Genomic DNA, 70,384 nt, shown 5'->3' on the forward strand with positions numbered 1-70,384 from the left:
CACCATGAACCTCCAGTCATGGAAGTCATTTTACATTCCTTTGTCTTGCCGTTGAATGTAACATTATGTTGTTGACATATTTGTGTCCCATAGATATGATGTTTGAGTAACCACATCTTATCAATGTATGTCATTTTGTGAATAGTACATATACAAACTTTATCTTCTTTCCTTGCAAAACTGGAGTCCCATTAGCTTGCATACCTTTGAAATTTTCACGTCTTGTGGCCCTAGTACCATGGAATTACCTTTTGTATTTGTGATATAGATAACAAATTATTTTTCATGCTTGGAACATAATGAACTTTTTTCAACGATCAATTATAATTCAATATTATTGTGATTTATGTGTCACCAACATGGGTAATGGAATGCTGTTTGTTATCTGCAATGTCGATCACTCAAGATCCCTTGTACTTTCTTATAAACTTGAGCTTATAGTTATTGTCGGTGAGTTCAAACATCCATAGTCAATTATCCAATCACTTTGGTGATTGATCTTTGGATGCATATACCATTCCATCCTTGTGTCGGCTTTGGCACGTGCATGATCTTCCTTGTTCTAAAGGAATGTTGCTTTAGTATCTTATCACATTTTAGTAATCAATGCGCATTCCTTTTTCAGGTTCGAGAATGAAGCATGCATATCCCATTCATCATTGGTAGCTCCCCTGTGCTTAGAGCCACTTCTTGTTGCATTATTATCTTCTGCAACCTTTACTTGTAATCTCGAGCAAAATGGTCTAGCAATGTCAACTTTATTAACAGATACCCTTTTTAAATTGAACAACTTTGGTTGAGACTTGTTTGTCTAGAACCCATTAGAAGACCATATCTAGATTACTATCATTACTAGACGTTCTTGCTTGGAGGATTAACTTACAGGTTTTATTTGTATCTTGCCAATGAGGAAGTCGGTTGAGGTTATCCATTCCTAAATATGAGCATTTACGTATTTAGGATAGAAGTTTTCTTGATTGAAAGTCACTTTAGATTTACATGGAGCTCACCTTTATGCATGTTGCATTGTTGCTAACTTATATTGATGGCCTCATTACCTCTTAAGAAAAGTTTTCATCAATTTGACAATCAAATTACAAGATCGAGTATCCACAAGAAAACAATCCCCTAGGGATATCACTCCTTGAATGGTTGGCAGATGACAGTGATAACAAACTGCCACAATGACATGAATCATGAAATGGTCATCCGGTGCAACCATCTCATCCTGATATAGGAAGTCATAAGGTCATCGTGGATATATGGGCGCTGAGGAAGAAGAACTCGTCCAGTACAGGATGTCACTCTAGCTCTAGGATAGTTAATGTGGTTCAAGGCAAGAGGCAGACCTTGTTTCAAGTGCCCATTCGGGAGATGCCTTGACAATCAACTTCCCTTTCCCAATCTGTTGTAACAACTTTGTTATTCTAGGTAGCAATAAGTTTGTATCGAGTACAAATTTGCAATAAAAAGGTTGACTAGTACCTTTGACACAAGGTTGTATCATTGTACCATTAGGTGTGGTCAGCATTTACTATGCTAGAGGATCACATACATCAAAAATGATGACTACCATGCTAACCACCTAGTCTATAGAAGGGTTTGAAAAGAGGAAAACGAACATCAGATTCTAAGGGGAAACTAATCATTTGCCATTAACATGGTCTTCTACTCTTTCCTCTCCATGTTGCCTCTTCTCTCCATCTTGACCAGCTGGACTCTCTCGCCTCTCCCTTGGATAGTAAGCCAATCCATTGATTCATAAGGTAGAGAAAATATCTACTATCTATCTTTACACAAGTTACACCTAATCCTTTCAAAAAATGATAAGATCCTTGATTTGGTTACCTTACCATCATCCCCTTATTGATTTGTGACCTAATTCTTGCAGTTCACTTGCATCTTTATGATCTAGATGATCCATTCTTACAGCCAAAATAAGGATGTCTTTACATTTATGTAATTGACACAAGCCTCAAATTCTGTTTAGATCCTTGATTTGGTTACCTTACCATCATCCCCTAATTGATTTGTGACCTAATTCTTGCAGTTCTCTTGCATCTTTATGATCTAGATGATCCATTCTTACAGCCTTAATAAGGATGTCTTTACATTTATGTAATTGATACAAGCCTCAAATTCTGTTTAGAATCAACTATTGAGGACCTTTTATGATCTAAATGTTTTGTTTTAGAGTCACGATAAACTGACGCGGTTGATGTGGCATGTGTTCAGAACACAATTTTTTTCTTTGGGATACAAAAGGAAAAAGATCTGTAGTTCTTTGCACATGCCACGTCAACCATGTCATCATTGCGTCAGTTTATCATTAGTTATTGTTTTACCCATACAAAATGTTCTATGTGCCCATATACTTAATGAGTTGATGTTACCTATTGAGTAGGTTCTAATGCTTAAACCAATGAGGGACTCTTCTTTCATTTTGTTGCTAAGCTCACAATTTGATAACAATGCATGCTGTCTCCACCAAAAAGCTATCACGAGATTCACTAATTGGCACATTCCTTGTAGGTAATAGCTGGCTTTGGTTCATCTGCTTCAGAGACGGGGAAAGGCAAGTCCAAGATGCTAGACAAGCGCATATCTCACGGTTTTCACTTGATCAAAGGAAAATCAAATCATGTCATGGAAGATTATGCTTTTGCACAATTCAGGCAACTACACGACAATGAATTGGGTTTATTCGCAATATTCGATGGCCATTTAGGTCATGAGGTCCCCGATTACTTGCAGTCTCATCTATTTGACAATATCTTGAAAGAGGTAATACTTGTCGTACGCCCATTTTGTCTTGAGCATATTTCTAATATGGTTCGTTTTTTTTTTTAATAAACCCTCTGTCTAGGTGTTCAAGAAGATGCCATGACTTCTCACTATATTTTCTCTTGCTGGCAAGCAGCCTGACTTCTGGAATGAAACAGAGAGCGCCATTAAGAGAGCATACCATACAACTGATACTGAGATTTTGGAAAAAGGAGCTGATTTTAGAGGAGGTTCAACTGCCGTTACTGCAATATTAATTAATGGCCAGAAGCTGATAGTAGCAAATGTTGGAGATTCTCGAGCCGTTATTTGTAAGAATGGTGTGGCCAAACAGCTATCGGTTGATCATGATCCAAGCAAGGAACGGCAAAAGATCGAGAGCAAAGGTGGCTTTGTATCACACCGTCCTGGTAACCAGAATCTTCTATTTACTCTCTAACCACACCACCTGCCCATTATTCTCCTAACATGTACATGCATATATCATTATTGAAGCCTTATCCCAAAGATTTGGGATCGGGTGAATGAATCATGTTCATTCAATTCTGTCCAGAGCCACATCTTATGTTATTGAAATTGTGTTCATATTGTCGGGAAAATTACAACCTTCAATCTGGGGTGCGAAATAATTGAAGAGAACGAACAAGAAAGAAAATCAACCACGATACATGATTTACCTGGAAAACCCTGAAACAGGAAAAAAAAAAAAAACCATAGAGTCCACTGATTCCACTATGCTCAAAGGCCAAGAAGAAAACTACAATGTTTCCCACACATAAAACCACTATATAATCCCTAACAAATTAGGGCTTTACATTTAAAACTGTGAAATAACAAAAATACCCTTAGAATTAGGTCTTTACATAAAAGCTCAACGGACGTGTGGCGTGATTAACAATAACTCCTTATTGACCAGTACCCCAGGCTCCACAAACCACAACACATATCCACGTTCATTATCTCAATCCACATTATTTTGGGTCTTCATCACACTCTTCTGAGAACCTAAACATGCATTCGTACATGTCAAAGAAAATAGGACCCTAATTTGTATGTAAAAATAGGATGGTTTGGTTGAATAAAGACCTTTAGGCCCTGCATGGTAGTTGGTACCATGCAAATCATTTGCAATGCAAAAATTATTGTTGCTTGATAGCCATCATACAATCTCGCAAAATCACTTTGTGCTTGGTTTTTTGCAATGCAAATTTTTTGAAAAAGGGATTTAAACCCATGGCTCAAAGGTTTGACATGTAGCAAAGCAACTTCTAGGTTGTGGCCCCAAGTCCAGCTAACCCATATAAAATTTTAAAACAAAACCTAGAAAAATTGACCAAAAAATTAGGAGAAACAAAACATCTCAAGCTCACAGAGATGCAGAGAGAACTTAGAATTTATCCCACAAGATCTATATATATATATAGGGGGCGGTGCATGGGAAAATAATGGTGACAAAATCTATGATAATGGTTTTTTGTAAACCTCTTTTGATGGGGTTAGAATTTTCGGAATGGGCTGATTTTTGGTAAGGATGATCTCTATGGTGAGGAGATCCTCACCAAAAAATCAGCCCATTCCAAAACTTCTAACCCCAGAATCATGAACCGTCATTTTTTTTTATTAATCACTTTTGATGGGGTTAGAAGTTTCAGAATGAGCTGATTTTTGGTGAGGATGATCTATATGGTAAGGAGATTATCCTCACAAAAAATCAGCCCATTCCGAAACTTATAACCCATATAAGACAAAAACCATTGTCATAGACTTTGTCACAATTATTATCCCATGAACCATCCCCATATATATATATATGAGAGAGAGAGAGAGAAAGAGAGAGATCTTACCAATTTAGTGATCGGAGAGCTAATTAGCTTTCAAGGGACATATGTAAAAACAATGATTTTTCAAAATATGGGTTAGAAGTTTTGGATTGAGCTGATTTTTTGTGAGGATGACCTCTATGATGAGAAGATCATCTTCACAAAAAATCAGCTCAATCTGAGTGATTTCGGGACCGTCAATTTTTACTAATAATTTGTGAACCACTTTTGATGGATTTGTAAGTTTCAGATTGGGCTGATTTTTTGTGATGATGATCTTCTTGTCATAGAGTTCATCCTCATAAAAAATCAGCTCAATCTGAAACTTCTAACCCATATTTTGAAGAACACCCATATTCATACACATATGAGAGAGAGAGAGAGAGAGCTACTTACCAATTTGGTGACTGGAGAGCTAATGAGCTTGTAATCAAGATAGTGGAGACTTAAGAGCTAACGAGCTTGATCTTGCGAATCATTTGCAACACTTTTTGGGCTGCAAACTATTTACTGAAATTTGTGAAGGGTTTACAAGGTTCATCCAAATAATTTGCAATGCAAAACATTTTCAGAATGTAACCATGCATCTGTAAATTAGATTCCATCAAATCATTTGCATGGCACCAAGCAGAGCTTTAATGTATAACAGAGATTCTCATTCGATTTTCCTTTTGTCTATGAACTAGTCTTTTACATTTCTGTTACGAAATAAGGAAAACAAGTAATAAAGCACTAACAAATGGAAATTTCTCTTCTCCTTCTCAAGTGAGCTTCTAACTTTTCTTGTATTAAGGTCCATTTCCATGTGTTCAGGTGATGTCCCACGAGTTGATGGACAGCTGGCAGTGGCAAGAGCATTTGGTGACAAAAGCTTGAAGGGGCATCTCAGTTCAGAACCAGATGTGGCAGTGGAGATGATAGACAATAGCACAGAGTTTCTCATATTAGCAAGTGATGGGTTATGGAAGGTTGGTTTTGTTCCATCACAGATTATCTCAAGGAGAAAATATTGTATAATAGATGGAAACACTAAAAAAAATGGGAGCTACTATTGACCCCGACTTACTACATCCCAATTTCATAAATTATTTATTACACCCTAATTAAAGATTAAAATACACCATTCAAACACTACAAAAGCTTGGTTTAAGTTATTATCTCAACATTATAGAGCATTATAACACATTCAAACAACTTCAACAGTTGTTTACAATTAGGATTAGGCTCATATAAAAGCCTAAATCTAACTATTAGATATCTTAACAGGAAAAAAAAAAAGTGTCTATTAGCAACCCAACTTTTACTTGTTACACCTCAATTAATAAGTAAAAGTTGGGGTGCCAATAGCAGCTCTCCAAAAAATTGAACTTTCTCTTTCTTTCCTCATTTGTTTTTTTTCCCTTTGAGACTGAAATTCATGATTTCTGTTTCTATCTTAATCTTCATCAGGTCATTTCGAACAAGGAAGCTGTGGATTCTATAAGACATACAAAATCTGCTCAGTCGGCAGCCAAGCGCTTGGCAGAGAAAGCCGTTTCTCGGAAAAGCAATGATGACATCTCCTGTGTAGTTGTAAGGTTTAACTAATCCTTAATTTGATTTGCTTTCCTTGCTTTGTTTGAACAACTTGTGTCAAGCTCATGTGTGTAATCTGTATTTTAGTAATAAAAGAGAAGCCCAATTCCCTCTCTTGTGTCCTTGTACAAGCATTATATGGGTTGTTCAAGCCAATTGGATATAAGTTTATGAAATTGAATTATTAATGTATATGTTTTAGTTAATTATCAAAATAGGTTCATACAATTGCAGGTTTGGTTATTGTTCAAAGGTGGCTAGAATAACTGGATGAATGAATTGGTCTATTAGCTTCTATAGTTTAAGTTTTAGCAGGTTTTTGTAGGATAATTTTGACATACCCCCCTAAAGATTTTGGGGTGTATTTGAGACACCTCCTTGGGTTTTTTAATACTGAAGACAACCCCTTGATTACAGTCTTCTAACATAAAATGACTAAAATACCCTCATCTTCAACTTTTTGCAGAAAAACCCATGAGAGTACACCCACCCACCCACAAAGCCCAACATCTTTAACCCTTAACTAAAGGGCTGATTATTTTCTTCTCATGATTTATTTGGAAGTCTCCTATCCCTCCAAGCATTACAAGGATATAGAAGGAGTTACATGTAGTAATGGTTTTGGCTAGGAGACGAGAAGGTATTTTGGTCATTTTATGTGTGTGTTTGATAACACTTCTGAAGTCTGAATGGGAGTTGGTCCACCTTTAAAATTGAGACTTCACGAGCTTTATTTCTGTTTGTTTCGTTTTGGATTTTAGACTTCAAAAATGAAATTTAGAAGTTTTGAACCAACAATGGGGGATGTTAGATGAAACTTCTTAAGTCTAATTTCTAATTTTTCAGACTTCAGAAGTGTTATCAAACATAGCCTTAGTCTCTACAAATTACAGAAGATCGCAATCAATGGGTCGATTTTCAGTTTGAAATTTGAAAACTTGGGTATCTCAAATGACTAATCATAAACTGACTCGAAATTCACTCGCTTGATGTGGCAATGTGCACAAAACGATAGATCTTTTTCGTTGTGCAATTTATCTCGACTCGTCTCAAATATACAACAAAACCTCTAGGTTGTGTCAAAACTCTAAAGGACATTTTTGACCTCAAACAACATTTGATTCACAGAGCTGAGATTCGAGGAAAAACACAAATTTCCAAATTCCTAGATATCAATTAAGGAATACCTGCCCCATCTCAGCTTTGTTTGATCCATGTCAAAATTACCGAATTTGAAGTTTTTTGGGTATTTTTTTTCTACATAACCTTAACCATTTTTGTACAAATAAAAAAAAAAAAAACAATACAGATAATCCGATCTATATGTTGGAGGTTACAAAATGTCTCATGTTCTCAAAATATTTACCAAAAGAACTTTATAACCATTTTGGTATTTATTTATTTTTACTAAAACAGATGCTACCATGCACTCACATTCGAGATTCTGAACCTCAAAAATAAAAAATCATATTTTTCTTTAACAAAATTATGAAGAAAAAAAAAAGCCAGAATTATTTTTTGGGTTTAGGATATATTTCAAGCTAAAAATAGGGGCATAAATGTAAGTTCAGTTAAATTTAGTACCTTTTTGGTGAAAATCAGTCATTTGTTTTATTTTATTTTTAAGTAGAAAGGTAAATTAAGTTTAATGTCCTTAAAGCAGATTACCCTTTCTGATAAAAAGAATAAAAATATCAAAATGGGCATTTGTCTCTTTTGATAATAAAAAAACTCCAAAACCATACCATCTCAAAAATACAAACTTCCATCTTTAATTCTATAAAGTTTCTAATTTTTCTTGAGGGCATTTTCGTCCATCTATAAAATCTAGTTACGCACGTGCCCATGCGCATTTTACACGTACGGGGACGCGTTCGGACCGTCCGATATAGCCGTTGGACATGTGCCGTTTAACATCGTTGTCTGCACTCTCTGCTTAGACACACAGTTCTCTCATTTTCAAATTTTCGACCGTTGGAATTATAACGTTAATAACATACTCTCTCGCCAAAACCCCAAACATTCCAAAAAAGCTGACCGTTTATCTCCTCCCTCTTATTCTATCTTTAATTGCCACCTTTTGCCAAGATCGCTCTCTGCAACTTTTAAGCAAATAGATCCAAATTGAAAAACTGAAGGAAATCATCATCAATGGCCATTGAAGATTCCAACTCGATGATGGACGAGACCTATGAATTCTCTGCACCTCGTTTCTTCGACTTCATCAATGGCGAAACGGAAGAGGAGAAGCAAAGAGCTGAGCTCTGGTTCGAGACCTCTCTCAGCCATGCTCCCTCACGTATGCTTTATTTTCTCTCTTCTTTTGCTGATGAACAGATCTTGGTTTCTTCTGAGTTTAGATGAAAGAAACCCTCAATTTGCTGTTTTATTTCATTTTTTTGTAGATATTTTCGATGTTCGCCTTCTAGGGTTTTAAATTTGTTCCACACAGATTTTTTTTAGAACATGTGTCGTTTTTCTTGAACATTGGATTCTTTTGTGGGTTAAGAAACGAATTAGGGTTGATCTTTTGGGATGAGACTGGTTTCTTTTGAGATTAGATGGAAGAAACCCCCAATTTGTTATTATTATTTTTTTTTTTTTTTAATTTTCGATTTTCATAGTTTAGGGTTTCAAATTTGTTCCACATTGAAATTATTGAGAATATATGACGTTTTTCTTAAACATTTAATTCTTTTGGGGGGTTAAGAAAAGAATTAGGGTTTGATCTTTTTGGATGATTAAATGCAGCTTTTATGCCAAGAATAAAGACTAGTCGATCAGTTCAGATTGATAGCCTCTGCGATTTCAGTGATGTGAAACATCTCTCGAAGGTGATTGATTTGTAAAATCTTCCTATATTGACCATAAAAATAAAATGTTGCATGGTAAAAACTTAAATAATTCAGTCTTAAAATAGAAGATTTGAGTCAAAATCTGGCTCTTTTCATGTAATTGCAGGTTGGCGGGTCATCCGACAGCTTGACCGCTTCTTGTCTCTCAAAGGATGCAACTTTGGCTCCAGAAGTAGAGAATTCTACAAGGTATGTGGATCATTTTTTTTTTCCAAGAAACCTATATAATCTGCTCTTTTTCTTTTTTCTTTTTTCTTTTTTCTGTTTTTTTTTTTTTTTTTTTTTTTTTCCCTTTTTCTTACCTCTGAATTGAGTTTTAAACTGTTTCTCATCCATCCAGGTTTCCCTCTGAAAATTTCCCCAAAGAAACCAGAAAAGATGACCAAACCCATCAACATAAAGAAGAAAATAGAATTAGTATTGTCAAGGAGGTATGTTGATTAATAAAGCTTTTCTATCTGAATCTCACATGGATTTAAAAACCCAACAATTTTTTTTTCATCAGTTTTAGATATCTTCTGATGTATAAATGTCTTCATCAGATTTCTATTGCTAAGCAGTCCTCTGAGGTTAAGGATGGTGTGTGCACTCAAGAGAAAGAAAGGTCTGGTTTCACTGTTTTTACCAAGATTAGCCTTAAATTACTTAGGGTATAGGATATGAAAATCAAATTTGATTGTCATATAGTCATTTTTAAGTTGCTTCTATCTGGCTCTTGATTGCAGTGTTTCAAATGGAAGTGCTTCGATCATCATCGAGACCGGAAAAACAAGTGAGGAGACTGCTTCCGCTGTGGCCTCTATCATCCAAGGTGTGTATGTAATTAAACCCAAATCAACAAAATGCATGAAACCGGTATCTTGGGCCTAATGAACTCCTAAATGGCCTAATAATCTCTATACCCAAACTTGATTGAGGAAGGGTGAGCAAATTGCACGTCATCTTCAACTTAGCTGCATCGAATACTTTAACGGTTTTCAGTGTCTTTCCTTTATGTAACATACTCTCTACTTGAGGAACCAAATTCGGGTTTTTGAAGACCCGAACTTGGCATTGTATGACCACACTATTCTAACAGTACTGAAAATTTACCAATTTATACATTTTTGTACTCTGCCTTTCTCCCACGATGCTTGGGTTGGGCCACATAGCTTAACTTCTTGTGCTAACAGGAACAGAAGCTTGCACACCAAATCCACAAATGATTGCTAAGAAAGGAGAGCCCAGTTCAAAGAAAAATCAAACAGCAAAAAAAATAGCCAGTTTGGTTAGAAACCCAACATCTGCTCTAAAACCGAAAAATCAATTGCAAAATTCGCAAGCTACAACTCTACCACCAACAAGTGCCAGAAGGTTGGTCTCCGTCTCTAGCTCAATGTTCTGTTGTTTATTCTGCAACCATTTGTATATGTTATCTAATAATTGCATATTTCCAATTTTGTAGTGCTAGAACTGCAAAGAAAACAGGCATAGTCCCAGATTATGTTCAAGAAAATCAAGCAATTAAGCGACAGAAGCTTGATGAAGGAAGAGCAAGACAGGTGCTTATTCCAATTTCTTCTCTTTTTCTCACCAAATTTCACTATTTTATGTATTAATATACGTCTTTAACTCAAAATTTTCCAAAATCCCAGATTCTAAATATCAAAACCCAGACTTTATCACACAAGTCAAGATTGGGCTTAACTGGTGCTGCTGCCAACTTGAGTTCCTCAACCATTAAAACTAGTAAAGAAGACAGAAAGGTTTGTATTGAAACTAAGTCTTTCTAAACTGGAATGAATGTAAGATGTAAACTTGGACGAGGAGTTACTGACTCAATTGAAAACGTTCTTCAATAATTAAGGTTTATGTACGAGAAGCACCATTCGTTTCAACAGCCGAACTGGTGAGGAGATTCCAGGCCAATACAAGAGATATAGGGCTGCCTCACAATAAGAGTTCTCTTTCACATGTAAATAGCCAAGTCCCTTATCTCTCATTGCTTGGTTCCTGTTCATCCTAATGTGAATTGAAATTTCAAATTTAAATGTCTGGTGGGTGCTGTTTCAGGAAGATGCCTCTTCTATTATACAGAGGAGGAGAAAACTCACTTTGACAAGACCAAAGGAACCTGATTTTGAAACAGCCCACCGGGTTCGTTCTATTAAAATCAAGAGCTCTGCTGAACTCGAGGAAGAGATGATGTCAAATATCCCGAAGTTTAAAGCTCGTCCAGTAAACAAGAAGGTCAGCATTTTTCTGCCTATAATTTTATGTCTGTTTGTGTCTATTAATTTTTTACACTCACTGGGTTTTTTTCTCCATTGCAGATTCTCGAAGCTCCTACATTACCTGCATTGCCCAGAAGTACCCCTCATCTACCAGAATTTCAGGTAAATTTTTTGGGATTTGATGTTTAGGAGAGAAAACGAACTTTATGTGATAGTTGTTAAGCTAAAATAATTTTCATTTTGTCAGGAATTTCACTTGAAAACAATGGAGAGGGCAAATCAGCATGCTGAAACATCGTCTGTTGTATCGGCAACTGAATCTTATTGCCAGGTTGGTCACTTATGTTCTACTTAACCCTTCCTATAATCATATATCACCATTTTAGGTAATTTACTGATAAAATGGTATTGATGTGTATGACAGAATCAATGGAATCCCCATAGGCAGCCTACAGAACCGAAGACACCACGCCTTGAAACATCAATGCGAGCACGTCCCCCCAAGTAAGTAGTTTTGAATTTTGAAGAGTGATGTCCATTCACTCTGAACTTTATATCATTTTAGGAATATCAAACTGCAATTGATCCCTTAGTACTGTTATTACAGATTTAAGAGCTCGCAAGAGTTGGAGCAAGAGGAACTAAAAAAGATACCAAAATTCAAGGCTAAGCCTCTTAATAAGAAGGTAGACTTCCATTTCTCTCTAGTTCTTGATCTGTGAATACTAGAGGCAACCTTTAGGTAAGCTTAATGTTTAAAGCAACATTTTTTTGCAGATTTTTGAAAGCAAAGGAGAACTAGGAATATTTTGCAATCCAAAACGGCATGTGACGAAACCTCAGGAGTTCCATTTCGCAACGGATGATAGGATTCCACCCTCAAGAGCAGTTATTGATCTTTTCGACAAGGTAGGTGTACTAATGGGAAAAGAAATTGTGCTCACTTGATCATTCTATTTCATAATTGGCTTGGTTTTGAACTCGTTAAAATTTTTTCCTTTTCTCTTACAGCTTTCGTTGAACTCGGAACCTCATCACGACCACCAAAATCCTCGAATCACAACACCAAATCCATTCCATCTCCACACAGAGGTATATTAAGCCATATCTCATTCATGCAAACACCATAAATGGTTTGATGATTTTCACTTATACGTGTTTTGCTTTGCCACATTAGGAAAGGGGGGCGGAGAAAGAGAGGAAATTCATAGTGGAAGTTACACATAAACAGTTGGAAGAGGAGAGAGCTAGGATCCGCAAGGCTGCACCATATCCATACACAACTGATTACCCAGTGGTAAATAATGATTACATTTAAATTCTTTAATCACGGAAAATTACCAAAAAAGTGTCAAATGTTGATTATCAAAAATAACATTCTTTTTAAAAAGATTACCAAAAACATCTTAAATCGCTGGACTGTCTAACGTTTTATGTCATTTTATGAATTCAAATGACTAAAAGGCAAAATACAATATAAAACACTGGACTGTCCATCAATTTAACTTGTTTTTCGGTAATTTTAAAAAAATTATGAAGGCTTGATAACAGTGGCATTAAAATGCAGATACCACCAAAACCAGAACCCAAGCAATGCACGAAGCCAGAGCCTTTCCAATTGGAGAGCCTAGTGAGGCACGAGGAGGAAATGCAGAGGGAAATGGAAGAAAGGCAGAGAATAGAGGAGGAAGAGGCTCAAATGAGAATCTTTAAGGCGCAACCAATCTTGAGAGAGTAAGCTTTGAAATTATATAGGAACAAATAGACTACTTCCTCTTTCTTTTTACCAAAGAAGAACACCAGGTGTGTGTCTAAACGTTGTTTTTGTGATTCAGTGACCCGCTTCCAGTTCCTGAGAAGGCACGGAAACCCCTCACGCAGGTGGAGGAGTTTGTACTTCATGTTGATAATAGGGCTGTGGATAGAGCAGAGTTTGATAAAAAGGTATCTTAAAATCATACATGCATTCATATATGTACACAGGCATAAATCCCCAGATAACTATGGATTTCAGACCATCCCCAGATATATTCAAACTATGGGTTTCATTTAGTGATTGATTTTTGCCACAACTAACTTATTTTCTAATCTAAAGGCAAATTCACCAAGCAATTTAATTTGGTGCGCAGGTGAAGGAGAAAGAAATGATATATAAGAGATACAGAGAGGAGTATGAGTCTGCCAAAATGGTAAGATGATCACTCTTAGTTCTCATTTACTATCTCTTCTTCCGTTTTAGTTTTGGTGGTTGGTTGTGACAGGTATTTTCGCCTTCTAATTCACAATGTGTGTGTGTGTACAGATGGAAGAAGAAAAGGCCCTAAAACAGATGAGGCGAACAATGGTGCCCCATGCAAGACCAGTGCCAAACTTTGAGAATCCCTTTCTTCCACGGAAGTCATGCAAGGAAACAACGAAGCCCAAGTCACCCAACTTGCGGGTGGTCCGAAGAAAAGAAAGGAGAGTAACTAATTGGGCAGCAGCTTCCAGTGCTGCTGCTGCTCACATGAGATGATGATGTTGTGGGATTAATTGGGTAGAAGAGTATTATTGTTCAAGAACTTTTGAACCCAGTCATGACTCATGAGAGTAACTAATACTGTTAGTTTTAGTGATTCAGATTCTTTTCAGCATTTTAAAGAAATGTCGTGTAATTGGTATTAGAGTAACTAACTTTTGAACCCAGTAACTAATACTGGTAGTTAGTGATTCAGATTCTTTTCAGCATTTAAAGAAATGTCTTGTAATTGGTATTAGAATACTTTCTTTTTGTGTAAATTTTGCTTTGTTCAAAGTTTCAATCATCTTTGGCATCTGAACAATCGCAGGAGGACATAGTGTAACTTTGTGAGAAGAAAAAAAAATGAGTGATTTTTTTTTTTTAAAGTCTCTTTTCAGGCAAATGCAGGACATAGTTTTTAAGACTGATTCTAATGAGAAAAGCAAAAAAACACAAAAAGAGTTTCTCTATTTATATAAGTGAATAAATAAAATAAAAACCCACAAACACTTAATCCTAAATTTCTTAGATGATACTTGATTATGGGGTTTTGATCCGTCTCCAGGTTATAGAGAAACACTATTCAGCACAAGAAAAACATCTGAGGTGCTCAGATGGATAAAAAATAATTTGTCAAGTTGGTTGGACGTGAATTTTTTACATAAATTTTTTATAATGAAAAAATTACTTAGTTTCATAATTTCATGCTCAAAACACTATTAAATTCCTTCAGAGCCTGATTTTAATAAATTCCTTCGTGCTCAAAACATCATACAATAAAAAGGTTTTCTTTCACTTTTAACCTCATCAAAAGTGATACACAAAAAATGGACAGTCCACAATTCTTCAACTCAAAAATATGAGGTTAGAAGTTTTAGAATTAACTGATTTTTGGTGAAAATGATCTCTTCGTCATATCCTCACCAAAAATCAGTTCAATCGAAAACTTTTAAACCACATAAGACAAAACACATTGTAGATATATATGTACACGACCAATATATATGGCTAGGGAAGCAAGATTAGTGGTTAGCATGATTGGTACATGAAGGCGGATGATTTGCTATGACATAGTCACACAAAAAAATGATTTTCAGGTTTTCACATTTTAAATTTTGAATACAAGTCTTATTACACTCGTAATCTCCCTAAAGATGAGAACCAAGTACAAAGTATGTAACGTCTACACAGAGAATTCAAGTATTGTATACGTCATTAATCCAATCATTTGTAGGAATTACCCATAATAACAAACTTACAAAACCAATATGTTTATCATAAAGAGATTTGTTGTTCTTGTTATTGCTTTTCAAAAAAAAATTATTTATATTTTTAAACATTTTTTTACTCTTTGATTTCAGGAGGAAGATTTACAAACCCTATAAACAAGAAAGTTATAAATTATTCACGAGATTAGTAACAAGATTAAATCCCAACACCTCTTTATGTGTAGGATAAAAAGAGTGGGATTCACCATTGTGTTTTATTTTATATTAAAGTTCACTTGTACTTACGGCACGAGCATCCCCTTTGGTGTTAAGGAGGTAAAAGAGAAAAAATTAAAATTGAAGTAGATGGTGACAATTTTAACATAATCTGTGAATATGATTAAAAAACGACACAAAATTAGTAAATTTTGATCGAACCTAATTGGGTTTGGGATATTATTGAAAAAATTTTAAGGTTAAAGAGATAAAAGATGAAAAATAATAAAAGAGATGAATGAGAAAATATAGTAAAATTATAAGAGGTGAAGTGTAAAAATAAATAAAGTGAATCAATTTGTGATATGGTTCATATTGGGTTAGTAAAATCAAGTGAACCACGAATCCACCAAATTTTATATCTAAAACCAATTTGTTATATTTTTATATCTAAAATTTGGATTATTATATTAATTTATTTCTATTAACTTAAGGTAGACAACGGACTGGACTTGTATCTGGGCTTTGCTCGATCCATAAACCATGATCTTGTCCAAAGGTCATGTGCAACACCCACACATCACATGCATCAGGTAAGTCAGGGGGCTCCCTCACGGGTGGGCCTTGAGGAATTAATGCTTATATTATGTATCAAACTCACAATCTACAGGCATTAATCGCTTATCAGTCCAAAACTGCCATTGAGCCAACCCATCAAGGTCAATTGTACTTATAACTTGTAGGAACCCAAAGCAAACCAAGAAACGACTGATCTCTATATACCCCTACAAATTGAATTCATTCGAGAGTGGTAAACTACAAACTCGAGTTCAAACCAAACGAACCAATGAACCAAGTAACATAGATCTAAACATTTTTATAGGGGATTAACATTGAGGGAAGACACCCATTGTATTTTATTATTTAGATATAATTTTCAAAGTAATATATCATTTGAGTCTAAGTGGATGTAGGGATGGATTCGTCTTTAACTCAAATTATGAGACATCAAACTATATTCAAACCATTTTTTCTTATTTGGATTTACTATAAAGGGAAATAATGAAAGAATAAGAAAATATGAAATATACCAATATATATAGGGAGCGGTTCAGCAGCCCTAAAGTTGGCCAAACATTTTTCAAAACGTAGGTTAGAAGCTTTGGAATGAGCTGATTTTTAGTGAGAATGATCGTTTTAGCTTATTTTGAAATTTATAACCCTAGTTTACAAATCGAAGAATCGTAGACCGACCAATTTTTGTAAATCACTTTTGATGGGGTTAGAAGTTTTGGAATAGGCTGATTTTTGGTGAGGATGCTCTCCTCATCAGAGAGATCATCCTCACAAAAAATCAGCTCATTCCAAAACTTCTAACCCATGTTTTGAAAAATGTTTGACAAAATGTTTAGCAAACTTTAGGGCTGCTCAACCGCTCCCATATATATATATATAGGGTCCCGTTCGCTACCCTAAGCTTTACCCTACACTTTAACAAACGTGTTTTGTCCTACATGGGTTAGAAGTTTTGGAAAATGCTGATTTTTGGTGAGGATGATCTCTATGGTAAGGAGATCATCCTCACAAAAAATCAGTCCATTCCAAAACTTCTAACCCCATAAAAGATGGTTTACAAAAAATGGACGATTCACGATTTTTCAACTTGTAAACATGGGGCTAAATTTTTGGAATGGACTGATTTTTGGTGAGGATGATTTTCTAATCATAAGGATCATCCTCACCAAAAATCAGCTCATTCCAAAACTTCTAACCCATGTAGGACAAAACACGTTTGTTAAACTGTAGGGTAAAACTTAGGGTGTTGAACATTTCCCACATTTATATCTATTTATTAAAGAGAAATTTTATTAAAATGAAGATGATTCTACATTATAGTTACAATTTTTTTTATATAAAAAAATAATTATAATCCTAGCAAAACACAAAAATAGTAAAAAAGAAATTATAAATGAATTAAATATAAAAATATATATTACTTAACCCTAGAAATATGGTACTGATTTGACGATTTGACTTTTATTGCTAAAGTTATTAATAAAATAAAATTTTACTAGAATAATAAAATTACCTTTAAGAAAAGGTAAACGTAGGAATAATGCCTAAAAAATTAAAAACCCACTGTTTTGCTTGAATCTGATGCTTATATTCAAGAATAGGTCTCCATGAATGATTCTGATTGTCACCCAAGCGTTCTATTAATTCTTCTACCACTTGTCCATATGTTAGATTAGGTTTACCTAAAACCAACTCTAATTGGGTATTACAAAAAATTAATAATAATGATGAATGCATCCAATCTTATGGCTGAATATGGGATCAACTTGATAAGGACACAGAATCACACATCTTCTTCTTGAGTATCCCGATGCAAATGATGTATGATTTTGTGCCCTTGCCACATCATCCGCGTTCCAAGACCGCCTGCAATCATCACGACTCAAATACAAAATAAAAAAAAAATCAAGAACAGGATATTCAGCTCTTGTTCGAGTTAAATGAGTACCCATTCACTCTCTCAGATCTCAGATCTTTTACATGATTGATCTGACACACGACTTTATGATAGTTAACATTTACTGAATCAGTACTATCATAAGTATAATACTACCAGGACTATTGTAGCTTCACATCAAAATACTTAATTCAGCTTTTCAAGGTACATTGGATCCCATTTTCAAAGCAATAGGGCCCACCTGTTCATAACCTCATCTCCCAATCTCCATCATGGACCCCACGTTACTCACAAGAAAACAGTAATGTCAGTATCAGATGTCACACCTGTCAAGCATCCCTTCACCTAACTCCAATCTACGAGATATTAATTCGGGCACCCTTTTCATCCTTATCCGCCACCTCGTCACCCAAAATATCTTTATTCTATACCCAGTTGTAAGTTAATAAAATACCACCAAAACACCATACTCACAGATCACGTTTGTTTATTGGTTGAAATTCCTGCAGAATCATATTAACTTACACCCTGATGTATACAAACAAAGAAAAGTAAGAGAAAATTAAGCAGTTTTAATAGCTGTTTCGAGTACAACCCTTCATATATGTTAGAGTAAGAGAGAACCTCAAAGAAAGAAAAGAAGAAGAAGAAGAGAATGGTTCTGCTAGACAAGCTTTGGGATGATGTATTAGCTGGCCCTCACCCTGAACAGGGCCTTGGTAAGCTTAGAAAACTCTCCACCAAGCCCTTGATCGTCAAAGGTAACCCTCTCTTTCTCTCTCTCTCTCTCTCAATCACTCCATCTCTATGTACACATGTCTTGTTTTTATTGAGTGGTCGTTATGTTAGAAGGTGAAGGAGAGAGTAGCAAGTGCCAGAGATCTCTATCTGTGCCAGCAAGTCCAGGGACACCGACTACACCGGTGACACCAACAACTCCTTTATCAGCTCGAAAGGATAACGTATGGAGGAGTGTGTTTCATCCAGGAAGTAACCTGGCAACCAGGGGAATAGGTGCCGAGGTCTTCGACAAACCCCAGCCAAACTCACCAACTGTTTATGACTGGTCCGTATCTATCCATGCATCATGCATATTATGTACTATTTTAGTTAAATTACTACGGGGATCCTACCCATCTAATCTTAAGTAGCTTTTTGATTCCTTGTTTTGATGATTGGTGATTGCAGGCTTTACAGTGGTGAGACTAAGAGTAGTCATCGTTGATATGGATGTCTATGTAGTAAAGTCTCGAGTGGAGAAACTTCATCATGTACATATATGTGTCTTTCTTGTAATGGTTTGTGACGTCTTTTGGGGGTACAAACTAAGGTTGTAACTTGTAGGTAAGATAAGGTATTGTGCTTCGGTAAGATCGAAGAGACTTTTGAGGAATATGATGTTGTGATGATCATTTAAATAAATAAAGGGTGTTCGTATGTGTTGAGTTTTTGAAAGGTGAAGTCCGAAACCCATCATGCCACGTGGCTTGTGATGAGGCCTTTTCTTAGCACTGATCTGGACCTTTTTATTGAATTAAGGGTTAAGATCAACCAATTTTGTTCTTGGACGAGGGATGTAAGATCCATTAGGGATTATGGACTTATTCACAAAGCTATGGATCTCCATTAATTAATTAAGGGTGATGTTATGTGGGGGAAAGTGACTGGGTTTGAACTTTAATCGAATGGGGAACATTTTTATCCAAGATATTAGTCTTTTTAAATGGGGGAGTCCCCACTACACTACACAACACTATGATGGGAAGAAATGTATTTTATAATAGTAATAAACTACTAAATTAAGGACTTTTAACAAATAAAGCCAAGATAAAATGATCATATTTTGATTAGATAATCTATTCACCCCTACTATGGTTGTAGTGGATTAGGATTTGGATTTGGTTAGTGTGTTTAAATTGTGATTTGTTGATTGGAGGATCGGTTTAGATAATACGATAAGGAATATAATTCCTTGGATTGGTTTTTAAAAATTGAATAATTTTGGGAGGTGACTTAAAAGATTGAGTGGAGGGGTGCACGATTCGCAAGCACGTCCACGTTAGAAAAGTGCGAAATGAGGTAAATATTGAAGTCACCATAGCACTACTCTTAAAAATTTGTCTAAGAAGGGTTCAAAGCAATCATTGTCTACAACCTTCAAAGCAATGGATCATCTATGATTCTGTGTGCGCACCTCCACGTTAGAAAAGTGCGAAATGAGGTAATTTTGAAGTCATTACAGCACGACTCTTTAAAATTTGTCTAGAAGCTTCAAAGATTCTGTGTGCGCACGTTAGAAAAGTGCGAAATGAGGTAAATATTAAAGTCACGATGGCACAACTGTTAAAAATTTGTATACAAACTTCAAAGCAATGGAGCATCTATGATTCTGTGTGCGCACGGCCACGTTAGAAAAGTGCGAAATGAGGTCAATATTAAAGTCACCATAGCACGACTCTTAAAACTTCGTCAACAAGCTTCAAAGCAATCATTGTAGAAATATCTCCACGAGATTAAGATTTGATCTTGGACTAGGGAGGGGATCAGGGTCAGCGTGGTCTAGGAGGGTTGGCCCTTTCTAGTGCAATCTATTATTATAATATTGGAGATACACCTGTGATTACAAATTGGTGATATAACCCCCCTTGACCTAGGCCTTCTCAGAAAGACTAACGTTAATGGCCTAAATGCCCTCGTATTCAACATCTGGCCAAGCCTTTGATCCCAAAACCCAATCCTTAAAAATCAGTGTAGTTTTATTCTTGTATCCAGCATTAAGATTCTTTTTCACTTTCAAATCTCAAGAGCAAGACGTCATTTTTAGATAAGTAGAAAGATCCTTTTTAGTAGAAAAAAAAATTGTGGATTTTTCCAAGAGATTGCAGACATGGATTAAAGAAAAGGGTAAATTACACTTTGACCCCTTTGTAATTTGGCATAATTCTATTTTGACTCCCTCATGTTTTGATAATTACACTTACTTCCCTTATAATTACCTAAGGGGTTCACTTACCCCCTCTTTTGTCAAATTTATGTCATTATTAACTGTTATAAAAGATCATTTTGCCCTATTTTAATTATTTTCCTTCTTTATAAATAAAATTATGTCTATGAAAAAATGGGTTCAATGGATGCTTAGATAGGGGTATTTTATTTTTGTTTTAAAACATATTTTTTTAAAAAAATATATAAAATAAGAGGGTAAAATAGTAAAATAACATCTGAATTTTAATTCAATTAGTGAAAAAGGAGGTAAGTGCAATTATCAAAACATTAGGGGTCAAAATGGAATTTTACCCAATTATAGGGCTCAAAGTGTAATTTACCCTTAAAGAAAAGATTGAATAAGTTAAAACGATTTTCTTAATAAATGTTAAAATCTTGTAGATGACATCAAGACAGATTTATAGCTAGGGTAGAGGGTTAACCTCGTCTTCAACTTCAATATGCTTCAACCTTCAAATCTCAACAATAGGATAGGATTTTTTGAGCAGATCATGATTTTAAATCTTATTTAAGATTGAGACGACTCATCCAAATTGTCTTGGTATCGTTCACCAACAAGAGGAGTTGACAAGTTGTCTCAAAGACATGATTTGTTCTAATTTTAAGATTTTTTTTAATTTTTTAATTTTTTAACCGAGATGACTCAAATAAATTGGATATCTCGTTCAAGACAACTTGATCTCATTCATGGATGAGACGTCAAAACAAATTTTAAAACCATGGTACAGATTGGATTTTTGGATTTACTTGGAGGTTATTGCATGTAGATGACATTTTGTGCGAGAACCATGGAGGGTTATTTCCTAGAGGTTGAAGATAAAAGCATTTAGGTTGTTTTTTGTAAGTCTCTCTTTGGACAAAATCAGGCCAAATGTACATATCATCAGTTTGAAAATATAGGGTAAATCTGTAAAATCACCCTAAGATGTTTTTTTAATTTAAAAGAGTTAACCATTACTCACCTTTCACTCATTACTATTGTACAAATATTATAATTTTCGAACCCCCATGTTGATAGCCCAAGTGGACATTCTAATCATTGGACTTCGGCATCCCAGATCAGCCTCGATTGTTGGTGCATGATCTTACGTAGCTGATGTGGCAAGAGCACTGAATCATAGATCTTTGTATTTGAGATACCTAAGGAAAACGATCAACAGTTATGTGCCCTTGCCACATCAGCCGAGTACAGATTGAGTGAAAATTTTCGAGTCAAGAAATCATAAATGATATATTAATCATTTTTTCCTGGTTTTGCTAATTAAAGAACTAGAAATTAAGAACAAACATGGTGTTTTAGCGTAATTTGTTTACTCCGAATTAAGCTTGTCGAGTGAACGTAATAAGAGGTATATTTAAATTTTCTTAGTCAAGGGCAGGTACATTTTGTACACCCAACTATCCAAGGAGCTAAATCAAATAAACCAATTTCACGAATTTAATTTTGTTCACCACTATTGAAGTTAGTTAAACCACTACATGCCTTCATGAGATATTTAAGTGAAATCAATCCCTCTTAGTTCAGTGGAAGAGTTCACGTTAATGCATAATATGTACTATGAAGCTCAAATTATTTTGGGGGAATATTGCAATTACACCCGAAATAGCTACAAACACCACAAAAAATGCACTAAAAGAAAATTTACTTAATAGACTTTGTAAAAATAATTTATTTCTAAATAGTCCCTAAGTTTTTGCGATAGTTTGATAGTCTATTTAGTGAACTTTTCATATCTAAACGATCTCTCAACCTCGTCTGTCCGTATAATATTTTTGGAGCACCCAAATTACATTTTTCTCATCTTCTTCACATACTTATGTTTCTCAATGGTGATTGTGTTGGGAAGTTCCCTATTTTCTAAGAATTGTGGGATGACTTAATTAAAATTAAGAGTTGTGATAATCTAACATTTTTTTTTTAGATGCTCTTTATATCCCTTCACAAAATCGTAGATCCTTTGCTTTGGGATTTGCTTCGGGATTTGCTTCGGGATTTACAAAGACAAAGATTTATGGTTCTGAACGTACAAAAAAGAACATCAAATTATCCCGTTTCTAAAATTAAGGGGTTGATATATCTTATCTAAAATTTGTGGTGGTACAAATAAAAGTATAGGCAATCTGAACTGTACGAGTGATCTCCACGATTTGATAAGTAATTCTTAAAATATCTTCAAACTCCCATAATGGGCAAGGAAAGTGGGAGAGTGCTTATAAATAGGAGAGCCGTCCCCTCCGTAGCACACATGCTTGTAATTCCCATCTATTTACATAGTGTTATAGGGAGTTGGATAGAATTCTTCATTGTTTGGGTTTTGCACATTATTGGAAGTTAGAGGAGCATTCTCTTTTTTTTTTTTTTTTGTGGGATTTAAATCTATTCATCTTGACCGATATTTCATCTTCTTCATCGGGTATGTGAATTTCTAAACCTTAGAATAAATTGTTGGTCTTAGATTTGATTGTCTATTTGATGCCTAGATCTTGTAAAGTGGATTAGAAAATCCATCAGATTGTAGTCATTTCCAACGATTTTTTACTGTGAATGATGATTGGAGAATGATATACTCTCAATTTTGAACATTTTGATGTATTTTTTTTTTATTGATTTATAACAAAAAAAGATGATCGGTGTTGGGATTTTAAAACTTTTGTTGTAAGTTTTGATTTGAGGTGTCCCCATCACAACTATAATATATATTGGGTATTTCGAGAAGATCTATTCAATATTGAAGTCGAAAAAACGAAAAAAAAATCTAAATCACATTTACAATGTTGAATTCACCACCTTTTATTGTTGAATTCAATATTTTTATCATCGAGATCAACAGTTTTTAGTGTTGACTTAAAATTTTTTATTGTTGCGTTCAACATTTTTTTATTGTCGAGATAAAAAGTTAATCTCAACAATAAAATGTGATGAACTTAACAATAAAAAGTGGTGAACTCGACACTGTAGTTGTGATTTAGATTTTTTCAACTTCGATATTGGGATAAATCTTTTCAAATTCCCAAAATGAATATCTTATAGTTGTAAAACAGACACTCGAATCAAAAGTTACAATGGAATTAATCTTCAAAGATTTTATAATTTCAATTTCGTTCATCATTTTTTATTATAAATCGTCGAAATAAATCGAAAAATATTCAAAATGAGGAGTTTATCATTCACCAATCGTCATCCACAATAAAAATTGTTAAAAATGATTGCAATTGCCCTTGAAAAACCTAAGTATGTGAAGGAGATTAGAGGAGTGTAGTTCGGGTAGGCCAAAAGTATTATAAGGAGAGATGAGATTCAAGGACCATTTAAATATAAAAAGTTTACTAAATGAAGTACTTACCTCCAAAAGTTAGGACTATTTAGAAAGAAATCACTCCCATCAACCGGGTATTGACCAAGTGAAGACTTTCTAGTTAGAAAATCATTATTCATTAAGTAATTTTCCCAAAAATAAAAAAGAATGGCACGAAATGCATTAGAATGTCCTTTTGCACATGCTTCCAAGGGTAGAAATGTATTATTAGGACTGAGGGTCAATGTTTCCTTTCGCATTTGTATTTTTAGAAAGAATAATGATGAATGCACACGGTTGATGTGGCAAGGCATAGAACCACACATCTTGTTCTTGTGTATCCCGATGAAAATGATATATGATTTTGTGCCCTTGCCACGTCAGCCGTGTACCCTACCAAGTACCAAGACCACGTATATTCATCACGACTCTATTAGAAAAGAAAGTTTTTCGCTTTCACTTACCTAACTCTACTAGGATAATTCGATTTCCATATTATAAACTCTTAACTCTAAAACAAAGGAATTAATCTCTGTTACTAGAGTCCACCACTTTTGTTTGAGATTATTTGAATCTGAAGATGTTAGGATTAATTAACAGAAGACATACCTTTTTAGACACAATTGAATTGTGAAATAAATTTTGTTCAACCAACCTCAAATTTCTGTCTGCTGATGTTTAGGACTACTTCATTGCCCTTCCGCAAATCGATGTAAATTTTTTTTCTTGTGCATGGTGTAAAATCCTGATGATCGGAATGATTTTGGATCTCTCTTGAGTTTCTTTATACAGATAACAACCCAATGAGCGATAAGTACAAGTATTTTATTCGTGTTATGAATATTTATAAATTAAATATAGAGCAAGATATATAGTCAAATATGAATACCGTGTTCTTTATGGACCATCAGGGGCTAGTTGAGATGGTAAGGGTGACTAAGTGATGAGTAGGTTTTATACCTACGAATTAACCACTTTTAAATATAATATTTTGTTAATTTTAGAGTCTTTTAGTTATTTTTATTTAAGTTTAGTTAGTTTTATACTTTTTATGTATTTATATGTTTTTATTTGATTTTTATGCTTATTTTACAGATTAGGAACAATATGGAACATTGGGATGATTGCATACGTTTAGGAGAAATTCTGACTCCAAATTGGTTCACTCTCGGAAGAAGGAAGCTAAGCATACAAACTAAAAAGTCTTCAAGCCGCAGCTTGATAGAAAACGAGGCCGCGGCGGGAATTCAAGAATGGCATAGCAGAAATATAGAAATACAAGCCGTGGCATGATATATTGGGAGGCCATGGCCTGCTTACGTTTCCAACTTTACACGTTAATTTGTGGTGACCGAATTAGAGACGGATTTTAGGACTCTTAAACCCTAATGACTCCATATCTATAAATAGGAAAGTTTAACCCTTATTTGGGGACATAAGTTTTAGGATTTTTCTTGGAGGCACAAGATCGAGAAGGAGGACGAGAGCTGGAGATTCGACTTTTGAGTTTTATCTTTCTAAACTTTATCTCTTCTCTTGATATTTGTTATCTCTAAGAATGGCTGAATACTTTTGTGATTTTGTTTTCTTTTCAATGATGAACTAATTTCTATTCTAGGGTTATAATAGAACCCATTCATGATATTTGATTAGTTTTATTTCTTTCTTCTCTGATTTCACATGTGATTGTTTATTCTATCCTATGCTTAATGCGATTTAATTAACTGGCCATTGATTGAATTGATTTGGTGAACCTTAATAATATCGGCAGAGTTATTTTGTGTTCATGACCTAGATAGATTAACATATGCTAATTTGATATGGGAATATACTCAGGTTGCATGTGCATTCCTTATGAGAACTTATTCTTAATGAATTCTTCTTGATTTGATTTTCATAGGCATATAGGGAATTAGTCTAGAAGGGTATTTTTACATGACCATCGGAAGAGGCTTGTAAAGAATTTAGTGTTCTTGGATGACAATCATAGTGGATTAATTTATCATAGAGGGAAGGAGAATTAAATCAAGTGGATTGTTTGGGGGAAATTATAAACCTAGATTTCATCACTCATTGATTTTAAACTTCAAATTTATTATTTGTGTTATTTTCGTATTTAGTTTTAAATCCTATTTTTACTTTTGTTTGGATAAAATTAGATTGAGATAAATTGGTAATTAGCAATAGATTGGTATTTAGTCTCCGTGGGAACGATACTTTCTTATCACTTTATTACTTGTTTCGATACGTATACTTGCGTGCGTAAATTTAGACAACACTAGGTGTGCTCCTCAGGTCACACCTTCGAATCGTATATGTCCGTCCACTTGAAAATGGTTATATTTAACCACTGAACACGTGCTAGCTAGGGTTGGTATGTGCGGCCTGCCAAAGCAAAAAACAAAAAATGTTATTTATGGAGAATTAACTCCAAGGGGTTGGCCTAGTGGCAAGACGCACCTTGATAAGCTACTCAAGAAGGGTAAGTCAAGTGTTTGAAACCCACGAAACTATGAATTCCTTGTAGCCACCCTCCAGGGTCTGGATGACCCTCAACTCAACCAATTGTATATAGGACTTTCTGAGGGGGCGGTGCGTGTGACTGTGGGATTAGTCTCACACAAAGGGTGGGGATACCCACAATAAGCAAAAAAATTGTTCTTTATGGAGAGTTGTGATAAGATTTTTTTTTCAAGGGAAAATGTAACATTATTGAGACTTAATTTGTGAGCTGAACATTCACGGGCAGAACAACAATAAATTTCAATGTGGCATGTGTGGGCATGGAATATTACTGGGTTAGCGACCATATATTATATATATGGGTGGCACCTATATTGTCAGGAAGAAGAAGAAGAAGAAGTAGTTAGCGTGAAAAGATACAATATCATTGAGAATGAATTGCAGTTATGCTAACTAAGAAGCAGCAATGCCAAGGGGCAGAAAGTAGAAACAAAACTTCTACATTGGATATAGATGCAGTAGGTTTGATTTTGACTAGACAAAGAGACTTCTAGTTTGGTCGTAAAATGATGCATGTTTTAGTTGTGGAGTGGAGATCATCGGAGCTAGCATCCTGCCCAATCAGCATCATAGAAGGAATGTATCATGAAATCATCATCAGACGTAGTATGGCAAGGTCATGAGAAACAGTACCTTAGAGAATAACGTCCTTTATGATGGGTGAAGTGACTTGTCGAAGTAAATTGGCATTCGTAACTTATGACATTGGAGACATCATATTTGGTCATTGTTGCATATTGTAAATCTCCACCAAAGCATGTTACGAATTTGCTTGAGCAAATCCAATCATAAATGAATTCGCTTTGTATGTACTAAAAACCAAGCTCAAGTAGGTTCTTAGGTGCTGCAACCAACGCCCAAGAAGCTTGCCAAAGCCCATAGACGGCTTTACGGAGTTGACAAACATGTACACATTTAGAGGAATAGAATCTTCGAAACCCAGAGATTGTCTCATGTACACATTTTGATCAAGAAACACATTGAAGACGTGCGGTTTTTGTGTTAAATTGATGAATTGTCCAATGAAGACGAAACATTGGGGATTCGACGAATCATTGCAACCATCCGTTTTCTATATTTCTATTCAGTTGTGATAGGATATAGACCTCCCTTACTCTGCACTTCAAGAAGAACTTTCTCTATTTGTCGATTCTTGATAGTGAAATCAACTGGAGTGAATTAAACAAGGATTGGTTGTGTCATATAAAAATTATCCAACTTAGCACTAGATAATCAACTTGATATAACAAGGTACATTGTTTGTTTTTCGTTGATCGACATCATCTTTTGTGTTGAGAAGCATCAATGGAGGATATGACCCACAAATTTGAATATAAATCCAAGCTAAACAGAGTTGGTCTGATCTGAGAGAGCCACAACAAGTAATTGTTCTCTAGGGAGAATCTGGAGGAGACTATCTTCAAAGGATAAGGAAACATTGTCTTTTACACTTGGCTACTCTATGTCGATTGTAAATTGTCTCAAAGGTTTGCACATCATCGTCATTTCCCTTAAAAAATTTAAACAGATTTTTATCATCTAATAAATCATTTCAGAAGATGACAAAATTATATTGAAAGAAGAATGTTAGCTACTCTAGAAAGGGGTTGCATGTACAATACATGAAACACCCAAAAATATGGAAAGAAAAAGAGAGTAGAATGTGTCTTTCAAGGGTTTTGTATCTTTCGAGCATTGCTTGCTATCATTCCCTATTTTGATAATAAAAATTCTTGTAATGAAGATAATACACAGAGTGATATGGTCATTAAATTATGGTAATTTCAAGGATATATAATCCCTAATCCCTCGAGCAATTGAACAATAACGCTGCCTTGCCAATAACTTTGCATTTTGTAGGTGCACCACACGAGCCATCACACGTGCCATCACTCAAGTGATACGTGCACACAATCACTTTCTTATTTTTGTCAAAATGACTAGAATAGCCCTAATCAAGTCTCTTAAATATAAACAAATTTACATTAATTAAGATCATTTTCAAATTAAGTAATTCAATTGTTTTTTTAGGTAAGTAAGAAAAGCAAGCACCGAATCCAAGTTTTTGGTATGAGTAGCGATCCATAATGGTGTCTTGTTTCTATAGGAAAATACGGTGTCTAAGTGGCACACTTTTATTGGAGAAAAAACACATTGGGATGCATGTCATATAGAAAAAAATGGCTTGGTTAGAAGCTCAACGTGTCTTAAACTCATACCAAAACAAGCCACATAGACACCGTTCCTATTCTATAGAATGGGACACTGTTCTGGATCCTAACTCTCCTGGTATTACCACCCACAGATTTTACCTTACCACACTGGCACCTTGGCCGCGTAGCCCATCTCACTGGTCACAAATTGAAGGAAACGCTTAAAAGATTCCATGCTGTGCTGGATCAATTACACATGGCAATGTAACCGTCATTATCTAGCAGGCGTCGCACACCGCGTGTGCAATGCTGCAGTGTGCCGTTACAACCATACATGCACCCGTTATCTTTACAAAATTTTCCCCAAAATCAAACTTTTTTTTTTTTTTGTTTTTCAAGAAGGAAAATTCTAGTGTCACACCACTTTCAAATGTGGGGTCGAAATGGAAGAATTTTACGGGGAAAAAAATGTCCCTAGAAAACATGTGTTTTCTAGTAAGGTTCGAAAAGTCCATTCAAAGAACAAGAGTTACCTACTCATCCAGTAACCCATCTTCCTCTTAATTCTACACCATTGATGTTCCTCATGACTCACACCATATAACTCTCAATGAACTCTTGAAGGTTAAAAGGCTGCCGGTAACCAAAGATCCAAAACAAAGTTCGAAATTACCAAATTTTAAAATTACGAAAATACTCTCAAGAAAGAAAAGGGGGCACGGAAAAATGAATTTTAGTGCATGTGCTTTCTCGCCGTAATATTTTTTTTATTAAATAATACTATAAATCCGGTAAGACCGCGAGTGCGAGAGCACCCCTTCTCATCTCTCTCTCTCTCTCTCTGCAAAAGAGAAACAACACAACTATCACTCTACACGCAACAGAAGCAACGACGAGTTCTGTGTGTGTGTGTGTGTTTGTTTGCGAGTTTCCTGCAATGCCACCACAGAAGCGATTGTCTGAGAATCTGGACGAGGATTCTCAGCAACGCCATCACCATCAACATCAACCACAACAACAACAACAACAACATCAAGAACACGAGGACGAAGAAGGAGGAGGAGAAGGTACGTATCTCAGAAGAAGATGTTTGTTCTTTGATCTCAGTAGCTAATTCTTTTCTCTCTTTAATGTCTGATCTCTCTCTCTCTCTCTCTCTCTCTCTCTCTCTCGTTGTCATCTTCATCTTCTTTGTTTCTCAGATTCGGATGGAAGCCTTTCTTCGAGTGATGGAGAGGAAGACGAGTACGTTTTTTTTTTCTTTTTCTTCCTCTTATAGTCTTATTAGTTCTTCGATCGTTCTTACTTCTGTTGCTCTATATACGTATCTTGTATTTCCTTCATGTCCGTTTCGAGATTCTCTCCATTTTATGATTCTGAGTTTCCTCTGTTTCACCTGTTTCGAATATGGATGATTTTCATGATTAATTGTCTGGATCGTTTTGATCCTTTCGACGCTTTGAATCTGCTTGATTTAACGCAGAGGCATTGGTTGCATGTTTGATTCTATGCTCGCAGCTTCGCTTCTTGATTTGTTAATGTAGCTGAGATTTCTGTGTTGGCGATTGATTGGAATTTAACTGGTTTTCTGTTAGGTTTGTTCAAGGTGCAGTTTTTTTGGCTAGAAATTAATGTTCGAGAAATTATTTTGTAGTTTTCAGAACTCCAGCTTTTACAATTCGTGTAGAAAGTGACATGCAGTGAATCGGATTCACTGGAGTAATCCTACTCAGAGATTTCCATCGTTGTGGTGCATCATAAATGATGCTCTACTCTGTTAGTTTTCTGATTGTAGTTTAGGAAATCAATTTGGTATGTGTTCGGAAGTTATATTTGATCTGAGTAGATTCTTCATTATTATTTGTAAATTTGTTTGGCGATTTTGATACTAATTGTTTCATATCAAGTAGGCCAAAAGGAATGAGTGGTCATCTACTTTTTTTTTTCTTTTATATTGTATTACTAGAGGTATAGGGATTATCTTTCCTCCAATAGCTCATTTATATATATATTTTTGTTTAATTTTCTTTTATTATAAAAGTTTTTTTAAAGAAATTGGAAAATATCTACATTTTCCAACTTAGGTCTGATTTGGCTAGTCGATTGGGATTATAAGTTTTTTAGCCTTAGCTATTTGTGGCCAAATCACATGAAGTGGATATTACTTGGTAATTCAAATCAAAAGAGAGATTATAAGGTGTACATACCTAAGGTGGTTGGAGGTCTTGGTTTTAGACATCTCAAGGAAGTCAATAAAGCCTTGTTAGGTAATCAAAGGATGGATGATGATTATTTACGAAATGACATGAGGGAGCCACATATGCTCTAAACATGCAGGACCTACGATATGCAACTCTTGCAAGTGTTTCTGTGCGCACAAAATATTTGCTCTATTGGATCAGGTGCTTCGAGCAACCTCCTACAATTAGTAGGAAAAGTTCCACTGTGAAGCGCTTATCCAACAAGGAGTGCAAAGGAAAATAGTTTGGTGGCCATAAAAAGATGATCCCACAAGTAACAAGGCAAATAGGCATGAAAGATGCTTGGAATCCATCACTAGGGCACCCACAAAGCACAATTTAAATGGACTGGCCCCTCACTGGGTGAAAGAAACATCACATAACCCTTTCACCAAGGAAAGGTCTGTATTCACACATGAGGTGGCTCCATCTTTCACATTGGCAGATGGGTGACATTTGGTAGTAAGCCTTGTCAGCAGTGATGCTAACTGATCAGGGCTTCCACTTTCTCATCCATGTATAAGGAGAATTCCCTATCTTTAGAATGAGAAATGTTTGGAGGAAATAAAAGAGAGGGAATCTTGTGTGTTTGATTTACCTCCTTTCATTCTCCTTTTACTCGACTTCTTTTCTCCTTTCCATGGTTATCTAGATGGAACCAAATGGTTCATCAATGCATTAGGCAGGACCCATGGCCATCTTCCCTGAATCAATTTCACATGTCAACCCTTGGTCGCATGGCTACAACTTATACGATATCCTTATTCCCTATTTTTTACTTGAATATATTATAAAATAAGGTGAAAATATAGAGACAGGGAACTTTTGGCCAAGTTTTGTAAATTTACATACCCGGATAAAGTTTATCATCTGTGTAAAATCTTTTATAGTGAATTTACCTTTATATTCCTTTGGTTTAAGATAAGATATTAGTCGTGTAAAAGGGTATAAAGGTAAATTTACTACAAGAATTTTTTACACAGGTGATAAAATAAATCTGAATACATAAATATTTCAAAATGGTATCTAGTTATGTAATTTGAGCAGAACTTTTAGCCGACTGTGTAGACACCTTTATAAATATGTTCCTTCGTACTAGACATTCGAAGAAGAATTGGTTAACTATACGAAGGGTTAACAAAGGGGTTGAAACTTTGGATGGGATTGTAATGATGCATCATCTTTTTATCGGATTGGTGTTTGGAAAGATCTCACTAAAACATTCCAACAGCTTTCCTAGGGATTATATTTTGAAGTGAGAGAAAAGATAAGATGAAGGTTTTTAGATGAATAATGGTGTGGTAGGGGTGCAACTTGGTCGGGTTCAAACTGAACCAAACCTATAGCTTTGGGCTGATTTGGTTCAGTTTGGAACAAGTTGCGTTTCAGTTCAGGGTTAAGAAAATGAAGTACCAATCAATTTGGTTCATTTCTTGGTGCAAGGCTTGTATAGAACCTAACCAAACCGAGAACTGAACCCGTATATAATAGATAAATATACTAATTTATTATGAATTATCTTAGGAGTTAGGACATAGATTAATGACTTTTTTATGGATAAATTAATGAGTTTTCTTTATTAATAGATTAATGATTTATTATATGAAATTTCATGTTTATTATTTGTTTATTTTTCATTAAACCATGTTGCTTCCAACTAGGTTTATAGGATATTGGCAACCCTTAGAACCAAACCGACCTTAGTTTGGTTTGGTTCAATTAGCATTTCAGTTCGGTTTTGGTTCTTATTTAGTGGAACTGGCCTATGTTGGTTCGGTTCTGATTTAGCCGCAAACTGAACCAAGTTGCACCACTATGGTGCGGGGATACAACTTTGGGCCAAGCTTTCCATGTTTATACAACATGTCGGAATGTAAATATGTCAAAGTAAGGCCTTCTGCCAAAATCATTAGGTAATATTATGTCAGTTCATAAATTTTGAGGAAATATTTACAATTGGAAAGTGGAGGATCTTGTAAGATTCTTCAACGGTCTCAAGGTGTTCTAGTGCTAGTCATTTTAGTTGATTCAAAAAGGCTATTGAAATGAGACCATAAAAGAGTTGGCTCATGCCAATCCACCTTCATTTCCAGTTAACATGAGTTGGAAAATCTTGAATTCTTCTTAAGTAGCATTTTTTAAATGGTTCATTGAGCAAAATTGGCAGTGGACCATCTAATTAGTAGATGTATGTTCATTCCTCTTTTCTTTGCAAATTGAGTGATGAGTCGTTGGATCACTTGCATATCTTAGTCAATTCTCCAGAGCATCATGGAATCAGTTCGATAAGATTTTGCAAGGCAACCACCAAAGAGTAAAAGATCTTTTTCAAGGCTGGTCCATCAAAGCATTTATATATAGCCTGATATCCTTTGGTGGCTTCTTCATTTCACTCAATGTTGGAATATACTGAAAAAAAAATAGCGAATGATTTTTTGAGGATGGATTTGACAGGTAGGGTGATTGACAAGATTAAACAATATTTTTTCTGCAGGTCAGCCTTTCTTAAATAGTTTTATTGATCTGATCTGATTACTTCTTTTAGTAGGATTGATGTGGTTTGTATAGTTTTCCTTTCTATCCTTTTCATTTTTTCTTCTGGGGCTTTGGTTTGTAGTGATCTTTTAAATAAGGGGTTCTTCCCCCCCCCCCATTTTGTTTTACTTTAATGTAAATTTATAAACGGCATGTGTTTCTTTTATTAACTGTGGCACCCATATAATTCATCCAAAGCATTCATTGGTCTAAAAAGATATTCCTAGGTCAAATATCATCTTCATGTGATGTTTATGCGAGTTGTTTCATATCGTAGGAACAACTATTTTACTACTACTCTTTTGTTTTTTGATAAGTGAGTTTATTTATTAAAAGGTCAAAAGGCGATCGAGATAACCAGCCTAAATACAAGTAGTTACATGAGACACCTTACTTTGAGCACAAGGACCCCCATCTAAATGCAAACTCCTCAATAAATACACCTTTAAAATCAGGGGCTAATTTGCACTAATAAAACATCAACTCTAAAATGTGCATAATCATCTCATGCAATGGACCTTGGACCTTGAACCACATTGTTCCTTAGATGTGTCTGGATTGCACACCATGAAGGGCTAATGCTAGTGCAACAACTATGTTATGCTTCATTGAAGCGTGCATTTCCTCAGTATAGTCTGGCTGCTATTGCAAGTACATATACAAGTCCACAGCTGATGGTTTCATCATCCACAACCTCTATCTAGGCTCAATAAAACATGTAGCAGTGGCAAGTATTCTTTTTCATTTTTTATGGCCAAGGGGAATGAGGATCTTTATCAAGCCGAGGGGATTTATTTGTTCATTATTATGGATTTGGTTTAAAAATTACCTTGCTATGATTCATAAATAAACCGAAAATGCATATTAGTTTGTACATGTCTAATAAGAAAATTAAGAGTTCTTAACCACTTTTTCTTGGGGAAAATGACATTTAACATATATATATTAGTTCACATGGAATATCTATTGTACATATAACATATTTCTAATTACATCATAATTATTATAAGGCTCTTGAGATGCTTGCTGTTGCAACCATAACGTATACTCGCACAGTTGTGCACAATTTCATTGCATTGTGTATACTTTCCATAATAAATGTTGCTTACCACATGGTGTTTGTTTGCAGATTTATAACGGTAAAATTATCAGAGATACGCAAAGAAGTACAGTGCCCAATATGCCTAGGTATGGTCATTTGGTTAGTTTCTTGCTAATATTGAACTTTCAAAAACTGTTTTTGCTAGTGAGCACAACTATTAGTGCTCTAGATATGTTTGCCATGGAAGGATTAATTATTGCATTCTGCTAATGTCATTTCAACGGCTAGATACTATCGATATAAGTCTATCTTGTAAATTATGAAGTATCAAACGAGAGGAGTATAAATGTTTATAAGTACCATATCTTAGTTGTAGGAGCCCTCTACTCTAGGTGCCACTCTGCTCCCCCTTCCACTCTTGCTTCCTAAAATAATTCATATAAAATTGGTTTGCCACAGCAACTTCCCTGTCTCATCTTCACTCTCGATTTTGTGCAAGCAAGTACCGTACATAACATTTAAAAGGGAACATATCTTATCTCTAACACACTCCCATAAGCACTGAGGTATGTATACCTTACAACGGAATTTCTTTGCAGTTACATGCAGATAATTCCTTCAAAAATCCTTTGGTATAGTTGTATCAATTGCTGGCTATGTGGTGGAAATCTATTGCGGCTTTGTTGCTTCAGAATTCAGATGAGGCTTTTTCTATGACAGACTGGTAGTTGTGGTATTTCTTCTCAGTAAAATCAAAGTTCTTAAAGAAACTGAGATAATGTACAAAAATAGGGGTAGCTCCAGAGATGGGAAGATCACTAGTCTCAGAAGAGAGGGATACAAGGCTATGCCCATATTACCTAGAATGCAATGGCCATGGGCCTGATCAACAACCTCCAACTAAGTCATCAAACCTGTGTCCCTTAGAATCCTTGAGAATGGAGGATCGATTTTTGATAAGAGCTTTAATCTTTGTTAGAGCTGCTTCATGAGAGTCCTCTTTGTTGTAAAAGCTCCTTTTGCTTATTAGTTTTCTTTCAAAAACTCTTTAAAAGAAAATTGACTAAAAGATTGTCTAAACCAAAAGATACGGGTACGGGAGTTTGGATAAAGGATGAGGAAGGTGTCAGGTACCCTATTCTTTCCATCTCTTGACTATTAAATTAAACTTTGCCATTTTTGATCAGCTTGGGAAATGTAATATACATACATACATACATACAATATATATATAGCTCGCGCGCAAAGATGTAGTTTAGAAAGTAATAGACTACCTATATGGTGCATGGGCTGTTGCCTCATCATGAGAGGAAAAGTGTTGGCAAAGGAGCTTATGATATCTCATGAAGGAAACATTCCAGTGGATTATTTATTTATTGGATGAGATGCAGAATGAGTGAAAATATGGTTTTTAATCCTAGAGGTGACATCCCTCACCGCCCTTTCATCCAGATTTTTCCTTGCACACATTTGTTTTGAAAGGTGTATTTCTATTAATAACATAAACAAAATTGTTGGTCAAGGTAACCAACTTTCACAACACAGAGAAGTTAGGGACTAGACTACATATAGAATCCCATCTGAATAGAAAATCTTCAAAGAAATAACTCTTGAATTCCCTCAATGTCTTACGCCAAAAAGATAGCATACCAATGATGGAAATGATTACTTCTGACAATGGTTGCTCTTTTCCTTCAAAGGTCTGGGAGTTTATTTCGTTCCATTCCAAAGGTACCAACAGAGAACAAAAGACATTATAACAAACATGCATTGCAAATGGAAAGTTATTGTATTATCAATGTGAGGTAGGTGTAGTAACATAGGCTTAAATTACTAAAGTTAAGCGAGATGGATGGAGGTAGAAGTAGGATTAGGGGGATGGAAAGGAAATAGAACTTTTAAAATTAAAAGAGCTTTACCAGTTCTTGATCTTTTTTCTTCTTCAAGTTTTCCTTCCAAGCTTGGTGAGTTACTTGGACAGAATTCCAACGCTAGGAAGATGTTGGAGAAACCAAATTGCAAGAGTTTTGGATCAAGAATTGGGGATCCTTTTTCTTGATAATTCATGGGCCTTGTCAAAGGCGATGATGTGGGAAAATCAATTACATTACCACGCTTTTAGGGAGAATTTTACTAGTTTGAGTATAGTACTTAGGTGGGATACTTCCTATAGATGGGGTTAGAATGGTAAATTGGTTCCCAATAACCATGGATTTTTATTGTAAATACCTTGATCCAGGTTATGGGTACATAATTTACTGTTGAGGATCTTTTTTAACTAATTTTGAGACTTGTTCGTATTCACAAAGCGGACAAGCTTGAATTCCCTTTTGTCTATGCTTTGAAAACGAACACAAAAGATTTAATTTTGATTTGCTCCGACATGTCCATGTTAGTTACAATTCCAATTTTGATGGTCAGGCATGAAACTTTTCATGAATTCCGAGTTTGGAAACCCTTCACTAAAGTCCCAAACAAGTTACTCTGTTTTGACACATCATATGGGGACCAATGATTGTACATGGTGTAACAGATTTTTTTGAGGATTTGCTTTATAAAATTGAATAAGAAAAATTGTTGTCGGTCCATGTTAGGTTATCAGACAAGTTAGTTTTACTTCTTGTGGGTACTCATAATATGGACAAGAACCATTATATTGTTGTCAATATTATAAGTACGGACGAGCTGTATGTGGTCCATCAATTCAGTAAGCTTTGGTCTTTCAAATTTTCAAATCTATACAAAGATTTGGTGGAGATTTTAGTTGGCAATGAAGAATTTTCCTAGTACTACTTTCCCTTTCTATTTTTCGTTTTAAGTGCTTGTTTTTGCATATTTTAAGGAGTTGGAAGGTGTTGCAAGGCATTTTTGCTGGATTTGTTTAATCTTGTTAGAATACGAGGTTGTTTTTTTTTTTATCACACTAGGATTTCAAATTCCAGTTCTAGTGGTTCGAAAACAATTTCAATTGCTTCCAGTTTCTCCCATTCAATGTCAATCATAGGTGGATATCATGACAATCCCAAGGTGTGGATTACAGTTGTGAGTTTGACTGCACAACTTCCTCGAATGGTCTCAATCCGCTAAGATGTAGATTGGTGGGAGTGAAAACCTAGGGTATGTGAACGAGTGAAGGAGCCAACTACTGATGATTCTTCATATGAGAAGTGGGAGCAGGAAAACCTTATGGTGATCTCATGGCTTCTTTACTCCTGCAATATCATATTAGTAGAGGGTTTCTGTTCTTGCGGACAACCAGGGAAATCTAGGATAAAGTTGCCATAACTTATTCCCAATGACAGAATATTGCTCATGTCATCAGCTATGTCAGGAAATTGCAACTCTTTGTCAAAGGAGGAGATTTTTGCTACTTTTTTTTTTTTTTTCTGAAGGGACTATGGGAAGAATTGGATTACTACGTGATGTTAAGGTGGGTCTGTTGGGATACTGATTCTGATGGGGATAGGCATTGGAAATAGATCAAATAGGTTCGAATATTCAATTTCTTACTTATTTTGAACTCTGATTATGACTTTATCCGTGTACGGATTTTGGGGCGGGATGAGCTTTCTACATTGGATGAAGTTTATTCCCTGGTTCAAAGTGAGGAGAGCCATAAGAAGGCCATGCAACAGCTTATTCCAACCAATGATCATTCTACTCTTGCCATCTCTTATGGTGCTTCTAAGGATGGAAAATGATTCAATTAGAAAACTAGAGTGGCTGGTGAAATGGATAAGTTGAGGAATGACAATTTGCGGTTGGACTCACTATACACATGAGACACTTATTGGGATCTTCATAGGAGGCTACAAAAGTTTAACCATACAGGAAAAGATAATCCTTCCAATGGCCCTGTAACTGTCTCTCCGATTTCTTCCTCTAGTGTTGTCTTTTCCTCCTGCTGCACTTCGTTTGCTCAATCAGGTGTACTTGTGTTTGCTAGCCTTGTCTGCATTCCTCATCCAGATCAGCCTAGATCATTGCGCAATCCATTTTTCCTCGAATAGTTTTTCATCCAGTAGTGTTTAAAGTAAAAAAAATTGTTGATGGACCCATATCTTGTGTCTTTGAAAGGATGATATCAAACTCAATAATCTCTTGTTGCCATTATGTTGATCAATATACTGATATCACATACTTCATTTGGATTGGTCCTAAATGAACTTTCAAACATTTTCAACATTTTTTTTTAACCAATGAAAATATTTGGGTTTATGGGTTTCAGATTCTTAATTTTTTTTTTCTTTGCAATTCTGATCAAGATTTGCAGCAAAATGTTCGTGAGTTAGCTTAATGGTTTTGTTGTGGATCTGACTTACACATTGAATGCCTTGTTTTTTAGTTCATTTAGAATTCTGAGCCCAGAGGAAAATGTGACACCTGCTTAATGGCTTTCCTGCTTTTCTTTCTTCTTGAATGGTTATTTTCTATGAATGAAGAAAAGTTCTATTACTGATTACTTCTTTCATGTTGCTAGGTATTATTCGGAAGACAAGAACGGTAATGGAATGCCTTCATCGCTTCTGCAGGGAATGTATTGACAAATCAATGCGACTGGGGTATGTTATGGAACCATTCAGCCTTGTTATTTTATTCATTTACACATTAGGTGTTGACCCATTACTAATCTTACAAAAGTTGACACATTATTTTGAATACTTTCATGTTTAAGTGAAAATGTTTTAACCGTGTTGTGTCGGGGCAGTATCTATGGTGTATCATTCTTCCTTATTGAGACTGATAATCAAACTTTTCTCAGGAACAATGAGTGTCCTGCTTGCCGTACACATTGTGCAAGTCGTCGCTCTTTGAGAGATGATCCAAACTATGATGCCCTAATTGCAGCTTTATATCCAGATATTGACAAGTATGAGGAGGAGGTATTCAGTTAATTTTAACATCTATCTTCTACTTCAATTTCTTATTGGAACGTGATTTACTTCACCTTTGCCTTTTGAGCATCCTTTTTTACTGAATATATCTGGCTGCAGGAACTGGCTTTTCGCGAAGAAGAAAAGACCCTCAACAAGCAGGTATGATCAATGAGGGAAATAAAGTGCTTTATTTCAACTTTTTGAGGGCAATAACGAGATTTCTCACTTGCCAATTAATTCTAATTGCTTTGGTCAATTTTAGTATCAATCTACATTCTTTCCTGTGAAGCTTCTGTTGTTTCAGTCCCTTATTCTAGATTTTGTTGGATAGATCCAAGCATCTATTGCCCAGACTTTTCGACGACAATCAGAAGCACTTGGTAAGAGGCGGGCAACAGCTAAAGCTATGGCTTCATATGTCAGGAAATCACAGGGGCAATATCGTAGAGGGAGAAGTAGTAGAAACACTCGAGTGACCGAACTTCAAGTATCTGATGATGATGAAGATGGAAATGGTAATGAGGGAGGTGGAGATTCATCTTCTGATGAAGAGCGCTGTGCAGATGTCAAGCAGAAAAGGTACAGGAGATGGTCGGGGCCAAGGTCTGCACAGCCTTCTTCGGCAGCAGCCAATGCAGATGGAGGCCATGAAAAAAATGATGATTTTGAAGTTGGCAGAGAAAGCACTGGTGCATCTCCTGGGCGTGTTGGGAACCCGGAAGTACTCGCATGGGGCAAGGGCGGTGTGCGGAGTCACACAAGATATGGTAGCATAAATGGTAGTAATGGTAAGAATGGTCGGAACAACCGCCTAGCCAAGGTTGTAGATCACCTCCGAATCGTAGATGAAAATGACAACAAGGTATAAGATTGTCTGTTGGATTACTTGCTTCTTTGGGTTTCATCCGCACTGCACTGACATTATTGGGTGACTCTGTATTCAGTCGGACGTGCATGTCACACTTGTTTCTTTGGATGAACAAAGGTTTCCAAGTTTGCAGCGACCATACCTTTGCTGTCCACCAACATTGTCCATTAGGCACTTATGTCAAGTAAATTCCTTTTCCACAACATTTCCTTCAGTTTTAGTTTGAGTCTTGTTTTAAATTTCAGTTTATAAGTTTATATATGAGATTCTTTTGCTCATATTCAAAGTTTGTATTAGTGACGCGTGTGTATTTATTGTTCACAGTATGTTTCTCAACAAACTCCGGTACAAGCTGAAGAAGTTGAAATGTTGGTAGTAAGAGAGCCCTCGCTTAACCCATCAAACTCCACCAATGATCTAATTCCCAAGGTTGATCTTTGCAACGACAAGCTGCAAATATTGGAAGCACAAGAAACTTTGGCGGGATTGCAAGCTAATTGCACTTCCAGCCGAGGCCATCTGGTGAGGTCGCCCTTCCAGAAATAAGATTATATATAGTTAGTTTTCAACTTTTGTTTATCTTACTACCTATGTTGTTATCAGGTTATGGCATACCGTCAGAAGGCTTTCAGTTAGGGAGGTTTTATCATCCACCATAGAAGAGAGGTGTATAGAAATTAAAATAATCAGCGGAAGATGGATTCCCAAGCTAAATTATGCAGGCAGTGCAGGTAAGTTAGATAATACATTGAAATAACAGTTTTCATTTGGGAAAAGTTGTTATGTTTTAAGAAATCGATACAGCTAATGTACCATTTTCACCATTTTCATGACAATTAATGGGTAGTACTCTTAATACTTTTAACATTCTAGTGGTGCTAATGGGTTGGGCACAAGTTTGTCCATGCCTAACCCAATCAATAAATGGCTTGGCCAAGTTTCTGAGCCAGCTTTGCAAATTGGTTCAGGCGAATTTTATTACCTGATCAACTCAAAAATTCAATGGGGTCGACTTGGTTGTGTTTTGAGTTGACACTGACAAGTCTTAAAACATAGAGTGAAAATGGTTATTAACATTCAGCATATATGAATGAATGAGAGAGGCTGAAGAGCCAACTAATCTGAAAATGCCAACCAAGTACTCAAGAGTCTCATCTCAATCCCAAAATTTGAGAGTGGAAGTGCTTATTAGAATGGCTTCAGCTGCTTCAATTTTCTTGATTTTTAATAATTTCCGCCCATCAAGCCTTCAATAATTAGTAGGTCTGAGGATGAAGCGGTTGCTACGAAAGTACTTTTGTAGAGGTATTGTTGTGATCACCTTGAGATCTTCAATCTTTTGATTACACGATTTTTGAGTCCTCGAGATTCTCCTTGTTTCCTGTTTCACAGAGCCTTCAATGCCAAAGTCAGAAGAATGGAACCTCTCCTATGCAGAAAAATAGCGCACTTTTTCCATGATTTTCTGCCCTTATTTATAAACCTCTGGGCAGTCTCTTTTTAGTGAGTTCCCTTGTTCATCTCTATCTCAAATAGCATATGACCTTGATCTTCTCCTTCCTTTTCGATTCATCTTTCATCTATGGAAGGATTGCTTGATTTCGTAATTCAATCCTGCAAATCATGGGATCTAAAATAATCGTTGAGGTTGGCCTGTCTCCGACCCGATAACTTACGTTACAATTCATCCGACCTCCCACTCTTTATTTAGGCACGGATGCCATATTCGTCCATTCTTCTGGCATGTATCCCTTTCCCCGAGACTGCTAAAATTTCCCTCAACTGCCTTCAATACTCCCATCTCATATGTAATCTTTATGACTGAATTCGACTACCAACGAACTTGCTTTCCTCCGATGTTGAAAAGCTCTTTTTGATAATAATAATAATAATAATAATAAAGTGGTTTAGACATGCCCCACATTTTGATCAATATTAGAGATAACCCGTGCTTTCAAATTGACAACATGCTCCCTTGACTTAAGTCTTCTGTGATAGATTAATGCAAATGACCTAAATGTCATCATCTTCAAGGTCCTGATTTTGACCCAATACTAGTCATCTTCATCTTGAGGAGAATATAGTTTTAAGGATCTTGGGAATTGAGGAATCATTCACTCCAAGGCAAAATCAATTGATTGTTGAGTGGTTTAAACCCTAAACTGGCTTGTATCAAGCCGAACGTGGATGATTCAAGCATTGGTAATCTAAGATTATAAGAGATTAGAGGAGTTATTGTTTGGGCTGCAAGCTTTCATTATGCAATATCGATGAATGATGATGCCGAGTTTAGAGATTTAGCCCAGATGCTATGAGCTGTTTTCATTTCCAAAGTTAGAATTTGAGATTGAATCGGATTCATTGCTTCTTATTTAGGCTGTGTTTGGATTGAGAGAAATGGAGAGAAGAGAAGAAAAAAGATAATTAATGAGTTTCTCTCTATTTCTCTTGTTTGGATTGGTTAAGTAGGGAGAGAAGAAGAGAGAAAAAAAGGTGTGCTTTTTTTCTCTTCAAAAGTGGAGAGAAGAGGAGAGAAATGGATATAAACACTTTTAAAGTATTTTATAATGTCAACTTTACCCCTAGATCTCTTTTAAAATATTTTTAAATTCCAAAGTTGTCCGAAGTTCTCTGTTGTCAATCCAAATATGGTAGAGAGAAATTGAGTTTCTCTTCTCTTTTCTTAATTAGTTTCTCTTCTCTCTACTTCTCTTCATCCAAACACTGTCTTAAGGTTATGAGATACAAATTCTTTTTTTTTTTTTTTTTTTTTATAATTATTTTAAACGTGGTTTGGTAATTTTTAATGTGTTTTGGTAACATGTGGTAACTTTTGAAGTATTGGTTCCCACACCATCCAACATTGCAAGTGTTGCACATCAGCACCAATGCAACTTTCGAAAAAAGAAAATTAGGTAGGACTTCTTGTTTTATAAAAGGAGGAAAATTACTAATTAATATCAAAATCTTAACATCCTCATCATCAAAGCCTTACCAAAAAGATTTGAAAGAGTGATCACATCTGTTTTTACCATCTCTATCCACATTCTTTTAAATCATTGGAAGAAATTGTATAATTAATGCTTGCTTAATAGCAAGAAAAAAATAATAATAATAATCTCAACAAAATTCAAACAGTCTCAAGGTTTGGTGCAGATAATAATCTCAACATTTCAAACATTATAACTTTTGTTCAAATAATTTTAATAGTTGTTTACCATTATAATTAGGCTCATATAAAATCCTAGACCTGAAAAAAAAAAAAAAAAAAAAAAAAATTAAAGAGAGAGAGAGAGAGAGAGAGAGAGAGCGCTTCTATTTGCCCCCCCCCCCCCCCCCCCAACTTTTCCTCCTTTTTTTTTTTTTTTTCTTTAAACTATTCACTTATTTTTTTATATTTTAAATTCGGGTGTAATAAGTAAAAGTTGGGGTGCCAATAGCAGTTCTCTAATCTTAGTGTTTGGCACCGTTTTAAAGAGGTGGAGTTTCGCTTTTGGGCCTATAGAACAGATTTTGTAAATAAAATTGTTGTTTGGTAAACATGCGCTTCTAACTTACCCCAAAAGCTACAAGTTAAAAATTGGGTCAGAAAGAGAAGCTGCCTTCGACCTACTTTTCGGCTTCTAACTTTTATGAGAACCAGATCAAATCATAAAAATTAAACATTCTTTAAACCTTTTGTTGATTTCATTATAAATTAATTGTAATCATAATTAAGGGTCGTTTGGTAATCTTGATTTATGAGTTTCATAATCAATTATCGATTTATAATTAATAATGAGAGCTATAAAAGGTGTTTGGTAAGATCTTACAAAATCAATCGTCTTAGATATATAAATAAGAAAATAGATTGTTTTTTGAAAAATTACAAGCTGTTTGTAATAAAAAAATTTACGATTTGATAGTTGGACTTGGCCAAGACAAATAATTTAATCGATAAATAATCAATTAATTCATTGATTTGCCGATTGTACGTCTGCTCTCTTATTTGAAGATTTCTCCTTAAAAAAGAAAGAAGTGTAAGAGTTCTGTGAGCTTGGGAGAGAGTACACACTCCAACTATTTGATAAAATGCCTCAATTCTTGAGGGCAAAACAAAAAAATTGGGTAACCGTGATCGTAATCCCCGTTCTGTCAGTCCCAGAGGACTAAGCGAATAACTGTACACATTGGCCAATGGGAACTTCGGGGGGAAACCTAAGCTCCACACGTGTCTCTGCTCTCGCACACGAGGTGCGAACGATCTCTCCCCCAAAGTAAACTCGTTTCCGAGTCCGCATCTCTACGAAAACCGGCCCGGGGACTTTCCTGGGCTAATCCATACCTGAGAGGTAGGAAGGCCCAATCGCTTCGTCACGATTACCTCACCTAACCCATGCACTCTCCTTTTTTAAACCAAAACATAAATTTATTTTTGATCGATGTGGGACTATTAAACACGAAAACCCGGGGACTTTCCTGGGCTAATCCAAAATTATTTTAGATTTTTTTTAACTAACTAAACTTTTACTGATAAGTTCTTATATCTCTCTCAAGTTCACTTTCCTTATCTAGTTATTTGTGAAGATTTTATCCAAATGGTGTTTTCATCATAAGTTGTGATGAATGCACGCAGTTGGGTATGTAGTTGACTTGGCAAGGGTACAAAACCATATATCTTTTCCATTGGGATATACAAGAAAAAGATGTGCAATTCTGCGTTCTTGTCACGTCAATCATGTACCAAAGCCGCGTGGATTTCATCATTATTCTTTCATTATAAGTGTCCAAAATGGTTTTATAGTGTCGCACGTATAATAAAAAATAGGGCACACGTTAAAGTGTAATACAAAACACTTTGGAAATTGGATTCTGAGAGTATTTTGGTAAAAAATAAAATAAATTAAGAGCATTTTTTGATACAAAATCCAATTTCCAAAGTGTGGTTTTTGCACTTTAACATGTGCCTTACGAGCACACATTAACAAAATCCTAAAAGATAAAAAGGATTGTAAGAAATAATTTTGTAAGAGGAACTCCAATCGGCTTCAAATCTCTATATTTAAAAAATAGTGTACTCCGTACCAAACTCCAATCAGGCTTCAAAATAATTTTATTTTTGTGAGTGAGTGAATAATGATATAGAAAATGAATAGTAATTTGAAGATGGTTAGAATTCAAAAGTGATTAAGAGTTTTCAAAATGAAAAATATGTCAATTTGAAGACAAAATTTGAAACCTTGGGTTGAAATTGCTCTAATAATATTATTGAACAAGTTAACCTATATAGATGATATTTTTTCATGAGAATTATTTTTAATTATTTGCTAATGTATGTGAATTTGCATAAAAATTTCAAGGTAAAAATTCACTTCTAATCAATATAATTACTAAAAGACCCTTTATTGATTTTGGTATCCAAAGGTATCCTAAAATCAAAAGAGAGGCACAAATCAACTCTCATAAGCTAGGGCTTCAAGTCATAGCTCAATTGATTTGATACATTGCAAAATAACTTTGAGCTTGTGGGTTCAAGTCCAAGTCCAACCTTACCATCGAAAAATAAAAAAAACTTTCATAAACTATGTTTGCGCCCAGAGCGGAGCTAGTAAGGAGACATTGGGGGCAATTGCCCCCACTTAACTTTTTTGGACATTTTAGATACTCTTGAATTTATGATTAAATTTGAGATGCCCCTACATTTTGAACTACTAACATGCCCCTCCAATTTTTGCCCCCTCCCCCTTCGATTAACTATTAGTTTGTCCCCACTAAAAGAAAACTCTAGCTCGGCCCCTGTTTGCTTTCCCCTACTTGTATTACCTGTTCTATACATGTGCATAATTTATATTTAGATATTGATTTGTTAATTAATCTATATTATATGTCTTTACTACCATCAGGGGCAGACTTACACTGAGGACAATGGAGGCAACACAAGAAGTTTTGAAGTTTGAAGATGCATGAGTTATTACAATAGCTAATAACGGTAGGTAAGAAAATATGTAGTTATTACCCCCACACAAAATTTCCCCTATTTTCCTCTAGTTGTTGCCCCCACAAAAATATTTTTGCTCTTGGTTGCCCTCAGGAAAGCAAAATCCTGCCTCCACCCCTGACTACTATAATGGGAGAAGGCGAAGTAAAAGGTTGTTGACCATTGAAATCAATTTTATTTTTATAAAATGCCCTTTAATACATTTAAACTTACTAATTATTAGGTCAATTTTTTTTCAAAAATGCCCTTCAATACATTTGAACTTATAATTATTAGGTCTTTTTGGTTAAAACCAAGAAAAAAAAAATTACAAATCTATCGACTCCCATGTTCACATTAGTTAATTTGTTGAAATTACTAATTTTCTTTGTTTCTAGTCTACAATATTATTATGAGAAGGGTATAATGTAAATTCAAAATCACATGCTACTAAGTATAATGTCAATTGATTAAATATGTTATTTATTAGATTTTAAAGTGATTTGGGGTTCTCTAATGAAAGCTTTATTTTCTCTTATTTCTTGCATCCTAACAATGAAAATGGAGTCCCATATTGTTAGACCCAGAGTTAAATTCATTCCTACTATGCTTAACGATGAATTGGAATCGATTTGTGATTTGGTTGGTACTAGTTTTGTACAAACAAATGACCTAGCAAGTGATTGTTTGCTCACAGCTCAACACCGGTTTGACATGTGGCGCTGATGTAATAAGAGAGAAATTTTCTCTTTCCTTATTGACTGTCCGCTATCCAAAAATCTTAATTTTTAGATTTCAAATTTTAACAAGTATTGCGGGATCCATATTGGCAGTCAAACACCACACTGATTCACATTTCATGGAAAACTCATGGTAAAAAAAATATTGAAAAAAATGTTTTTCAAGCTTGATCAAAGATGTTAAAAATGGATGACTACTGAGCACCCAAATTTAAAAGTATAATTTACTGGTGAAAAATAATCTCTTTTTTTTTTTAATTTTTTTTTCAAATTCATAGAATTTCATCACCTACAATATTGTGGTATTAGATCATGTTTTTGAATGCCACAAGGTGAATTAATTAAGAAATTTCATTTTTTTCATTGTGGGCAAGGGAGAGAAAAGTTCTCCTCTTATGACATGTGAAAACAGTGTTGATCTATGAGCAAACAATCATTCATCAAGCTGACTATATTCTTTTTTTTTTTTTTGTTCAAATATTACAATGATCCCCATGTAAATAATTAGAAACCCTCTATTTGAGTAAGGGAAAATTATTTAATGTCTTCTTTCTATTTAGTCTCTGAATTTTGGGGGTTAGTTAAGTAGTCTATTCCTCTTTTCAAATCCGTCTCTAAACCCCACTTTAGAAAATTTTCACGATTGAAATGTCAAAATTCTCATAACTACTCAAACTTGTCATTTTTCATCCAAAATATTGGATTTCCAACATCCCAATCGAGGTTTGAAGATTCTATTCCGATGAAAGGATTTGAGAAGGAAGTATAAATTATTGTTAAGGGATTATTCAAGCATTTTGAAGATGTATGTAAAAAAATTAGGATTTTTCAATTCTTTTGCTAGATTTTTTTTAATGAAAATAAATCGGATGGTTCTTTTAGTTTGAAATCATCTACACAAGTCGTTATGTCAAGTTTTAAGTCGTTCTTACCAATTTCCATGTATTTTAATTGCAAAAACTCGAAAAATCATAAAGAGATAGATTTTACAACATCGAGGTCGACAATATTTATTTTTGAGTTCAATATTTTTATTGTCTAGTTTGAAATTTAAAAAAAAAAATTGTAGAACTCAACAATAATTAAAATCGGTGAGGTCGACAATAATTATTGATGAGCTCGACAATTCTTTTTTAAAAAATGTTGAACTCAAAATAAAAATTAACGACCTTGACACTATAAAATCCACTTGTTTTCATTTTTTTTGAATTTTTTCAACTAGAATACATGAAAAGGTCGACTTAAAACTTTACATCTAGACTTGTGTAGATGATTTCAAATCAAAATAATCATCCTTGACCGATTCTCATCTAAAAACAAAATAAAAGATTTGAAAAATCCTAATTTTTTACATACATCTTCAAAATCCTTGAAAATGACTTTCTTACTAAAACCCTTTCATCAAAATAGAATCTCCAAAAGTCAGAATTCCAAAAATCTAATTTTTTAGGTAAAACTTGGTGAGTTTGAATGATTAGGACAATTTCAATATTTCAAATGTGAAAAATATTTAGAGTGGATTCATGGACTCATTAGAAAAGAGAGATTTATGAAATTGACTATTTAACTCACGTCTAAAAGTCGATGATTAATTAGAAACAAGGACACAAAGGGAGACATTGGTGACACAATGACTTGGTGGCACGCACATAACTATAAAGAGATTTATGAAATTGACTATTTAGCTCACGTCTAAAAGTCGATGATTAATTAGAAATAAAGACACAAAGGGGGACACCGGTGACACAATGCCGTGATGGCTTGAAAATAACTGTAGATGCTTTTCCACAAGATACAAGTCCTTTGTTTCAACCTTGTACCTCGATTTGCGTCTTTCCAACATTGGTCTAAATAATTTTCCCTCAGGATAACAATGACTCGACCTTTTTTCAGCATGAGTTTTGATAGTAAGCACCCAAGATAAGAGGATTGAAACCTTCTTCCCACACCTCATCACATACCACGTTAGCAACAAATGCAAGGATTGATCCCTAAAATCTCTGTTCATCACATACCACGTTAGCAACAAATGCAAGCCCTAAAATCTCTCTTTTAAAATGAATCCAGATCGTATAACGATATGCAAGGATTGATCCCTAAAATCTCTGTTCATCACATACCACGTTAGCAACAAATGCAAGCCCTAAAATCTCTCTTTTAAAATGAATCCAGATCGTATAACGATTTTAGGACCCGACTCCCGCATCTCAACACATGCCACGTTAGTCACAATCCAAGATATTTGACTTCTAAAATCTCTCATTTTTAAAACTCCCTTGGATTTGTGGCTAAACGTGGCATGGATCGACATGTGACTCCTCAACCTTGGGTGGATAGGTTGGGGACTCTTCTAAAATTTGCTAGGATTACGACTTATGTGGCATGCGTTGAAGCGTGGGGAAGAGGGTTTCAACTGTCCACGTTGGGGGCATGCGAGCTGTACTCTAGGATTATAAATAAATAAATAAAAACACTTGAATTGAGCTAGGCCCATTTCATGAGCATTGACCAAATTCCGCTTACTGTTCATTTTAATTCTCAAAACATGATTTCTCAGAAATCGAGTGGGGTTTGACGACGCTAAGAGGATATTGTGGAGTATTATACCGTTCCCAATATGTTGAGGAATGTGATTGGAGGCAATATGTTGAAGAGTGTGATTGGAGAGAAACAAGCACATCTTTGATGGGAAAATGGAAGATTGTAATAATACGATTTTATCCATTATAGGACTTATTTTCTGTTGGTCCAAAGTCTTTAAAGAATTTAGGAAAATCTTTTTCGAGGATTTTATTTTCAATTGGGATGGGATTTGCCGTAGTAATAGTAGTGGCGAGTAATTTCTTTCTGTAAGGACTTGCTAGGTTGGTCACCTTAATGAATGAAATGCTATTTATTAAATATAAAAAAAAAAAACTCGCTGATTTTTTCTTCCGAGATTTTTACTGGGGAAACATGCAAGATAAAGTCACTTGTACCTGTGAAATTCTTACTTTAAATTACCGTTCATATTTAAGTCAAACGTTGGTCACGTTTTCGTAAATATCTAATAAATAAGATTCAAGAAAAAACGCCTAGATGATGCCATTGCACTACAAATAAACAAAAACATAAAGAATTTCTCAATCCTTCTTATCCCTAATAGTCACCCCAATCTCTTCAGACTTCCCAACTACAGTCTCTTTAACCTTCTGTGTCGTCTCCTTCGCTGCACCCCATGCTTCCTGCACTGTTTGCTTCGCCTTCTCACTGAAGATTTGAACCGTCTCTGTCACACTCTCTGTTCCCTTCTCCACCGCCGACCCTGTCTTGTTCTTCACTTCTCCAGATGTCTCAGCAGTCTTCTCAGCGGCCTTATCTGCTGTCTTATCTTTTATTTCTCGAGTCTTCTCGACAGCTTGGCTTACCTTCACCTTAGCTTCTTCTACCTTCTCTTTCGCTTTCTCCATTCTTTCCTTTGTGGTGCCTTTTGCTCCTGATGCTTTGTTCTCGGCTTCCCTAGCTGATTCGTTAGCCATGTTACCCATCTTTGAAGCTGTCTCTCTCATTCTTTCTGCTTCTCTATCACCCTAAAATTCAATCACCCAACATTAAATAATCAAACAAACACAATTGTATATATAGAGAGAGGATTTGTATACGTACATCGTGGTGTTTGGAAGCAGAAGCAGACGTGAAGCAAACCCTGGAGGCCTTACGAGTTGAAGAAGAGCTAAAAGAAAGAGAAGGGTTTTGAGGGAACGCCCTTGAAAGGTTATAGAAGGACGTGTTTTTGATCGCCATGTTTACTGTCTTTAGTTTCTTTACTCAATCGCCATTGAAATAGGATGGGAGAGAGAGATTAGTTGCTCGACACGTGTGGTGAGTGATGGTCACGTTTCTTTACTCAATCGCGTTGAAATAGGATGGGAGAGAGAGATTAGTTGCTCGACACGTGTGGTGAGAATGGACACGTTCTTTACTCAATCGCCGTTTAAATAGGATGGGAGAGAGAGAGATTAGTGGCTCGACACGTGTGATGAGGGATGGACACGTTACATGCATGCTTGCCGACACCCTTGTTCATTGTTCAACTAGTCAAACTCTAATCGGGTTTCAAAATAAACCCTTTTATATTTGTAAGTATATTTGTGAGTGAGTGATGAACAGTGATTTGAGGACAATGCAGTTGGTTAGAGTTCAAAAGTGATTCGAAGTCTTCAAAATATAGAATATGTCAATTTGAAGATAAAATTTGAAATCTTTGAATTGAAATTGCTCTAAAAATATTATTGAACTAATTAACCTATATTGATGATTTTTACCATGGGAGTTATTTTTAATTATTTGCTAATGTACATGAATTTGCATAAAATTTTCAAGGTAAAAATTAACTTCTAATTAAGATGATTACTAAAAGACCCTTTATTGATTTTCGTATCGAATGGTACTCTTAAAATAAAAGAGAGTCACGAATCAACTCTCATAAGCTAGAGCTTAGAGCCATAGTTCAGTTGATTTGATGCATTGCAAAACAACTTTGAGCTTGTGGGTTCAAGTCCAACCTTTCCATCGAAAAATAAAAAACTTTGGTAACTTATGTTTGTGCCCCTACTTCTATCACTTATTCTATACATGTGCGTAATTTATATTTTTTGTATTATATGTCTTTACTACTATCAGGGCCGGATTTACATTGGGGACAATGGGGGTAACACAAGAATTTTTTAAGTTTATGAAGATGCATGAGTTATTACGATAGATAACAACAGCAGGTAAGAAAATCCCTTGTTATTGCCCCCAAACAAAATTTCCCCTATTTTTCTTTAGTTGTTGCCCCCACAAAATTATTTTTGCTCTTAGTTGCCCTCAGGAAAGTAAAATCCCACCTCCTTGACTACTATAATGGGAGAAGGTGAAGTAAAATGTTGTTGGCCATTGAAACCATTTTTTTTATATTATAAAATGCCTTTCAATACATTTAGACTTACTATTTATTAGGTCAAAATTTCTTCAAAAATGCCCTTGAATGCATTTGTACTTATAATTGTTAGGTCTTTTTGGTTAAAACCAAAAAAAGAATTACAAATCTATCGACTCCCATGTCCACATTAGTTAATTTGTTGAAATTACAAATTTTAATCTACTAAGTATAATGTCTATTGTGTAAATATGTTATATATTGTGGTAATATATTTTAAAGTGAAGGAGACCTTTGTGATTGTTTCACATAGATTGATTATGTGGAAATAAGGATTTTTATTGGTTGCTTCTTTTCGAGGTGGAACTAATATTTAAAAATCAAATAGAAAGTTGAAGATGTGTGCAAGTACCAACCATGTAAAGAGCAACACCAAAGAAGTCACCTCGTATGTGCAATCTTTTATTTAATAATAATAATAAAAAAAATACTCAGAACTCTGTTACGTATTCACCTCTATTAACACGTATTTACAAATTACTAAGAAAACTATTAAATAAAAATTCATATAAAAGGAAAGTAACATCTAACACACACACACACACACACACAAAACCAGACACTTAGGTGCTGTTTGTTAAACTAAAAAAAATAAGTGCTGAATAGCATTAAGCGCTGAAATTTATAAGCGCTGAATTTAAGTGCTGAAAAAGTTGTTTGTTTAGATGCTGAATCATGTTTGTTACACATTGTTGAAACTGATAAATTGTCTTTGTTACCCTTACAATCATATTATACATTGTTTGCATGTTTTAAATGCTTATTTATTATCAAACACAATAAAATATATTATTTCTTATAAAATTAAAATACAATTTATTTTTAAATAATAAATAATACTCAAATCTTCAATTTATAAATAATAATTTCTATTTATAAAAGCCCACAAATTTCAAATTAAAAAGAATAATGTCATACAAGTCACCAAAATTTGAAATCAACTTTCAAAAGAACTTAATTTTTGATGAATAATTTTCGATGGAAATGAAGGATGTGTAATTATAAAAGCACCCTATGAATTAATAAGGGCAACCCACACTATAGCCATTTTTTGTTTTGTTTTATATGGATTAAAAATTTTGGAATGACCAAATTTTTAGTGAGGATAATTTATATGGTCTAGAGATCATCCTCACCAAAAATCAGTTTATTTTGAACTTCTAACTCGTTAAAAATAGTTTTCAAAAAAAAAAAAAAAATGGACAATTTATGGTTCTTGAACTTGTTTTGATAGGGTTAAAAGTTTCAAGATGTGCTGATTTTTTGTGAGAATGATCTCCTCATTGTAGAGATCATCATCACCAAAAATCAACTCATTCCAAAATTGTTAACCCATATAAGACAAAATAATTTAGCTATGGTGTGGGTTTATTAATTTGTGGGGTGTCTATATACTTATCCATGGGATATAAGAGGTAATATCCTTTTAAGAATAAGGGCATAGTTGTCCATGCTCAAAAAAACAAAGGGCATACTTGTCCGTGTTGAAAAAAGCGAAGTGCTTACCACTTCAGCACTTTTTTTCAACATCAAAATAGTGCTGAATTTTTTTCACTTATTTTCAGCAATAAGCACGAGTAAACAAACGCGCTATTTTGACAAAAGTGCTGAATTTAATTTTTTTCAGCAATAAGCACTGAAAAATAGTGCAAACAAACACCACCTTAGTAATTGGGGCTGAGGCGGGACTAATTTTGCTGTAGACCTTTCAATCGAGTGGATTGTCCATATGTCCCTCCTTAGTAATTGGGGTTCATAATTTTACTTATTAGATTTTTAAGTGATTTGGGGTTCTCTAATGAAAGCTTTATGTTCTCTTATTTCTTGCATCCTAAGAATGAAAATGGAGTCCCATATTGTTAGACCAGTGTTAATGGATTCGTTCCTACTATGCTTAACGACGAATTGGAATCGATTTGTGATTTGGTTGGTACTAGTTTTGTACAAACAAATGACCTAGCGAGTGATTGTTTGCTCACAACTCAACATCGATGCTGAAGACGTAAGTAATAAAAGAGAAATTTTCTCTTTTCTGCTTGCACATCCACTATTCAGAAATCATATCATAATTTTTAGATCTCAAATCTTAAAATGTATTGTGGGATCCATATTGAAAATCAAACACCACACTAGTCCAAATTTGATGAAAAAACTCATGGTAAAAAAAAGATTTTTCAAGCTTGATCAAAGGTGTTGAAAATGGACAGCTATCGAGCACTCAAATTTAAAATTAAAATTCAACGATGAAAAATACCTTCTTTTTAATTTTTTAATTTTTTAATTCATAGAATTTCATCCTCTACTACACTGTGGTATTAGATCATGTTTTTGAACGCCACAAGGTAAACTAATAAAGAAATTTCATTTTTTTTCACTATGGGCCAGGGAGAGAAAAGTTCCCCTCTTATGACATGTCAAAATAGTGTCGGTCTATGAGCAAACAATCACTCATCGAGCTGACTATACTCTTGTTTTGGTCAAATATTAGAGAGATCCCCACGTTTTAGTCAAATAATTAGAAACCCCCTATTTGAGTAAGGGAAAATTATTTAATGTTTTATTTTTATTTAGTCCCTAACTGTTAGGGGTTAGCTAAATAGTTCATTTAGTAAATTCCTCTTTTCTAATCCGTCTCTAAACTTCGCTTTAGAAAAATTTCACTATTGAAATTTCAAAATTATTCAAACTCGTCATTTTTCGTCCAAAATATTGGATTTTTGACATCTAATCGAAGTTTAAAGATTCCATTCCGATGAAAAGCATTTGAAAAGGAAGTAAAAATTATTTTCAAGGGGTTCTTCAAGCATTTTGAAGATGTAAGTAAAAAAATTAGGATTTTTCAATTCTTTTGTTACAATTTTTTTTTAATGAAAATAGATTGGATGGTTGTTTTTGTTTGAAATCATCTACACAAGTCGTTATGTCAAGTTTTAAGTCGATTTTACCAATTTTCATGCATTTTAGTTGCAAAAACTCAAAAAATCGAAAAGAGGTGCATTTTACAACATCGGAGTCAACAATATTTATTTTTGAGTTCAATATTTTTATTGTCAAGTTTGACATTAAAAAAAAAATTATCGAACTTGACAATAATTAAAATCGGTGAGGTCGACAATAATTATTGATGAGCTCGACAATTCGTTTTTTAAAACTATTGAACTCAAAAATAAAAATTAGCAACCTTAAAATTGGAAAATCGACCCGTTTTCATTTTTTTGAAATTTTCCAACTAGAATACATAGAAAGGTGGACTTAAAATTTTACATTTGAACTTGTGTAAATGATTTCAAATCAAAATAACTATCATTGAAAAATCTTAATCTTTTACATACATCTTCAAAATCCTTGAAAATGACTTCCTTACTAAATCTCTTTCAACGATATAGAATCTCCAAAAGTCAACCGAGATTTCAAAAATCTAATTTTTTTGGACGAAAATGATGAGTTTGAATAATTAGGACAGTTTCAATATTTCAAACATGAAAAATATCTAGAGTGGGGTTCATGCACCGATTAAAAAAGAGATATTTATGAAATGGACTATTTAAAAACAAAAACAAAAAGTTAGATTGAGAGACCATTATTATTAAATATTGAATCATGGTGGGGTGACAAAAAGGGGTACACTACCGGTGACATTAAATAATTTAATCATGGTGGGGTGACACAAAAGTGGACACCACCGGTGACACAATGACGTGGTGGCACACACATAAGTGTAGATGCTTTTTCATGAGATACAAGTATAAAAAAAACATCCACGATTGTGTATCTCGCAAAAAATATATAATCTACAGTTAAGTGCGTGCCACGAAGTCATTTGTGTCACCCTTGTCTTTCCACGTCATTTGTGTTAATCTTGTGTCTAGGTTTGTGTCATTCTGACATTAGTTTAAGAGTTGTACTGGGGTGACATAGGATTTATTGTGATTCTTACATGGACATGCATACATAACCAAAGATGATTTTTACTCTTATCACAAAAAAACACATCTATGATTATGTGCACATCCCACGTTGCAATAAATACTTTTTGTCATTTCAACATTTTCCTTGGTCTAAATGATTTTCCCATTTGGTAAACAATGAATCTCTTTTTTTGTGGATGAGCTTTGATCTTATGCACACAAGATAAAAGGGTTGATACCCTCTTCCCACACCTCATCACGTTCCACGTTAGCAACAATGCAAGGATCGATTCCTAAAATATCTCTTTTGGTATGAAAATATCTCAAACACATGCCACGTTACTCACAATCCAAGATATTTGACGCCTAAAATCTCTCCTTTTTATAACTCTTGTGGCTAATGTGGCATGTGGCTAGGTGTGGCTCTCAACCTTGGGTGGATAGGTTCGGGACTCCTTTAAAATTTACTTGGATTGCGACTTACGTGGCATGTGTTAGCGTTGCGGGAGGAGAGTTTCAACCCTCCACCTTGGGTGCATGCTATCTGGACTCTAGGATTATAAAAAAGAAAAAAAAAAGCCCATGAGCTTTGACCAATTTCCTTTTACGGTTCATTTTAATTCCCCAAACGTGATTTCGCAGAAATCGCAGGTTTTGAAAAACTCGCTGGTTTTTTCTTCCAAAGTGACAATCTCACAAGTTTTTACAGGGGAAGCATGCAAGATAAAGTCACTTTAAAAACATATGTCGTTACGGTTTACGTTTAGCTAATAATTAAAATGAATCGTCACGTTTTCGTAAATATCTAATAAATAAGATTTAAGTATTAAAAAAAAAAAAAAAAAACGCCTAGATTAGGCTATTGCACTGCAAATAAGCAAATAAACAAAAACATGAAGAATTTCTCAATCCTTCTTAGCCCTAGTAGCCTCCTCAATCTCTTCCAACTTCCCAACTACAGTCTCCTTCGCTGTACCCCAGGCTTCCTCCACTGTTCCCTTCGCCTCGTCACTTAAGTTTTGCAACGTCTCTTTCACACTCTCTGCTCCTTCCTTCCCCTTCTCCACCGCCGACTCTGTATTTTTCTTCATTTCTTCAGCTATGTCAGCAGTCTTCTCAGCCGTCTCATCTTTTATTTCTTGAGTCTTCTCGGCAACTTGACTTGCCTTCACCTTAGCTTCTTCTGCATTCTCTTTGGCTTTCTCCATTGTTGCCGTTGTGATTTCTTTTGCTCTATCGTTCACTCCTGATGCTTTGCTCTCGACTTCCTTAGCTGATTCCTTAACCTTGTCGCTCATAGTTGAAGCTGTTTCTCCACCCTAAAATTCAATCACCCAACATTAAATAATCAAACAAACAATTATATATATATATATATATATATATATATATATATATATAGAGAGATAGATAGAGAGAGAGAGAGAGAGAGAATTTGTATGCGTACATCGTGGCGTATGGAAGCAGAGGTGAAGCAAACCCTAGAGACCTTACGATTTGAATAAGAACTAAAAGAAAGAGAAGGGTTTTGAGGGAAGGCCCTTGGCATGTTAAAGAAGGACGTGTTTGTGATCGCCATGTTTACTGTCTGCATTTTCTTTTTTCTTTTTTCTTTTCTGCTTTTGAAGTGTTGTTCTGGTTGTTTCGTCAGGTACTCGATCGCCATTAAATAGGATGGGAGAGAGATATTATTTGCTCGACACGTGTCGTGAGGATGGACACGTGTCCTACATTCTTACCAATTCCTTGTAGGCGGTTCAACCAGTCAACACATATTCTCAACCCACGTTTGAGACTCGAGTGGTGATAATATTACTCCCCAACGTGGCATAATCCATCGACTCCCCTGACGTGGGGTGTGCTGGAACCCTAGACTTTATGCCTCGGGTTACAAAAAGTTACATCACAATAAATCTGTACAAATGTGTATCACGATGAAAAGAAATCTATGAATCTGACATATCTCATATCACGGAATCGATTGAATATGCCACCTGGTAGCGTCAGATTATCACGACTCTTGAGACTCCCCGTCATCAAGAGAACGATTGAGGTAAGAGGGGAAAAAAATAAGAGTCCGTGACTCACCACACGTGGAGTGTGCCATAACCATATATTTCTCTTCATGCACAGATTTATGAAGATGTGTGCTTGTGTATCCCGAGGCAGAAAGATATGGTTCTGCCACACCCCCACATAAAGGGGTTGACTGAGTATGACAGGTAGAAATCATATTATCACCACTCAAAAAATAAATTTGTTTTTGGAGATGATTTATTATTTTCTGAGGACTAATATATGTTTTTAAGAAATATACTTTTCTTTTTTTTTTTAGCATCCCAATAGTTTTTTTTTTCTTTATGACGGGAATGTCCAGATTTATGTCGGCAGACTAGTAAGGCAAGACAACTAATCTATTAGAGCACCATGTCAAACTTGTATCTCCCCTACAAACCACATATGTTAAGTAAGCCGAAATAAATCCTTGTCGGTGATCAAGGAGAGGGCTTAAACTCAAGACCTCTCCTCGAGGCCCTAGACATGTCGCCCAACATTTGTTGATTCTTATCATATGGAGAGTCTCAACTGTCGGTTGATGCTAGTATTTTCCCTCTTTTACAAGTTGGCAAGTATTGGCACCCTTATCTGGATTGTGGATTTTAAGAATTCCCCTAAGATGGGCACATCAAGACTTTTGTATGGCCTAGGACACATCTACCACTATGTGAAAATTAGAAAATTCAATAAAAAATTTGATTGATCAAGGCCTATGAATTTTAGAAATTGAATTTTGACGGTTTAAGACCTTTAAAATTCTTGATGTTCCCAAATTTGATGGTTTAGAACTGTTAAATTTCTCTCATCTTTCATTAATTTGACAGTTTTGACCTGTCGAAAAAAAAAATAAAGTTGATAATAAAAAATTTTGACCCCCTGATTTGTCGAATTTTATGAAATTTGATAGTCTAATGCCATTAAATTTGAGTTTTTTTCACATTATGTATTAGAATATCAATATAAAATGAGACATCAATCTTTCTTTTAGAAAGACAATGGGGAGATTCTTGTTACCAACCCTCACTAATACTCCAGGACACATAGAACAAAATTTGGATCAAAATCATATCTTTCTGTGTAAAACCATATATCCAAGCCATATTGTGTTTATTTGAAACCAAATATGGCCCAATCTACAATGCTTAATTCGGATTGTTTGGCACTTTTTTTCCCCATGTTTTACTTCCTTCTAATTAATATATTATTCTATTTTATCATTATAAATCTTTTATTTTATAAGGAAAAAAAAAAAGATAATTTAAAAAATATATAAATATAATTTTCATAACAATATATCATTTGGATCCACAAATAGATCTAGGGATGGTTACTTATTTGAGTCAAGTCAAAGGATGTTAAATCATATTCAACCTGTTATTTTGATTTAGATCTACTCTAATAATTTGACTTATAGAATTTCAATTCATATACAGCCCAACCCATTTTATGCCAGGAACAAGGAAATAAAGAGTTTTTAGCAAAAGAGGTTGAAGATGAGGGTATTTCAGTCATAGAAGATCATGACCATAAACATTAAAGATGCAGGCAATATTAATTTTAGGTCGTTTTTTCTTAATTTGTGAAAAGTATGGCTTTAAATCTCGTCCGAGACGAAGACAAGTCGTCTCAATATCATTCACAAGGAGACAAGTTGATAAGTCATCTCAAAGACATGGTTCATTCTAATTCTAAAGCATTTTTTAAAATCTCGTCCGAGATGAGTTGATCTCGTTGATGGCATCAAAACAAGTTTTTAAACCATGGTGAAGAGTGAGGGTAGGGACAGGGCGGGTATGTCATCACTTGATTTATTACTCAAAAGGTAGTGTTAAAGGCACCCCCATTATTATAAAGGCACCCCACATTATAGCCAAATTATTGTCTCATATGAGTTAAAAGATTTAGAATGAACTATTTGTTAGGATGATATCTATAGTGAGGGGAAAAAATTTAGCCAATTCCAAAGTTTCTACCCCTATCAAAACAAGTTTAATAATTATAAATTATTCATTTTTTTATAAATAACTTTTGATGGGATTAGAAGTTTCAGAATGAGCTGATTTTTGGTGAGGATGATCTCTTCACCAAATTGATCATCTTCACAAAAAATCAGCTCCTAAACTTTTAACGCATATAAGACAAAAAAAAATTGGCAATGGTCTGGAGTGTCTTTATAATAATTGGGGTGCTTTAACACTACCCTTATACAAATATTCACTGTGTGCCCTAGAATCTAATGAAAAGGCCAGTTTGGTCATTTCGCAATATGTAATTCGAAAAAACCCAACTACCTCTTCCCGCTCCTTCAGTCTCGTAGAAAAAAAGGAAAACCAAAGAGCGTTCTCTCAAGCAGAGAAGGACATGGCGGTCATTTCTAAGAATACTAGCTCTGTTGATGACCCCCTCCTGCCATGGCTTTGGTACCTCTCTCTCTCTCTCTCTCTCGATCTCTCATTCTTCTTCTACTTCAAATTCATTGTTTTTTGTTTTGTTTTTGTTCTTGTTTTTTCCATTTCAGCTCGATCAAGAAGGCACTTGATGATTTGAAGTCAAGTACCGACACAACATCACATCTCGACAACCTTATTGAAGATTGCGTTATGAAATTCAAAGACGATGATCGTTACCGTAACGACTTCAGATTCCTCAAGATCTGGATTCTCTACGTAATTCCTCTACCTCAATTTTCAATTTTCAGCGTTTTTAAACTTTTTTTTTTAGATTTATATGAAATCTCTCCACAATTCGTGTTCGTGATCCCTGTTTCCAGTGAGGTTAATTGGTTTGACATTTTTGCAGGCGGATTCGATTCAAGATTTCGAAAGGGTTTTCACAATAATGCAAGAAGGAAAAATTTGTTTCCTTCATTCTCTATTGTACACATCGTATGCCATCTTTCTAGAAGCAAAAGGGAAATTTTTTGAAGCCGATTCTGTTTATCGGATGGGCATTTCAAGGTTCTTCTGTTGTTCCTCAATTTACTCACTTGTTGGTATGTGTAAGCCCTTTTTTCAATTTTTGTGTTATTCTTGTTTATTAGGAATGCCGAGCCGCTTGAGGAATTGAAGGATAATCATGCCAAATTCCTCGAACGAATGTCCAAAATAGTAAATAGTAGTCAGATTCAGAAGGTATGCTTGATTTACTTTTGGGGGGAAATAAGACGATTTCTCAATTGTGTGAAGTAAAAGATTGCTACTTGTTCTCCCCTTTTGGCTCTTTCAAAGCCTTGATTAATTTCCACTGTTATTGACTGATGAAACATTAAGCATTTTTTTGGTGCATATATTCCATTTTTGCTAAATATTTTTTGAGCTGTAAATAAACATAGAAAGTTTGGGGACGATATAGAACAAAAATTTCGATATTGATTCTTAAGTATCATCTATTGCAGAAGAAAGTCATTACAACAGATCAAGCCCTCAAGTTTGTATAAATTTTGAGGCATTTTTTCTTGGCTTAATCATCATAATTGTCATTGAAGCCTTATTCCACAAATTTGGGGTCATGTAGTTTATTAACTTAACCAGAACTATTTTATTGCCACTTTAATTTTTAATGTGAAAAATAGATGTTCGCATGGATATTTGATGGCACATTAATGTACCTGGTGCTTTCTTTTAGTATGTCAGATCAGGTTGCAAAGTATAGGTGGAATTGTAAAATAGAAGTTCGTTAGAATGAATTTCAAGGTGCATTACAATGTTGCTATGCTCAAGCTAGTTAGTTTGTTTTTGTTTTATTTTATTTTTTTATTATTATTATTATTATTATTATTTTTTTTTTTTTGGGGGGGGGGGGTAAGCTGGACATGAACCCACGACCTCAAAGTTGTTTTGCAATGAGTCAAACCAACCGAACCAAGTGAGAAATGGGTCTAAGCCCTTAAGCAAGTAGTTAACCCTGTTAATTTTATAGAGTTTTTGGGTGCATAGTTATGGCACATTTGTTAGGCCAGTAGTTTTCCTTAGTTTTATGGAGCCTTTGGTTGCATAGTTGGTGTACAGTTGTCTCCTTTCTTATTATTAAACTTGAAATTTTGTAGGGAAACCACTTTGGTTTGTTATTGCAAATCTTGTATGAAACACATGAAAGGTCTCACATCATCTAATGCTCATAAACAGTTATGGATAGAGATACAGAAATGGAACATCTAATGCCCCAACTTGCGAAAGCCTATAATTTTTTCTTTTTTTCAATCTTTTTCATAGTCTCATAATACCATGCTTCGTCTTTAGTGTACTTGATCATTATCCACTAGATCATCATTTTCAATTTTATTGTAAATTGAAACACTCATTATATTGTCAACAGATCCCCCATGTTTCTCCATGTGGTTTCGCTAATTGGTATTTTAAATGCTTTTTAGGGCATCAAAGCTTAATCAAGCATTTTCCTTTTATGATTCTTCAAGTTCGATATAAGATTAATTAACCTATTAGTTCCTAGCTTGGGTAGAGTAACACTATTACACTACTATTGTACCATTCACTTGTCCAACTTCTGTATTTGATAGAGACATTTGATCAGAGTGACTGGCATGGAACAATCTCTCCCACTATCCAGGCCCCTGTATCTCCCACTCGAGATTTTTTTTTTTACATGGCACATTTTCAAGCCAAATGCCAAACATATCACTCTCTTCCTTTGAGCATTATTTCAAACCAAGCACTGGCTTCTAACTCATCAATAGATGCCAGTACAAATAAGGTTAAAATTTCATCCCAATGTCCCCATATTAGTAACCACAAGCATAACTAGCCATGTTGTGGATACATTATGTCTCTAGACAAGTTTTATTGAAATATAAGTTTATATGTAACATCAAATTGGCTATAAAATCATGTATTCACTTCCATTGTTGGACTAGTATAAAGGAAAAGTCTATCTGAGGTTCGCGGGGTTTCTTAGATTATGTAACTCATAAAGGGCATTCTATTTTGAAATAACATCAGAATGAGCCTGTATGATTAGTATAGCTAAAATACAACTGAATTTGATTGTCAGCTAAGACACCAACTATTAAACCATTGTAGTTTACTATAAACATTTCCTCATTTTGATGTGATTAATTTCCTTTTTTCGTACAATCCATTGTTTTTTTTTTTTTTTTTTTTTTAAATGTTTATATCTGTTGCAGGTGTCAAGACTGACCATTGCATTTTCTTTTTGTAGATTGACAACAATGAATCTCTTAAGCATGAAAAGATTTGCATCAATCCATGGTCAATCACAACCATTAAGGATCTATTAAGAAGGATTGATCCTCATATGTCGAAGTACAAAGTGAGACAACTTAGTTTATTACTGTTTGGATTTCTCTTTCAGCAATCTAATTATTTTTTTTACCTTTTTAATCTGGCTTTTTTTCAGGGATATAATATGACTACAAAAAATTATCCGGGAAAGGTGCCCTTGTCTTCTTTACAAAATTCGTCTAGGAATAAGATCATTGATATAGGTGATATTCTTTATCATATTCAAAGCTACTATTGGTTTTCTAGTTTGTTTCACTGGTTACTTGATTTCATTTATAGAATGATGTTGTTCTTAGTTTTTGTATGTGTGCCCAGCATGCATAAATTTCATGTTTGAGGAGTAGCCCATGATGCCTGCAGAAAACAAATTTGTAATGTAGTGAATTAAGAGCCTTTCTTTCTTTCTCTCTCTCCACCCCTCCTCTCTGTTTATGCTCATAGTATGTGCATGTAAATGTTTTGCATGTGGGTTTGGATAACATTCTGTGTATGTGTATGCATATGTGTGTGTGTGCGCATGCACATACATTTTTCCCATTGGACCCCTACTGGACATTTCTACAGCAATACTCATATTTGAGCATATTTGCATTATAAAAATCTAGTCTTTTAGAAGCCAGGTTTTAGTCCTATAGTTTTTAAAAGTCGAAAAGACAATAGCTCATAGTTTCTTATCAAATCCCTGTTTGTTAGATTGTAAACTTGTCTACAGAGCTCTTTGTGTTTCTACAAACAGAATGACAACAAATAAATCATGAAAATATGGTGATGCTGTCAAATCTGCAGGCTGTAAGAACACAAACTTTTTGATTGAGCAAAGAAAATAATTGTTTATTGAGGCTTGTGTTGAATATGATGGCCTTAAGATTTTTCGCCCGCCCACACTCACCCACTAGCCTTAAGGTTAGTGATCTGTGATTAGTGGGTGAAGGTGGGTTTTGAACACACACTCACAAACCTTCCCAAGTCCCAACCTAGCAAGCTCTCACTTCACAACTTTAGATAAATTGTTCATAAACTAATACAGTAAAAAGCAATCAAAGGGAAAATAGCATACTTAACAAAATATAGGAGTGGAACCTGCATGGCTGCATACTGTAAACATGAGACAACTATTAGACCCAGCTTAGCTAGACATGGCATGGTATGACATGTGTGCTGTTTCTATACATCAAAGATAGGTATGTCTCTACCATGGAATTGGCCTTCTCCTTCAATGTCCTACCCCTACTACCCATCTGGGACTAAAAGAAGCTAAATGGCAAGATGGGGAAAGAACTCCCATCCAAAAATCTTGAAACACACCTAGAGTATGAATTTGCCACTAATTCAATTAAACAATTACCTGTATTGAGAATAATAATAATAGAGTACACTACTAGTTTCCTGTATGATTGGCCATGTATTGGTTTCTATTTTGTGTTTGTTAATGTCATCCAGCATGTACCAGTACATTATGGTGAATTCTCATATCTAAGTAATATTTTTGCTGCTAAGAACTTGTGATTTATGAATTTTAAAATCTCTAGTGGAAGCAAATATATTTGCAGTTACTTGCTGGGAGTTCAACTTTGTGTAATTGTAAGCCTCATTATTGTGTTATCTGAAGGGGGAAAAAAATACCAGATCAAAGGCTGCTCAGGTCAGGGTGGATTTGCTCAAGTATTCAAAGCATGCGTGAACAGTAACCCTGATGATGTTGTTGCTCTAAAGGTGAATTTGATTGCTGTATTCTTTTTTACCATGACTTGGAACAATGGGTTGTCATTGTCTTAGAAACTCTCTGCAGATACAAACGCCTGCTTTCCCTTGGGAATTCTACATTTACCGCCAACTGGATAAGCGCATTTCCAATGAGGAAGTATGCCATTCCCTGGATCTTTCATATTAATGGGGGTTGGGATATTGAATAAAATATTCTTATTTTTTATTTCTTTTTTTACAGAGATCAAGCTTTGCATTTGCCCATAAAGTTCATATATATTCCGACTATAGCATACTAGTTTGTGATTATTTAGCTCATGGAACACTTCAGGTGGGTGTAATCATATTTTATATCTGTTTCTAACTTCATGATTTACATTAATTGATGATTTATCTTCACTCAATTTCTTTGTGCAGGATGCTATAAATTCATATGTGGTTATTGGACAGAACATGGAAGAAGTGCTATGCATTTATTACACCATAGAGTTGCTCTACATGCTGGAGACTTTGCACCATGTTGGCATCATTCATGGTGATTTCAAACCTGATAATTTTCTTATTCGCTATGCTAGGTAAGCTTTTTTACCTTCGTTAATGATCTGTAGAACATTATGTTACGTAAATATTTTGCATTTATTACTCCTTAGGTAGGGCATTTGGTGTCTTCGTTCTGCTAACCTGGCCTGCCTGAAAAAGTAAGGACTGGGGCCTTGACCTTAAGCACTCAAAGAAGGATATGGCTCATAATTCTGAAGCCCATTACATCTGGACCCTCTCTCCTCCTCTTCCTATACTCTTTTAGGACTCCATTAATCGTCTAAGAAGAATATAGCATTGTTAGTTGACCGTCTTGGCATAAAAGGTTATTTGGTAATTGTTTATTGAGTTAACCTTTTCTCCATCATTTTCTCCCACAATATCAACGTGACATCTTATGATTGAGGTAGCGAGTTGAATAGTGACATCAAAGATATCTTGATAGAATTGAATAATTCTTATTTATGAATAATACCCATGTAAAACACTCAAATTACAAAATAAAAAAGTGAAACCAAGTGTTTTGAAATGAATAAAAATACCAGGATAGGAAAGTAAATATTCTAAGTCCCTTTTATTTCATTTGTCTGTGGTGGAGGGTGGGAGTACAAAAGCCTGTTGGTTGTCAATTGGTGAAGGTGGGTTTCAAACTGAGGGTTTGTACTGTCAACAATTAGACTTTATCAACTTCGGAAGATGGTATCTTATTCATCCTGCACTTTCTTTGGTTGAGAATTCAGACTGGTCTCATCTATTCCTTGACAGGGATGATCTCACAGAGGATGGTTTTCGTGGCCGAACTGGCCCTTGGCGTGATCAGGTAAGTTCTTATTGCATCAAAGATTGATGTCTAGTTCAAGCTATACATTTTTTACATGCCATTATCATCATGCAGGGACTTTGCCTAATAGACTGGGGAAGGGGGATAGACTTGGGCCTCTTTCCCGATGGCACAGTGTTTAAGGGTGATTGTCGGACTTCTGGCTTCCGTTGTATAGAGATGCAAGAGCATAGGCCATGGACGTTTCAGGCTAGTCTCCACATTCTCTAATATCTCGCTCTTAAACAAAATCAACGTTTGATGGCTTCAAAAAAAATTTATGTTGACTTCATGTCATTTTTGCTATGACCAGGTAGACACTTACGGACTATGTGTCATTGTGCATATGATGTTGCATGGATCATACATGGCCATTGAAAAGAAGGTCTCTTCGGATGGAACTTATCTTTATCAGCCAAGGTCATCTTTGAAACGGTAATGCTCGCTCATCTTTCATACCCATTCAGTAATGTGCACATAAGTTTGTTGGGGTGTTTGTTACTCATGGGCTTAAACAGAATCAAATTACAGATTCCTCAGTCTTAACTTGACATCCTCACTATCCTGATTAAACAAATGACTCAGGTACTGGAATGTTGATCTGTGGAAGAACCTGTTTACCAGATTGCTTAATGGCAGTCCTGGTGATGATCACGTGAAGGTGCTGCAGAGTTTGAGGGAGTCATTCCAGGATTACATGAGTTCGAACCCTCCCCTCATTAAGAAACTAACACAGTTACTGAGGAAGCAAAGGGCATCCTTGTGTTCTGCATAATATCAGTATGCCACAGATCATCTCCCTTGAATCTTGCTGCTAGTAGTTGTCTAACAATTCTTTTATTTGCGCTGTAAGTGCACATGTTGACACTATTCTAAGCCGATGATCGTCGCCTACTCGAGAGGAATCTAGGCAACCATGGACCTGACAAGTGTAGACTGGATCTGCATTTGTTACGATCTTGTATAATCTTGTCAGTTTAATATTGTATTATTATTGGAGAAAAAGCAAATGAAGTTTGCAATCCTGATTTTGGTTATAAAACATTCTACATTCCATGATTGACAAAAATGTTCTTAGAATTCAACTTTCTGTTTCTTCTGATCCTTCTGATTGTTGATGGGTCGGTCCATGAATGGCCCGGTGCTAATGAGGCTTCTAAATCCGAGCCTAGCCCGGTCTGCAAGAATTCGAGTCTATTTAAAGACTGGGCCTAATTTCAAATATAATTTTAATATGATTATAAATTTATAACATAATTTATCAGGCTGAGCCCGGCCTAATAAATAAAGCCTGGCCCAATAACTAAACAAGCATACAATGATACCCAAACTAGATCCATGATGGCCAGGGAACTACCCGGCCCATTGAACCCTATTGATCAGTGAGAGCCAGCATTTCGTGGACCCAGATATAAAATTCAAAATGATTGAAATATTATAGCTATTGCTTTCGAGCATTTTTCAGATATGCTTTACTCAACTTTAATATCGTGGGCCAAACAACTACAAGAGTGTACAACATGGTTAGAAAAGGGGGGAAATTAATTAAAAGCACTGTGTCAGAGCATAGTTTTAAATATCGTTCAAGACCGAGACGACTAGTCCGATACGTCTCTGTATCGTCCACCAACTACACTGATAGACAAGTCAAACGTTTGGATGAGATGACTCAAATGTATTGGAAAACTCGTCCGAGACGACTCATTCTCTTTCATGGTCAAAATGAGACGTCAAAAAGAGTTTTAAAACCATGTGGCATAGGGTTTTGTTTAATTTTTGAGTGCTTGATAGTCTATTTAGTGAAAATTTTATATCTAGATGGTGCCTCCACCTCCTTTATAATATTTTTGAAGTTTCCTAGCTACTTTTCTCTTTTTATTCACGAATGGAGAGTTTTATACTCTTAATTTTTAAACATTTAAATATATATTTTTTGATTTATTTCAATGATTTATAATAATAAAAAATAACAAATAAAATTTAAATTCTAAACTTTTTAAAATTTTCGTCATAACTTTTTATTCAACCCCCCGTTTTGCAATTATAATACATGCATTTGGAAGAAGCAACACAGTTGAAGGAGCTAAGAAGAAGTTGACAAATTGAAGACTAATGAAAATTATTTTTAAGAAAGAGAGATAATTGTAGTAAAAAAAATTTACTTCTAACTTTACTAGGGATAGGTACTAAACTGCCCTCCGCACTCCCCTCTCCCCCTTCCCCCTTTTAAGGAAAAATTACTTAAAGGACCCTAGTGACGGGACTTTTTTTTTAAATTGTCCATAAGTTTTGAGCGGTCTCTTAATAATCCATTTGGTAAACTTTTCTTTTCTTAACAGTCATTGGACCTCATCTCCTACATTTCTCACAATTGAATACTCTAACATTTCAAAGTCATCATTTTCATCAAACAACTTGGATTTTTGGTATCTCAATCAGTTTCGAAGGTTCCATTTCGCCAGAAAGAATTTAAAGAGGAAGAATAAGCCATTTTCAAGAGTTTTTTCAAACATTTTAAAGATGTATATAAAAAAATTAATTTTTTCACTTTTTTTTCCTTAGTTTTTGGATGAAAATTGATCAAGAATGATTCTTTTTGGTAGAAATCATCTAAACAAGTCGTTATCTCAAGCTTTTAGTATTTTTCCATGTATTTTAGTTGAAAAAACTCGAAAATTGAATATGGGTGGTTTTACCCATGTCAAATTCACCACTTTTTATTTTAAAAGTGGTGAACTAGATGTTTTTTAATTCGATAGTTAATAAAAAGTGTCAAGTTCGACAATAAACAAAAAATGGTAAACTCAACAATAAATAGGGGTGAGATCGACAGTAAAAATTGTGAACTCGACACTAAATAAAAAAACATCGAGTTCGACAATAAATAAAAAGTGGTGAACTTAACAGTAAAAATTATGAAGTCGATACTAAACAAAAAAGCATCATGTTAGAAAATAAATAAAAAGTGGTGAGTGTAGACATGGGATTTTTGTTTTCGAAGATCTCTACTACTTGGATATGAAGTCGTCATTATTCTTTTTTTAGAAAAGGATGTGAATGAGCACCCATAAAATAGTTTCAAAATTTCATTTTTGTTTGTAGTGATTTTTGTACTGTAAAATAATCATTTTTCATTTTTATAAATTTTAAGAGAGAAAATTGGTAGATATGAAAATTTGTACCCTCAACTTAGAGGGATTTTATTTTGAACCTAAATCATAGGGGTTGCCTCATTATGAGAGAGACCCCATTGTGTTTAGGCCTACAATATTTATCTTTTTACTGAAAATGAATTTCCAAAACCTTAAAAAAAAAAGTAAAGAGGAAAAATAGGAGAAGGAAATGAAGATGGGAGAGAGAGGGGGAATTATATGGTCCTACTACACACTACCTTGAAGCTTGTATTCTTCCTTCTTAAATTCTTGGTGGAATTATTCTTGATGATATATTTTTGTTAGACTTTTAAAGAAAAAAAGATAGAGAAAATTGAGTAGGGATTAAATAAAATTTTTAAATTTTTCTTAGGGGTTTGCGAGCATGTTTTTAGATTTGTGAGAAGAGTGAGATTATATAGAGTTGGGGGATGATTTTGTGAAGGTAAAATGATTTAACTCTAAAAATAAATGAAAATGACATTTTTTTGAATTTTTAAATTGTATTAAGGTAAAAATGAAATTTATCTTAAGATTTTGGGAGGTTAGTTGTAAAAATGACATGTAAAAGATAGGTTAGGTATATAGTAAGGAATAAATTATGATAAAGCGATGAAGTGATTTAAGGGATATAATAGGAGTAGGGAGTAGAGTAGGATAAAATAAGAATATAGTATGATAGGGTGGTAGAGTGATTTAAGAGATATGATAGGGGGTAGGGAGTAGAGTAGGATAGGGTGGTGGAGTAATTTAAGGAATGTGTTGGAAAAATATCTTTAGGCTTGAGTTTTATTTATTTGGGAATTGGGCTTGGGTAGGGATTTAAATTTGAATGAAGGTGAGATCAAGATAAGAATTGGGTTTGAGTTTGATGGATTTAAGGTTTTTGTTGACTTTTTAGGAGACGGTTAGAATAGTGATAGATTGAGAAATGATGAGGTTTAGTAAGCCTTATTGTGGGTCCGTAGGATTATTGAGAGTCTTAGAGCCTTTGATTTGAACAAAAATGTCGAATTTTGAAGATTTAGGCCCTTATGCATGTTGACGATTTTTTATATAAAAATATATCTTTTTGAGCTTTTTTCAAGTGAGGCTGTTCAAATT

The 70,384-nt window shown here is 34.9% G+C and overlaps 7 protein-coding genes and 1 non-coding gene across 17 annotated transcripts in view; 5 read left to right on the top strand and 3 right to left on the bottom strand.

Annotated features, from left to right (window-relative positions):
* LOC147411249 (putative protein phosphatase 2C 39) overlaps window positions 1-6,371 on the top strand; it is a 9,823-nt gene extending 3,452 nt beyond the window's left edge. For 3 of the 7 annotated variants that reach the window (XM_086446482.1, XM_086446472.1, XM_086446491.1), the window contains exons 2-5: window positions 2,533-2,784; window positions 2,921-3,194; window positions 5,418-5,572; window positions 6,054-6,371. In XM_086446482.1, the coding sequence (XP_086302608.1) occupies window positions 2,533-2,784; window positions 2,921-3,194; window positions 5,418-5,572; window positions 6,054-6,191 (819 nt within the window). In that variant the 3' untranslated portion in view covers window positions 6,192-6,371. Of the gene's footprint in view, window positions 1-625; window positions 663-2,532; window positions 2,785-2,920; window positions 3,195-5,397; window positions 5,573-6,053 lie in introns of all 7 variants that reach the window. The other 4 variants (XM_086446508.1, XM_086446493.1, XR_015179508.1 and 1 more) reach the window with 3 other exon arrangements.
* A 1,823-nt stretch (window positions 6,372-8,194) lies between these two features.
* On the top strand, window positions 8,195-14,105 carry TPX2 (targeting protein for XKLP2). 2 transcript variants are annotated; one of them, XM_086446523.1, is made up of 22 exons: window positions 8,195-8,478; window positions 8,931-9,013; window positions 9,141-9,223; window positions 9,375-9,465; window positions 9,577-9,638; window positions 9,775-9,845; window positions 10,207-10,387; window positions 10,479-10,575; window positions 10,669-10,779; window positions 10,881-10,988; window positions 11,087-11,263; window positions 11,347-11,409; window positions 11,495-11,578; window positions 11,672-11,751; window positions 11,855-11,933; window positions 12,025-12,156; window positions 12,259-12,339; window positions 12,425-12,544; window positions 12,815-12,981; window positions 13,083-13,191; window positions 13,377-13,436; window positions 13,550-14,105. In XM_086446523.1, the coding sequence occupies exons 1-22, from the start codon at window positions 8,331-8,333 to the stop codon at window positions 13,760-13,762; spliced, it is 2,400 nt and encodes a 799-aa protein (XP_086302649.1). In that variant the 5' UTR covers window positions 8,195-8,330; the 3' UTR covers window positions 13,763-14,105. The 2 variants fall into 2 exon arrangements, with proteins under 2 accessions (XP_086302649.1, XP_086302644.1); XM_086446518.1 differs by having other exon boundaries at window positions 8,196-8,478; window positions 9,760-9,845.
* Window positions 14,106-18,241: 4,136 nt separating this feature from the next.
* On the top strand, window positions 18,242-19,099 carry LOC147411251 (auxin-repressed 12.5 kDa protein-like). Of its 3 annotated transcripts, none has more exons than XM_086446540.1 (3): window positions 18,242-18,405; window positions 18,494-18,710; window positions 18,796-19,099. In XM_086446540.1, exons 1-3 carry the CDS (start codon window positions 18,300-18,302, stop codon window positions 18,824-18,826), a joined length of 354 nt encoding a protein of 117 aa, XP_086302666.1. In that variant the 5' UTR covers window positions 18,242-18,299; the 3' UTR covers window positions 18,827-19,099. The 3 variants fall into 3 exon arrangements, with proteins under 3 accessions (XP_086302666.1, XP_086302654.1, XP_086302659.1); XM_086446528.1 differs by having other exon boundaries at window positions 18,833-19,099; XM_086446533.1 differs by having other exon boundaries at window positions 18,244-18,405; window positions 18,497-18,710; window positions 18,833-19,099.
* Window positions 19,100-29,096: 9,997 nt separating this feature from the next.
* Window positions 29,097-41,143, top strand: LOC147411252 (putative E3 ubiquitin-protein ligase RING1a). Its single transcript, XM_086446546.1, has 10 exons — window positions 29,097-29,689; window positions 29,825-29,867; window positions 34,527-34,585; window positions 38,920-39,001; window positions 39,202-39,322; window positions 39,434-39,475; window positions 39,648-40,178; window positions 40,261-40,368; window positions 40,509-40,706; window positions 40,788-41,143. The coding sequence occupies exons 1-10, from the start codon at window positions 29,560-29,562 to the stop codon at window positions 40,818-40,820; spliced, it is 1,347 nt and encodes a 448-aa protein (XP_086302672.1). The 5' UTR covers window positions 29,097-29,559; the 3' UTR covers window positions 40,821-41,143.
* Window positions 41,144-44,291: 3,148 nt separating this feature from the next.
* LOC147411253 (RNase MRP) lies at window positions 44,292-44,548 on the bottom strand. Its single transcript, XR_015182791.1, has one exon.
* Window positions 44,549-49,852: 5,304 nt separating this feature from the next.
* Window positions 49,853-50,759, bottom strand: LOC147411254 (uncharacterized). Its single transcript, XM_086446554.1, has 2 exons — window positions 50,526-50,759; window positions 49,853-50,449 (listed from the first exon to the last, which is right to left on the bottom strand). Exons 1-2 carry the CDS (start codon window positions 50,661-50,663, stop codon window positions 50,003-50,005), a joined length of 585 nt encoding a protein of 194 aa, XP_086302680.1. The 5' UTR covers window positions 50,664-50,759; the 3' UTR covers window positions 49,853-50,002.
* Window positions 50,760-56,578: 5,819 nt separating this feature from the next.
* Window positions 56,579-57,414, bottom strand: LOC147411255 (uncharacterized). Its single transcript, XM_086431977.1, has 2 exons — window positions 57,196-57,414; window positions 56,579-57,067 (listed from the first exon to the last, which is right to left on the bottom strand). Exons 1-2 carry the CDS (start codon window positions 57,412-57,414, stop codon window positions 56,654-56,656), a joined length of 633 nt encoding a protein of 210 aa, XP_086288103.1. The 3' UTR covers window positions 56,579-56,653.
* Window positions 57,415-60,083: 2,669 nt separating this feature from the next.
* On the top strand, window positions 60,084-67,232 carry LOC147411256 (protein kinase and Mad3-BUB1-I domain-containing protein). The gene is made up of 14 exons (XM_086446560.1): window positions 60,084-60,226; window positions 60,325-60,472; window positions 60,606-60,763; window positions 60,847-60,937; window positions 62,982-63,092; window positions 63,180-63,267; window positions 64,674-64,777; window positions 64,854-64,925; window positions 65,010-65,099; window positions 65,186-65,343; window positions 66,074-66,128; window positions 66,204-66,338; window positions 66,442-66,563; window positions 66,714-67,232. Exons 1-14 carry the CDS (start codon window positions 60,168-60,170, stop codon window positions 66,901-66,903), a joined length of 1,581 nt encoding a protein of 526 aa, XP_086302686.1. The 5' UTR covers window positions 60,084-60,167; the 3' UTR covers window positions 66,904-67,232.
* The last annotated feature ends 3,152 nt before the right edge of the window (window positions 67,233-70,384 follow it).

This window comes from Akebia trifoliata, chromosome 1 (genome assembly GCF_017979445.1).
Source record: "Akebia trifoliata isolate Shusen 1 chromosome 1, ASM1797944v1, whole genome shotgun sequence".
Classification (NCBI taxonomy): Eukaryota; Viridiplantae; Streptophyta; class Magnoliopsida; order Ranunculales; family Lardizabalaceae; genus Akebia; species Akebia trifoliata.

Excerpts from the sequence above, each read along its gene's own strand:
- LOC147411256 (XM_086446560.1), top strand. The coding sequence starts at position 60,168 with ATGGCGGTCATTTCTAAGAATACTAGCTCTGTTGATGACCCCCTCCTG. Across the intron at positions 60,473-60,605 it reads TCAAGATCTGGATTCTCTAC|GCGGATTCGATTCAAGATTT; the intron begins GTAATTCCTCTA and ends ACATTTTTGCAG. Across the intron at positions 63,268-64,673 it reads GAATAAGATCATTGATATAG|GGGGAAAAAAATACCAGATC; the intron begins GTGATATTCTTT and ends TGTTATCTGAAG.
- LOC147411251 (XM_086446528.1), top strand. The coding sequence starts at position 18,300 with ATGGTTCTGCTAGACAAGCTTTGGGATGATGTATTAGCTGGCCCTCAC. Across the intron at positions 18,406-18,493 it reads CAAGCCCTTGATCGTCAAAG|AAGGTGAAGGAGAGAGTAGC; the intron begins GTAACCCTCTCT and ends TCGTTATGTTAG. Across the intron at positions 18,711-18,832 it reads TCACCAACTGTTTATGACTG|GCTTTACAGTGGTGAGACTA; the intron begins GTCCGTATCTAT and ends TGGTGATTGCAG.
- LOC147411254 (XM_086446554.1), bottom strand. The coding sequence starts at position 50,663 with ATGGCGATCAAAAACACGTCCTTCTATAACCTTTCAAGGGCGTTCCCT. Across the intron at positions 50,450-50,525 it reads CTGCTTCCAAACACCACGAT|GGTGATAGAGAAGCAGAAAG; the intron begins GTACGTATACAA and ends ATTGAATTTTAG.
- LOC147411252 (XM_086446546.1), top strand. The coding sequence starts at position 29,560 with ATGCCACCACAGAAGCGATTGTCTGAGAATCTGGACGAGGATTCTCAG. Across the intron at positions 39,002-39,201 it reads GACAAATCAATGCGACTGGG|GAACAATGAGTGTCCTGCTT; the intron begins GTATGTTATGGA and ends AACTTTTCTCAG. Across the intron at positions 40,179-40,260 it reads TAGATGAAAATGACAACAAG|TCGGACGTGCATGTCACACT; the intron begins GTATAAGATTGT and ends CTCTGTATTCAG.
- LOC147411255 (XM_086431977.1), bottom strand. The coding sequence starts at position 57,414 with ATGGCGATCGAGTACCTGACGAAACAACCAGAACAACACTTCAAAAGC. Across the intron at positions 57,068-57,195 it reads CTGCTTCCATACGCCACGAT|GGTGGAGAAACAGCTTCAAC; the intron begins GTACGCATACAA and ends ATTGAATTTTAG.
- TPX2 (XM_086446518.1), top strand. The coding sequence starts at position 8,331 with ATGGCCATTGAAGATTCCAACTCGATGATGGACGAGACCTATGAATTC. Across the intron at positions 10,388-10,478 it reads CCACCAACAAGTGCCAGAAG|TGCTAGAACTGCAAAGAAAA; the intron begins GTTGGTCTCCGT and ends CCAATTTTGTAG. Across the intron at positions 10,780-10,880 it reads CTAGTAAAGAAGACAGAAAG|GTTTATGTACGAGAAGCACC; the intron begins GTTTGTATTGAA and ends TCAATAATTAAG.